The 72089-nt window shown below is 44.2% G+C and overlaps 3 protein-coding genes and 1 non-coding gene across 4 annotated transcripts; all 4 read left to right on the top strand.

Moving 5' to 3' along the window:
- The first annotated feature begins 34389 nt into the window (after positions 1–34389).
- On the top strand, positions 34390–35450 carry LOC127329960 (uncharacterized). The gene is made up of 3 exons (XM_051356349.2): positions 34390–34736; positions 34934–35010; positions 35099–35450. Exons 1-3 carry the CDS (start codon positions 34449–34451, stop codon positions 35340–35342), a joined length of 609 nt encoding a protein of 202 aa, XP_051212309.1. The 5' UTR covers positions 34390–34448; the 3' UTR covers positions 35343–35450.
- A 1202-nt stretch (positions 35451–36652) lies between these two features.
- Positions 36653–41940, top strand: LOC127332293 (probable apyrase 6). The gene is made up of 8 exons (XM_051358558.2): positions 36653–37303; positions 38237–38349; positions 38657–38764; positions 39758–39800; positions 40355–40540; positions 40985–41082; positions 41168–41364; positions 41456–41940. The coding sequence occupies exons 1-8, from the start codon at positions 36793–36795 to the stop codon at positions 41709–41711; spliced, it is 1512 nt and encodes a 503-aa protein (XP_051214518.1). The 5' UTR covers positions 36653–36792; the 3' UTR covers positions 41712–41940.
- Positions 41941–42278: 338 nt separating this feature from the next.
- Positions 42279–42359, top strand: TRNAL-CAG (transfer RNA leucine (anticodon CAG)). Its single transcript has one exon. It is a non-coding gene; the product is annotated as a tRNA-Leu (tRNA).
- Positions 42360–54199: 11840 nt separating this feature from the next.
- Positions 54200–55214, top strand: LOC127329962 (uncharacterized). The gene has a single exon (XM_051356350.2). The coding sequence runs from the start codon at positions 54279–54281 to the stop codon at positions 54738–54740; it is 462 nt and encodes a 153-aa protein (XP_051212310.1). The 5' UTR covers positions 54200–54278; the 3' UTR covers positions 54741–55214.
- Positions 55215–72089: the final 16875 nt, after the last annotated feature.

Raw genomic sequence — 72089 nt, 5'->3', positions numbered from 1 at the left:
TAAACCGGTGAAGCAAGCTATGTGACGCTTTGGAGATAAGAAGCGCCGCGCCATAGGAATGGAATTAGCAAAGTTACTAGAGGCAGGTTTTGTAGTAGAAGTTATCCATACTGATTGGGTCGCAAACCCCGTCCTTGTACCCAAAAATAATTCTGAAATACTAAGAATGTGCATCGATTACTCCGGCTTGAATAAGCATTGTCCGAAGGATCCATTCCCCTTGCCGCGCATTTACCAAGTCATTGATTCGACGGCAGGGGCGGAACTTCTGTGTTTTCTTGACGCATATTCCGGGTACCACCAGATCCGGATGAAGAAGTCCGACCAAAAGGCGACCTCATTCATCACTCCGTTTGGCACTTACTGTTATGTTACCATGCCCTTTGGCTTGAAAAATGCAGGTGCCACCTACCAACGTATGATGCAGCGGTGCTTGAAGGACCAAATTGGCCGGAACGTACACGCCTACGTTGACGACATCACGGTCAAGACCTGAAAAGGATCCGACTTGATCAGCGATCTCACAGAAACCTTCGAGAACCTCCAACGGTACAAGATGATGTTGAATCCGCTGAAGTGCGTCTTTGGCGTTCCAGCCGGAAAACTCCTTGGCTTCATAGTCTCTCACAGGGGCAAAGAAGTATCCCGGAGAAAATCAAGGCAATCCTGTGCATCAAAAGGCCAACTTGTCTCAAAGATGTGCAACGACTAACTGGTTGTGTTGCAGCAATCAGTAGGTTTGTTAGCCGTCTTGGCGAGAAGGTGCTACCTTTGTACAAACTGCTGAAGAAAACAGACAAATTTGTTTGGGACGACGCAGCAGATGCAGCACTCCAAGGGTTGAAGGAAATACTCACCTCCCCACCTATCCTAGCAGCTCCGGAAGAGTCAGAGCCCATGCTCCTTTATCTGGCAGCTACCAACAGAGTCATCAGTCTCGTCATCGTGGTGGAGCGAAAGGAAGAAGGTCATGAGTACGGAGTCCAAAGGCCAATCTATTATATTAGCGAAGTACTGACGGAATCCAAACAAAGATATCCTCACTTTCAAAAGCTAGCCTATGGTGTATTCCTAGGTAGCAGGAAGCTGAGGCACTACTTCCAGGAGCACCCAGTAACAGTCGTGAGCAAGGCTCCGCTGACAACGATTCTCAACAACGCTGACGCAACAGGACGCACAGCAAAATGGGGCATTGAATTATCTGCCTTCGATATCAATTACAAAGCCAGGACTGCGATCAAGTCCCAGATCTTGGAAGATTTCATCGCAGATTGGACAGAAGCTCCGGATGCAAATCTGGAGCCGGAACCTGGAACATGGGTCATGCACTTCGACGGATCCAAGCAGCATCAAGGCTCAAGAGCCGGAGTCACCCTGAAGTCCCCTACCGGAGAAGAACTGCAGTACGTTCTGCAGATTCACTTCGAAGCTTCAAATAACATGGCGGAATACGTGGCTCTACTACATGGTCTGCGCATCGCTAAGGAAATTGGGATCAAGCACATCATTTGCTGCGGAGATTCCGACCTAGTGGCACAACAAGTAGCCGGAACTTGGAATGCGAGAAACTCCGTCATGGCGGCTTATAGAGACGAAGTTGACGAGATCGCCAAATGCTTCCTCGGATACGAAGTCAAGTACGTCAGGAGAGACGATAACACATCGGCAGACATGCTATTGGCAGGAAACCAATTCCGCCTGGAATTTTCCTGGAGCACCTGCGGATACCCTCTATGAAGGGCGCTAACCCGGAAAACCAAGACGTGGCAGTATCTCCGGCTAGGGAAGTGATGGCTATCATTTCGGCCTGGACACAGTCGTTCCTGGACTACCTCATTGATCAAAAGTTTCCTGAGGACGAGGTCCTCACACGAGAGATCATCAGAAGATCACGATCCTACACAATCGTGGATGGACAGCTCTACAAACGAAGCGCAACTGAGGTATTTCTCAAATGCATCTCCAATCAAGACGGCATTGAAATCCTCAGGGAGATCCATGCAGGGGATTGCGGGCATCATGCCGCCCCCAGGTCCCTCATTGCAAAAGCTTTTCGGCTTGGATTTTACTGGCTCACAGCTAAAGAAGACGCTGATAAACTGGTAAAAACTTGCCGATGTTGTCAGTACTACGCTACTCAACCAAATGCTCCAGCCCAAGAGCTGAAGACCATTCCTATCACCTGGCCGTTTGCGGTCTGGGGGCTCGATATGGTTGGAAAGTTAAAGAAATCGTCTCCTGACGGTTTTGAGTACCTCCTGGTCGCTGTTGACAAGTTCAGTAAGTGGATCGAGGCAAAGCCAGTGAGAAAAGCCGATGGTGCTACGGCACTAAAATTTGTTTACAGCCTCGTGACGAGATTCGACATCCCACACAGTATAATCACAGATAATGGCACAAACTTCGCACAGGGAGAATTGAAGGATTACTGCCATGACGTAGGGATCCGGCTTGACCTCGCATCTGTAGCTCATCCACAATCCAATGGTCAGGTCGAAAGAGCCAACTGCCTCATACTATCCGTGATTAAACCACGCCTTGAAGAACCGCTGCGACGCGCAGCCGGAGCTTGGGCTGAGGAGTTAGAATCTGTTTTGTGGAGTTTATGAAAAACCCCAAACAGGTCAACCGGATTTACCCCGTTCTTCCTGGTATGCGGATTCGAAGCCGTGCTCCCCTCCGACATCATTCACGATTCACCGCGAGTTTCCGCCTACAATGAAGAAACTGCTGACGAGGCCAGACAGCTATCTGTGGACCTGATCGAAGAAGCTCGGAACTTAGCTGACCAACGTTCCACCATCTACCAGCATAAACTCCGACGCTATCATAGCCGTCGAGTTCGGAATCGCTCGTTCATGGCCGGAGACCTGGTCCTCTGCCTTCGCCATGTGAAAGATCATAATTTGCAATCTCCATGGGAAGGACCCTTCGTCGTTAGCAAAGTGCTTCATAACGGATTGTACTACCTTGTCGATTTCTGGGAGCTAAAGGATAGACCTGCTAATTGGTACCGGAAACGCAAGCGAGAGGATCCGGATGACATATACGATGAAACAGAACGTCCCTGGAACATTGCACAGCTACGTCCTTTCCACACTTAGCAATTTTTTCTCGAGTTACATACTCTGTAATAGTTATACATGATCAATGAAATAAAGCATATGGTTCACTCTCTGGGTCTTTTACCTCCTTTAGTTTTTCATTTTTTGGATCGTGTATGTTTTCCGACTAAAACCGCAGAGCTGGATACTTCCGCCTAGGCGTGTATAAAAGTTGTGATTTTCAAAATCGTCCTTTAGGACGTAAGCTTAAGTTTTCTGGCGGAAAATTTTTCTGTTGCAAACTCATGGATTCCTGGTAGCGATTTCCGGCACCTCGGTTGGGGGCTTGTTTCCGCGGTTATGGACGGATCGCCATTGGGCTTCGTCGCCGCAGGCGAGCGTTTCCGGCTAAAGGTCTTCCGGCTCGCGGAAGGTCAAGTGAGTAAGCCGGAAAATTTGGAAACTAGCACTTGCTTTTTTAACAAACGAAACATGCATTCATAAGTTAAAAGGATCGCAGGATAAGTTTCCGCCCACATGCACTTGTTTCGTCCCTAGCTACTTAAAAATATTTAAGTCTTATTACAAACCACTCCGGGGCCAAAATGATGCTCTTTCATTGTTCTGCAGGATCTACTCGGAAACATGATCATCATCCTCCGAGGCCACGTACGCGGAAGCGTCACCAAAATCTTCTCCGTAGTCTTCGTCGGATTGATCCGCGCTGGAGCCCGAGCCTTCCTCGACATCTTCGTCTTCTTCTTCGTTTTCCTAGTTGGAGAAACCTTTGGGAAGATCGTACTTGTTGTACCAGAACGAGTGATTCACTCGCTCGGCTAGCAACCGATCATACCCTTGGGTCTCCGCAAGGGCAAGCTTGACGTTGGTGCCTTTGGGGACTCCGCGTGCAACCTCCGCCAAATCCATTTCCGGGCAATGAGCTTTGCACGTTGCCAGGGTAAGAGAGGCGACCCCGCGGGCGGAAGACGCTTGCCAATCTTTGATGAGATCCGGCACCATCCGCATAAGTTTGGTCATGCGATCGATCACAGTGGTTCCGGCTCTCTTCAAGCTCAGAGACTTGGCGATTCCGCGGCAGGCTTCGAAGAGATCGGTGATGGAGTTCCGCGCATCTTAATAAGCCTCCGTCCTGGTGGCAGTCTCCGGGTTCCATTTGAATCCGAGAGTGGCTGTAAAACACAGCGGTTACTCAGCGATAAAAGGCAGAGTCAATATGAAGAAAGCCGGAAAACAGCAAGAAAGTCCTTACGGAAGATCAGCTTGTCAATATCATCCGCCTCTTTGTCGGAAGTTTTCGCCTTGGAGACTAGCGTCTTTATCCGCGCGTTGCTTTTCTTCAGCTTCTCGTTTAGCTCTGCGATGGCCTGAGCATGTTCCTCCTCGCGCTCCTTTCTCTCCTTTGTCTCCTTTTCGGTGGACTCTTTGAGGAACCCCTGGAGAGAATCATGCTCGGATTTTAGAACTTCTAGTTCTGCGGACAGCTCGTCGATGGAAGGCTTTGTAGCAAGTTGATCTGAAAGGCGGAAAATAGAAGAATAAAGTTAGTTCAAGCAAATAGTCGTGTTGCAGAACCTGGGGGCTAAGCCGGAATCATTACCTTCATAATTTTTTAGGTGGGTCTCCAGGGTCGCAATGGACTTCTGGTTTCCGGCGTCTCGCTTCTGCAGCATTTCGATCTCCGTTTTCTGCTCCAGCACGTGAGTGCGCAGATCTTCATGCAGATTCCGCGTGTTCTGTGTAGCAGGTGAGAGTTAGTCGGAAACTTGAAATTCTGGGGGCTGGACGTGATGTTAAAAATCCTTAGTGTTGGAAAATTTCGAGTTTCCGCTAAGGTACACAATTAAAGCATTGGCTCATACATGTCACTCGGAAAAATGCACAAACCAATGCTTGGGGGCTGGTGTTACCTGGCGCACGTTCTTGTGCTTGGCGAAGAAAACCTTGAGACCACTTTCCAGGTCGTCCAGTTCTTGCTCTTCCGTGTTCGCAGGGCCCCACACTTTGTCCATCATGGCGGAAATCTCCGCGTGGCGTTGTGAGAGGGGGACTCTTTGCAGAACCGGAAAGAGATGACACTAGTAGGAAAACCCTTATAGGCGGAGCTTATTTCTGTGGCGCACCACTAAAAATGCGCCACATAATATTATTTTGTGGCGCACCATTCTGGGTGCGCCACAGAAATAGCTTAATTTTGTGGCGCACGCTTGGGTAGTGCGCCACAGAAACTATGTGGGGCCCACATCCTGCCACCACCATTTATTACTGTAGGTATTTCTGTGGCGCACATGTCGTGCTGCGCCACAGAAATAACTCTTTCTGTAGCGCACTTGCTTCGGTGCACCACAGAAGTAGTTGATTCTGTGGCGCACCTTCTCCGGTGCGCCACAGAATTAAGGGACTTATATCATCTCGCCCGTGCCCTCCCCCGCCTGTTCACCTCTCCCCTCCCGAGCCCCTCCCCTCTCCCCTCTCCCCTCTCCTCCGTGGTCGCCTGGATCCGCCGCCGCCGCCTTCCTCCGTGGTCGCCTGGAGGATTCCTCCCCTCTCCCCTCTCCCCTCTCCTCCGTGGTCGCCTGGATCCGCCGCCTTCCTCCGTGGTCGCCTGGATCCTCCATGGTCGTCGCCGCCGCCTTCGCCGCCGCCTTCCTCCGCGAGGGGCGCATGCCGCCGCGGTCCTCCCATCCCCGCCACCTGCAGCACAAGCTGCCCCTACGGCGAGGAGGGGCCGCCGCGAGGAGGGGCCGCCGTCGCGGCAAGGTGGAGGAGCCGCCGCCTCCTCCTCCTCCTCCTCCACCCCTGTCGTCATCTTCAAGCTCGTCCTCCACCCCTGTCATCGGTGCTCTCTCTCCCCTCCCCTCCTCTCCCTCTTAATTCCTCCTCCGCTGCCCCTATGGCTTGTGTTTGCAAGCTCTGGTGATCATTTGATCACCAATTGGTTGATAATTACTTACTACTTTCTCTATCTATGCATGTTGCTTGATATACTGTGTTGTTGCTTGATTTGTATAGCTTCTCACCATGTACTGGTGGTTGCTTATGCTTTGAAAAGCATATGAATGGATGCATGATGCTTGCCAAGCATCCCTGTTGCCTAGCAGTTGACTAATTCATTTATCTGTGAAACTTTATCTTGTTAATGTAGATAATTGAGATGAACTACTTTGCAGTAATGATTCTATTACTGTATTTACTTAAGCTAGATGGATGCCAACTATTGTTGGGGACCCTAGCTTCATTTTGAATCCTGTTGGGTAATGATAAGTGTGTAGGCTTGGTGGTTTGGATGGTTTGGTGGTTGAATTGGCCTTTGCAGTCATGAACTGCTGGCTTGGTAAATCATCTGGGATGGTTTCCTTCCTAGTTCCATTTGGAAGATGCTACTATTCAATTGGTTGGCATAACCATGGTGACTTGAGTTGGTCAAATTCCTGGTCCTTGCCATTTGTACCAGGCTTCACTTGGTCTATGATTAAATGATGACCAAACATTTTTATTCCACCCTATGTGCTTGTGTTTGACATGGCTGTTGCTATGTCTCTGTACATATTTACTTGATGGATTCTTGTGAGCTTATGGTATGCTACTATGCTACTGGTGGGCTTGTATACATACATATTTGTAGTTGCTCTTGGTTGGCCTAAGAATGCTCCCTGGCCAGATGCTTGATGTCTTGGCTCAGCCAATGATGCAAAGGCTGAGGCAAAAACTGTAAATGAATGTATACTAAAATAGAGATATCCACAGTAGGGGATCATGTAAATGAATGCCAATATGGTATCCTTTGAAGAAAATGGGAAGTTTCTGATGGTTTAAAATACTAGGTGATGCTAGGTTATTAAGTTGGCTGTCAAGGTTGGTTTTATCTGGTTAACTTGGATAGGCTATGTGTTCTTGCTTACTTATGCATATCCATCTCTACTGGATTGACTAGCTCAGGCTTGGCCTCTCTCTTGCCATCACTTGGTTACTACCAAGTGATGAATAATCCCTTATGGTACCCCAGCTTTGTTTTGAACTCAACCGAGTAATGATAAATTTCTATTTCTTGTTGGCTTTGATGAAAATAGAGATATCCACGATGGGGATCATGTAAATGAATGCCACTGTGGTATCCTTTGAAGAAAAAGGACTGTTTCTGATGGTTTTAAAAGGCTAGGTGGTGCTAGGTGATTCAGTTGGCTACCAAGACTTGTCTCATCTGGTTAGCTGGGATATGCTATGTGTTGTTGCTTGTTTAGGCATATCTATCACTTACTGGATTTACTGGTTCTTGATTGGCCTCTCTTTTGCCAGCATCACTTGGTCTATATACCAAGTGATGAATAATCCCTTTGGAGCATCTGCTCCATGCATGCTATGTGTGTTTGAGCATCTTGACTTATGTCACCATGGTTGCTGGTTTGTTGGTGTTTTTGTACTTGCCGATGATTAGATGGTTGGTCGATCACTCGTACACTCGGGGGTGGAGCAAGTGAGGCTTGGTGTGATGGCACAAATATCAACTTGTGCATCCTACCTGGCCTCACTTACTCCATCCCTGGATGTTAATATTTGTTTCGACCAACAAAGTATGAGGCATATGATATCTAGTTGAGATACCACTTGGCTCTTTCTTCCATTTTAGTGCCGATGATTAGAATGTTTGGTCACCTATACGCCGCAATATACTTTGTAGACGAGCCCCCCTTTCCCTGGCCGTCGTTCCGTGAACGAGTCCTTGACGAGACAACAACGCCGACATGCCTCTCTGGCGCAGCACCACTTTTCTTCTCTCGCCGTCCAGTACGTGAACGAGTTCTTAATGCCAAGACGGTGCCAGCCTCCCTAGCATCATGCCGACCCCTGTTGTCGCGCTTCAGGCCGTGTCGATCACGCGCCCTGCACACTTCGCCTTTTGCCCGGTGAACGAATAGACTAATCGTTGGAATAAGGAAGCCGATGACGGCCGATCGCAATTTAATCTTGCGACCGGCTGTCATCGGTTTCCTTATTCCAACGATCAGCCTATTGGTTCACCGGGCAAGAAGGCGAACAGTGCAGGGCGCAGGACACACGGCTTGAAGCGCGGCAACATGGCCCGGCATAATGCTGGGCAGGCCGGCACGGTCTTTGCATCAAGGACTCGTTCACTGGACAGCGAGGGACTGGCATGGTTCTGCGCCGGAGATGCAGATCGGCGTTGTTGTGTCGTCAAGCACCCGTTGACGGAACGCCGACCGGGAAAGGGGGCCCTTCGCAAAGTATACGGCGGTGTATACTGCAACTATGGTTTTCGACCATAGTATTTGTGTTGACCAACAATGTATGAGGCACATATTCTATTTTGTCATTCCATTTGCTTTGAGATTTTCAAAATGCCGATGATTAAAATGTTTGGTCACCGTACACTCGGGGGTGGCGTAAGTGAGCCTGGTAAGATAGCACAAATATCAATCTCTTGTGCATCCTACCTGGCCTCGCTTACACCATCCCTGAATGTTAATATTTGTGTTGACCAACAATGTATGAGGCACTTATTCCATTTTGTCATTCCATTTGCTTTGAGATTTTCAAAATACCGATGATTAAAATGTTTGGTCACCGTACACTTGGGGGTGGCGTAAGTGAGCCTGGTAAGATAGCACAAATATCAATCTCTTGTGCATCGGACTTGGTCTCACTTACGCCATCCCTGAATGTTAATATTTGTGTTGACCAACAATGTATGAGGCACTTATTCCATTTTGTCATTCCATTTGCTTTGAGATTTTCAAAATGCCGATGATTAAAATGTTTGGTCACCGTACACTCGGGAGCGGCGTAAGTGAGCCTGGTAAGATAGCACAAATATCAATCTCTTGTGCATCGGACTGGTCTCACTTACACCGTCCCTGAATGTTAATATTTGTGTTGACCAACAATGTATGAGGCATTTATTCCATTTCTCTTGTGCATCGGACTTGTTGGTCTCACTTTCTTCCATTTTCATCATAGTAGGAACTGGATGAAGGACCCCGATGCAAGCGAGCCTGGTGGGTAGAGATGAGGGAGCAAAGGAGGAACCGGATGAAGACTACTTTGTAGGATGAAGACTACTTTGTATCTCGAAATTGTGAATTTTGTATGAATTAAGAGTTGTATGCAAAACATTTGACACTTGCCACTATATATGTATCTCGATCGGGATCTAAGTAATGTGATGATGATGTCTATGTTATATCTGTGCAATGTACATGATATTTATATTATATCTGAATGTTGCTGTATATAACCTGTATATCTGTATATTGCTGTCTATAAACTGCATGTGTACAGGAGGCAGCACAAAATCGTGTATAATACAAGCAAATTCTGTGGCGCACTGCAAACCAATTCTGTGGCGCAGTCTTTTCTGTGGCGCACCTAAGAGCACGTGCGCCACAGATATGTTAACTCTGTGGCGCATGGGCTGGTGCGCCACAGAAAGCTTATTTTTGTGGCGACGTTTCTGTGGCGCACCTCCCATGCGCCATAGAATCCATTTTTGGTGCGCCACTGATGAGGCTTTTCCTACTAGTGTGAGGGTGAGTCTGGGCGTGCCAGTGGCACGGCTTAGGAGTAATTTCTTCTCAACTTCATCAGCCGGAGCTTCAGCTGAGGTAACAACAAGTTGTTCAGGAGGAGGTGCAGGCGAGGACGCGCCCTTGCCGAAATCGCCTTTGCCGGATTCATCAGTTGGTTCCTCCGGGAGATCATCAAGGTTGATGACATCCTTGGGATCCGGCTTGGCAGAGGAAGAGGCTTTGGGCGGAACCTCCACTTCCGGTGTGACGTGCACAGAAGCCGGAGATGGCTTCGCCTTCTTCTTGGGGTTCTTGGAGGGCTTGCTTCCAGAAGATTTGCTGCATACATTCAAAGGTCTAACACTTAGAAAGCCTGGTTAAATGCTAGCAAAGAAATTTTAGACGGAAATCAAGTACTCACGAAGACGTCATGAAGAATTGGTTGATGTTTGGTTGCAGCTGCTTGCTGGAGTTGATTTGCTTGAGGCGCTGCTTTTCTTTTTCCGCCCTCCGGGTAGCCGCGATACTTGGTGTCTCGCGGGCGCGTTTTGCAGCTGGGCCGGAAGGAGCAGCTCTCTTCCGCTTGGCGGGACCTGATGATTCAGGAATGTCCGCGTCGGAGGCAGCCTCGGGATCGTTGGTGCCGGAGTGAGGGATCTGGATTAGAGTTCCGAGATCCTTTTCCTCGAGCTCCTCCAGCTGAGCGCATGAACACTTAGACATATTTGCAAAAGAAAGACGAAGGAATTGGCGTCGGAACAAGAAACTTACCGCGATCCCGGATCCGTTAACATGGATGTCATTGTTGGACACGTGAATCCGAAGATCACGCGGAATCTTGATCAGGAGCCGGATCCGCTTGTCGATGGCGTCGGCGGAAAGGTTGTCCTTGGAGGCGTGCATAGGATCGTCGCACCCCATGTACTGGAACATCAGACGGTCCCGATGTTGAAGGGGCTGGATCCGCTTTGTGAACCAGGACATTGTTAGGTCCTTCCCTGACAGACCATCTTCCGTCAGTTTGCAGATCCGCCTAACTGCGCGAGTCAATTGAGGTGACTCAGAAAGATGAGGACATTGTGTCCAGGCCGGAGTCTCGCTGGAGGGGCCATTTTTGAAGGCTGGCAACACCCTCGTGCTCGCCGGATCGTAAACGTCCTTCAGATAGAAGAAGCCTCCGGACCAGTATCGCGCGGATTCGTGGCGGTCGGTAGGAGGATAGACACGGCCAGGGCGGAGCTTGAATGTGATTGTCCCGCAGGTGGCCAACTCGGAAGTTTGAGGAATCTTCTCCTTTTTGACGGAGAAGAAGTATTGAAAAAGGGAAAGTTCTGGGGTTACTCGGAGGTGGACTTCACACAGAGTCACGTGATTGCTGATGGCCAGGATGCTATTCGGAGATATGTTGTGAGGCTGGAGCCCATACGCCTTTAGAACTTCAGAGAAGAAGTCGCTAGGCGGAAAGGAGAAGCCACGCTCCACAAGCGCCTTGGTCACCACCATCTCTCCGGCTTCGGGAGCTGGAGCCAATGAACCCGGAAGTGTCCGCCAGGACCCAGGCCTCAAAAAACCCTCCGCCTCGAGGTTGCGGAGCTCAGTCTCTGTGGTGGTGCAGGGCCACCATTTCCCCTTGGCTTCGCTGTCTCGCACGCGAGCCTTAGATTTTTTAGCGGCTGCTTCTTCCGCCTTCTTTTCCATTTGTTCTGCCCCCGCTGTTTCTTCCGGGTTGGCAGATGTTCCCTCGATGTTCTTGCTGGAATCCTTTGAGGGTTCCAGCTGAACTGGGACGAAAGGGGGAGGAGCGGAGGAGATGGGCGTCGCCATAATCGGCTCGGAGGAGGGAGTCGGAGTTGAAGAAGACATCTGAAAAGACAAAATGCGAAGATAGCTAACTTAGCCGGATCCGACGTTGATACCCTATTCATCCCTACCAACTACGGCGAGAAGGCGAATCTTGAGGGCTTACCGGAATGGCTTCCGCGGTGGTCGGAGTCGCCGGCGGTGAGGTTTTGTTGCAGTGGCTCGATGAACTTAAGAACACGAAGAACAGCGCACGGCGGTGAAACGGCTCCGGCGAACTTCCGGTGGACTCCGGTGCGGCGGAGGAGGAGCTCGGAGGCGGCGCTGTGCGAGAGATGAAAAGGGGGGCGAATGGGGTGATTAGTTGAACGGCGGATATTTATAGGCCGATGGAAGGAGATTCATGCTCCGCATCCTGTGGTCAGAATGCAAGCGTCGTGCCGTTGGATGATCGACATGTGTCAAAAACCCTAAGCGGTAAAAATGTGTAAGGATAAGTTACCGCCGAAATCGCCCGAAAATGGCGCCAAGATTGGCGGAGCTGTTTGAACTTTTCGTGGTTCCGGGTAGAAGTTTGAAAAGCTGTGAACTCTTGTCCAAGCAGGGGAGTAACCCGGAGACGTGTTGCAACAATACTATCGATGGGTGAAGTCCCGCGGGATAAAGACATTTTCCGACTAAAGGGTGGGAGAGAAGATAATATGAAGTTGGAGTTCTTCAAGTTTCCCCGTGTTGACAAGATTGCTGGAAGATGTGAAGCGTTAGCAAGGCGGAAACAAGAGGTGAATCTCTGAGAACTTTGGGGGCTACTATTGTGGGTATACTTCATGGGTGTACCATCGACAGTGCCTAGATCCGGCAAGCCCGGGTGGCCCACAGACGGTGATGTGGCGTGTGGCCCATCGGGCGGCCCAGTTGCTGTTGATCATGAGGGATGAAGTCCAGCCCAGGATCGGGAAGCCGGATCCTAACCGACCTTCGGAGGAGGCCGGATCCGTGAAGGCCCATGAGGAACCCGGATCCAGTACGACGTAGATGGAAGGCGGATCCTTGACGCACATGGCAAGACATTTTACCGTAGTTAGGCAACCTGTAATCCGGCTAGGACTCTCCATGTAAACCCTAGATCCGTGCGCCTTTATAAGCCGGTTCCCGGGAGCCCTAGAGGACAACCACAACTCATTGTAACAACGCAAAAGCTCCCAGATAATTCCAGACAAGCAGCAGTAGGCCTTGCCCTCGTGCAGGTGATCCGAAGCTGGGTAAATCGCGTACCATCGTCCCGAGTGCAATCCGCCCTATGGCCCCTACTTCTTCTCCCCCTCGTGAGGATCCCTCCTTAGAGGTACCGTCGAATAGGCAACGACAGGACCACAGCAGGGTGGGAGCCCGTATCGCCCCCTTTCATGCTGTGGAATGACAACTATGGTATCGTAGAAGGGTGGGAGCGTAGGTTTCTTAACCGAAACTCTTTACAATGGGTGGAGTGTGGGGGGCGCGGATAGGGACTCGGTATGATTCGACAAACTTGTTACGAGGCTCATACTATTGGAAGTGTGAAATAGGCAACAAGGCCAACGAAATTTGTGGGTAAAGTAGCGCAGCCCTTGAGAGTGTATACAACATGTCATAATACTCCTTGTTCTTGAAAGAACTATGATCGCGACGGGAAAAAACTCCATGAAGCTCTCACAACCCGTGAAGGCTAACTAACAAAGTTTTAAAAGTCTAAAACTTACCTTTTCTAAAAACCGTTTTCAAAAACCACATCAGGCCTAGGATCCCCTGATCCACGGCTTTAGATAGAGCATCGAACACACACCATAGAACTTCTTGAGTAGTGTATTACACAATCTACTACTTCTTAACCCTTGCTTAGGTTACCCGAAGACATAATGTGATAAGGGCTAAGCCCAAGGATGTGCCCGATCTTCACAGATTTGGGTGGAATTCGTGGGGGAGGTGGATGAATGCGCTGAACACGAAGAACACGGAGGGGAATCGTGGGGATACAACACACACACACACACAAATCGGTTTTCCCTCGTTGGCCCGAACCACCAACTCGATAGAGATTGCAGGAAAAGACCTTCCGGTAGAAGTCCCGCAAAGAGATCGACAAATCGAAGCTCGAGAGATCTAGAAGGGTGAAAAGACCGGAAGGTTGATAGAAGTGCAAGCAAAAGACCAAATAGGTAGAAGTGCAAGCAAAAGACCAACAAATCGGTAGAAGTCACCAAAGAGATCTTCACGAGTCGGTAAGGAGCCCGGGTGGGTACAAGATCGAAGATCTAGGTAGGGTTCCCACAAGGGTGAGCAAAGCTCAGGTTTAATTTCACATCAAGTCTAATCTCAGATCTGAGCCAACAAGGCTATTTATAGTGATGGGGCGAAGGGATAAGTTACACGCTGAAAAGTGTTGTTTTGCTGAAGTTCGACGGGGCGGAAGTTCCGGTCAAGGGCGGAAGTTCCGGTCTTGTGGGCCGGAAGTTCCGGTCGGGGCGGAAGTTCCGGCCAACTTCCGGCCTAGTTCCGGAAATGGCCAATTTCCTCGCAGTAACATCCAGTGTTGTTTTGGCGCATTTTCGGAAGTAGGGCGGAACTTGGGCGGAAGTTCCGGTCCCTCGGGGCGGAAGTTCTGGCTTGATCCATTTCTCTGGGCGCTGGAAGGCATCTGGAAGGCATCTGGCCGGAAGTTCCGGTCCTGGGGGGCGGAAGTTCCGGCCTGGGCACTGTAGCTCCATCTTCATCATCTCCAGCTCCCTCTCCATTGGCTTGGTCTCCATGGCTCGTGTCTTGGTCGATGTACCTGATTGAACATAGGGAATTTGCATGAAGTAGCACGCCATCCAAAGGGGTATCAAATGCGTACGTGGAAAGGAGCGAATTCACCTCTTGGTGTAGGGCTTGGGCTCGAGCTCGTGTCATTGGGCCACGAGGAGGGCTTGTCGGTCTTGATGTAGTGTCGACCTTGGGTAGGGCTACATCATCTCTTCCCTTGGGAAAGAGTCGTCCTCGACTCTATGGTCTCTTCATCTTCATGATATGGTGAGAGCTCGGACACATTGAATGTGTTGCTCACCAAGTACTTGGATGTTGGTATGTCGATGACGTAGGCATTGTTGTTGATGCGCTTGAGGACCTTGAAGGGACCATCGCCTCGGGGCTTGAGCTTGGAGTTTCTTTCTTGAGGGAAACGGTCTTTGCGAAGATGTATCCACACTAGGTCTCCTTCATTGAAGATCCGTGCCTTTTTCTTCATGTTGAAGCGTGTTGCTTGACGAAGAACTTGTTGCTCGATTGTTGCCCTTGTATCTTCATGTAGCTTCTGTAGGGATTCGTAGCCTAGGAAGCAAAAAAATTCCTACCGCGAGAACGCAATCCAAGCCAAGATGCAATCTAGAAGACGGGAGTAACGAGGGGATGAACGAGACTAACCCTTGAAGATTTCCAAAGCCTACAAGAGGAGGCTCTCGTTGCTGCTGTAGACGATCACTTGCCGCTTTCAAAAGCGCATAGAAGATCTTGACGGTGCCACAATTGGGCAGCACCTCCGTACTCGGTCACACGTTTGGTGTTGATGAAGATGACGTCCTTCTCCCCATTCCAGCGGGCAGCAGAAGTAGTAGCTCCTCCTTGAATCCCGGCAGCACGACGGCGTGGTGGCGGTGTCGATGGAGATCTCCGGCGGAGCTTCGCTAAGCGGTTGCGGGAGAGGTGGAGGAGGAGGGGGCGGCTAGGGTTTGGGGAGAGGGGGTGGCCGGCCACTATGAGGGGTGCAGCCAGCTATGGCTTTGGTGTGGCTGGCCCCTCCCCTTGCTCCTCATTATATAGGTGGAACCCCCAAGTATTGGACTACAATTCTTCGAATAAGACCCCAACCCAAAACCTTCCATGTGTAGGGAAACCTACCCAAGGTGGGAATCCCACTTGAGGTGGGACTCCCACCCTTCCATGAGGGGGGTGGCCGACCACCCTTGGTGGAGTCCACCTGGGACTCCACCCCCTAGGGTTGGCCGGCCATGCTAGGTGGAGTCCCTCCGGGACTCCGCCTTCCATAGTGATTTCTTCCGGACTTTTCTAGAACCTTCTAGAACCTTCCATAAATGCACCGGATCATTTTCAAACTTATAAAATGACTTCCTATATATGAATCTTATTCTCCGGACCATTCCGGAACTCCTCGTGATGTCCTGGATCCCATCCGAGACTCCGAACAAAACTTCGAACTCCATTCCATATATTCAATATCTACTAATACGACATCAAACCTTAAGTGTGTCACCCTACGGTTCGCGAACTATGTAGACATGGTTGAGAACTCTCTCCGACCAATAACCAATAGCGGGATCTAGAGATCCGTAATGGCTCCCACATATTCAACGATGACTTAGTGATCGAATGAACCATTCATATACGATACCGATTCCCTTTGTCACGCGATATTTTACTTGTCCGAGGTTTGATCATCGGTATCTCTATACCTTGTTCAACCTCGTCTCCTGACAAGTACTCTTTACTCGTACCGTGGTATGTGGTCTCTTATGAACCATTCATATTCTTGCAAGCTATTAGACGACATTCCACCGAGAGGGCCCAGAGTATATCTATCCGTCATCGGGATGGACAAATCCCACTGTTGATCCATATGCCTCAACTCATACTTTCCGGATACTTTTCCCACCTTTATAACCACCCATTTACGTAGTGGTGTTTGATGTAATCAAAGTACCTTTCCGGTATAAGTGATTTACATGATCTCATGGTCGAAAGGACTAGGTAACTATGTATCGAAAGCTTATAGCAAATAACTTAATGACGTGATCTTATGCTACGCTTAATTGGGTGTGTCCATTACATCATTCATATAATGACATAACCTTGTTATTAATAACATCCAATGTTCATGATCATGAAACTATGATCATCTATTAATCAACAAGCTAGTTAAGAGGCTTACTAGGGACTCATTGTTGTTTACATAACACATGTGTATCAATGTTTCGGTTAATACAATTATAGCATGGTATATAAACATTTATCATAAACACAAAGATATATAATAACCACTTTTATTATTACCTCTTGGGCATATCTCCAACAGTCTCCCACTTGCACTAGAGTCAATAATCTAGATTACATTGTAAGGTACCTAACACCCATGGCATTCTGGTGTTGGTCATCCTTTGCCCTAGGGAGAGCTTTAGTCAACGGATTTGCTACATTCAGATCAGTGTATACTTTGCAAATCTTTACTTCTCCATCTTCGATGTACTCGCGAATCGAATGATAACGCAACTTGATATGCTTCAGCCTCTTGTGTGACCTTGGTTCTTGTGCATTGGCGATGGCACCCATGTTGTCACAGTAGATGACTAGTGGGTCCAATGCACTAGGAACCACACCGAGCTCTACAATGAACCTCTTCATCCATAACGCTTCTGATGAAGCCTCTGAAGTCGCTATGTACTCCGATTCTGTTGAAGACTTCGCCACCGTGCACTGCTTCGAGCTTGCCCAGCTTACTGCAGCACCATTCAATATAAACACGTACCCAGACTGAGAGTTAGACTCATCAGGATCAGTGTTCCAACTTGCATCGGTGTAACTGGTTACAACGAGCTCTTGGTCACCTCCATAACAAAGAAACATATCCTTAGTTCTTTTCAAGTACTTCAGGATATTCTTGACCGCTGTCCAGTGTTCCATTCCTAGAACACTTTGATATCTGCTAGTCAAACTAACAGCATGTGCTATATCCGGTCTAGTACATAGCATGGCATACATGATAGAGCCTACTGCCGAGGCATAGGGGATCTGACTCATCCTTTCTCTTTCTTCTGCCGTAGCCGGACCTTGAGTCTTACTCTAGACCTTACCTGTTAACATAGGTAAGAACCCTTTCTTACTTTCATCCATTCTAAACTTCTTTAGAATCTTATCCAGGTATGTACTCTGTGAAAGCCCTATTAGGCGTCTTGATCTATCTCTATAAATCTTGATGCCTAATATGTACGATGCTTCACCAAGGTCTTTCATTGAAAAACTATTATTCAAATAACCTTTTACACTGCTTAATAGTTCTATATGATTCCCAATCAATAATATGTCATCTACATATAATATCAGGAACGCTACAGAGCTCCCACTCACTTTCTTGTAAATACAGGCCTCTCCATGACACTGTATAAACCCGAAGTCTTTGATCACCTTATCAAAGTGTCGGTTCCAACTTCTGGATGCTTGCTTCAGTCCATAAATTGAACGCTGAAGTTTGCACACCTTGTCAGCATTTTTAGGATCGACAAAACCTTTGGGTTGTACCATATACAACTCTTCCTCAATGTCTCCATTAAGGAACGCCGTTTTGACATCCATCTGCCAAATCTCCTAATCGAAAAATGCAGCTATTGCTAACAAAATCCTCACAGATTTTAGCTTCGCTACAGGTGAGAAAGTCTCATCGTAGTCAACACCTTGAATTTGTCGGAAACCCTTTGCGACAAGTCGAGCTTTATAGACAGTAATATTACCATCAGCATCTGTTTTTCTTTTGAAGATCCATTTATTCACGAAGCCTTGCGGCTATCAGGTAAGTCTACCAAAGTCCACACTTTGTTATCATACATGGATCCCATTTCGGATTTCATGGCTTCTTGCCATTTGTTGGAATCTGGGCTCATCATCGCTTCTTCATACGTCGCAGGGTCTTCATCATTGTTGTCCACAATCATGACATTTAGACAAGGATCATACCAATCAGGAGTGGCACGTTCCCTTGTCGATCTGCGAGGTTCAGTAGCTATCTCATTTGAAGTTTCATGATCATTATCATTAGCTTCCTCTGTTACCAGGTGCAAAGCGGATGCAGGAACAACTTCCGGCACTGCGCTACTCTGATCAACGAGAGAAGATTCAGTAATCTCGTCGAGTTATACTTTTCTTCCAGTCACTTCTTTAGTGAGAAATTCTTTCTCAAGAAAGGTTCCGTTCTTAGCAACAAAGATTTTGCCTTCGGATCTGTGATAGAAAGTGTACCCTATAGTTTCCTTAGGGTATCCTATGAAGACGCATTTCTCCGCTTTGGGTTCTAGCTTGTCCGGTTGTAAATTTTTTACATAGGCTTCGCAACCCCAAACTTTAAGGAACGACAACTTAGGTTTCTTATTAAACCATAATTCATACGGTGTCGTTTCAACGGATTTAGATGGTGCCCTATTTAAAGTGAATGCAGCTGTCTCTAATGCATAACTCCAAAATGATAACGGCAAATCAGTAAGAGACATCATAGAACGAACCATATCTAAGAGAGTTCGATTACGACGTTCGGACACACCGTTTCGTTGTGGTGTTCCCGGCGGTGTCAATTGTGAAAGTATTCCGCATTTCTTTAAATACATGCTAAACTCATAACTCAGATATTCACCTCCGCGATCAGATTGTAGAAATTTAATCTTCTTATTACGTTGATTTTCTACTTTACTTTGGAATTCCTTAAACTTCTCGAAAGTTTCGGATTTATGTTTCATGAAATAGATATACCCATATCTACTGAGATCATCTGTGAAGGTTAAAAACATAACGATATCCACCGCGCGAGGCTACACTCATTGGTCCGCACACATCGGTATGTATGATTTCCAATAAGTCTGTAGCTCGCTCCATAATACCAGAGAATGGAGTCTTAGTCATTTTTCCCATTAGACATGCTTCGCATTTATCAAGTGACTCAAAGTCAAGTGATTCAAGTAATCCATCGGTATGGAGTTTCTTCATGCGTTTCACTCCAATATGACCAAGACGACAGTGCCACATATAAGTAGAGTTATCATTCAATTTAATTTGCTTAGCATCAATGTTATGTATATGTGTATCACTACTATCGAGATCTAACAGAAATAAACCATTCTTTTCAGGTGCTCGACCATAAAAGATATTATTCATAAAAATAGAACAACCATTATTCTCAGACTTGAATGAATAACCGTCTTGCATTAAACAAGATCCAGATATAATGTTCATGCTCAACGCAGGTACAAAATAACAATTATTGAGGTTTAAAACTAATCCCGAAGGTAGATGTAGAGGGAGTGTGCCGACAGCGATCACATCGACTTTGGATCCATTTCCAACACGCATCGTCACTTCATCCTTCAATAGTCTTCGTTTATTCTTTAGTTCTGTTTCGAGTTACAAATATGAGCAACCGAACCAGTATAAAATACCCAGGTACTAGTACGAGAACCAGTAAGATAAATATCTATAACATGTATATCAGATATACCTTCTTTCTTCTTCTTGACAAGGCCGCTCTTCAGATCAGCCAAATACTTGGAGCAATTACGCTTCCAGTGTCCCTTCTCTATGCAGTAATAGCACTCAGCATCAGGCTTAGGGCCATTCTTAGGTTTCACACGAGGTGTGGCAGCTTTCTTGCCACCCTTCTTGAATTTACCTTTAGACTTGCCCTGTTTCTTGAAACTGGTGGTCTTGTTGACCATCAACACTTGGTGCTCTTTCTTGATCTCAATCTCAGCAGATTTTAGCATGGCGAAGAGTTTAGGTAACTCTTTGTTCATGTTCTGCATATTGTAGTTCATCACAAAGTTCTTGTAACTAGGTGGCAGTGATTGAAGGACACGATTAATCCCCAGTCTGTTAGGAATCACTATTCCCAAGTCACTGAGTTTCTTCGCATGCCCGGTCATGGCGAGCATGTGCTCACTAACGGAGCTGCCTTCTTCCATCATGCAGCTGAAGAAGTGTTTCGATGCTTCATAGCATTCCACGGCCGCATGAGTTTCAAAGATAGCTTTCAGCTCATTGACCAACTCATGAGGATCGTGGTGCTCAAAACGTTTTTTGAAGATCGGCTTCCAGACTGCATAGGATGGCACACTGAACTTGAGAGTACCGAGTTTTCCGAGTCGCGTAAACATTCTTTACTTCATCGGTTTTAGTTTCTGCAGGAGGGTCACCTAGCTGTGCATCAAGCACATATTGCAGGTTTCCACCAGCGAGGAAAATCCTCACATGATGGAACCAGTCGGTGAAGTTGCTACCGTTGCTCTTAAGGTTTTCTTTCTCTAGGAACTGGTTAAAATTGATTGGGGACGCCATAATCTACAACATGTATTTGCAATAGTTTAGACTAATGTTTATGACAAATTGAGTTCAAATTTTAATTCAACAAAATTAAAAATCTAGGTGAACTCCCACTCAAAACAATATCCCTCGAATTGTCTTAGTGATCACACGAACCAAATCCACCACACCAAGTCCGATCATCACGAGACAAGATGTAACTTCAATGGCGAACACTCAAAGTGTTCATCATATCAATCATATGATTCATGCTCTACCTTTCGGTATCACGTGTTCCGAGACCATGTCTGTACATGCTAGGCTCGTCAAGGCAACCTTAGTATCCGCATGTGCAAAACTGGCTTGCACCCGTTGTATGCACTTGTTGAATCTATCACACCCGATCATCACGAGATGCTTCGAAACGACAAGTCTTGGCAACAGTGCTACTAAGGATGAACACTTTATTATCTTGATATTTTAGTGAGAGGGATCATCTTATAATGCTACCGTCGCGATCTAAGCAAAATAAGATGCATAAAAAGGATTAACATCACATGCAATTCATATGTGATATGATATGGCCCCTTTGTCTTTGCGCCTTTGATCTTCATCTCCAAAGCACGGGCATGATCTCCATCATCGTCGGCGTAGCGTCAAGGTCAATGGCGCCGTCTTCATGATTGTTCTCCCATGTAGCAACTATTACAACTTCTTTGAAATACTACTCAACATGAAATTTAAAGACAACCATAAGGCTCCTGCCGGTTGCCACAATACAATAATGATCATCTCATACATATTCATCATCACATTATGGCCATATCACATCAGCAAACCCTGCAAAAACAAGTTAGACGTCTCTAATTTGGTTTGCATATTTTACGTGGTTTAGGGTTTTCGAGTGAGATCTAATCTACCTACGAACATGAACCACAACGGTGATACTAGTGTTGTCAATAGAAGAGTAAATTGAATCTTCACTATAGTAGGAGAGATAGACACCCGCAAAGCCACTTATGCAATAGAAGTTGCATGTCGAGCGTGGAGCAAATCTCATGAACGCGGTCATGTAAAGTTAGCCCGAGCCACTTCATCCCACTATGCCACAAAGATGCAAAGTACTCAAACTAAAGACAACATAAGCATCAACGCCCACAAAACAATTGTGTTCTACTCGTGCAACCATCTATGCATAGACACGGCTCTGATACCACTGTAGGGATTTGTAGCATAGAAAACAAAAAATTTCCTACCGCGAGAACGCAATCCAAGCCAAGATGCAATCTAGAAGACGGGAGCAACGAGGGGATGAACGAGACTAACCCTTGAAGATTTCCAAAGCCTACAAGAGGAGGCTCTCGTTGCTGCGGTATACGATCACTTGCCGCTTTCAAAAGTGCGTAGAAGATCTTGACGGTGCCACAATTGGGCAGCACCTCCGTACTCGGTCACACGTTCGGTGTTGATGAAGACGATGTCCTTCTCCCCGTTCCAGTGGGCAGCGAAAGTAGTAGCTCCTCCTTGAATCCCGGCAGCACGACGGCGCGGTGGCGGTGTCGATGGAGATCTCCGGCGGAGCTTCGCTAAGCGGTTGCGGGAGAGGTGGAGGAGGAGGGGGCGGCTAGGGTTTGGTGAGAGGGGTGGCTGGCCACTATGAGGGGTGCGGCCAGCTATGGCTTTGGTGTGGCCGGCCCCCTCCCCTTGCTCCTCATTATATAGGTGGAACCCCCAAGTGTTGGACTACAAGTCTTCGAATAAGACCCCAACCCCAAACCTTCCATGTGTAGGGAAACCTACCCAAGGTGGGAATCCCACTTGAGGTGGGACTCCCACCCTTCCATGAGGGGGGGTGGCCGGCCACCCTTGGTGGAGTCCACCTGGGACTCCACCCCCTAGGGTTGGCCGGCCATGCTAGGTGGAGTCCCTCCGGGACTCCGCCTTCTATAGTGATTTCTTCCGGACTTTTCTAGAACCTTCTAGAACCTTCCATAAATGCACCGGATCATTTTCAAACTTATAAAATGACTTCCTATATATGAATCTTATTCTCCGGACCATTTCGGAACTCCTCGTGATGTCCTGGATCCCATCCGAGACTCCGAACAAAACTTCGAACTCCATTCCATATATTCAATATCTACTAATACGACATCAAACCTTAAGTGTGTCACCCTACGGTTCGCGAACTATGTAGACATGGTTGAGAACTCTCTCCGACCAATAACCAATATCGGGATCTGGAGATCCATAATGGCTCCCACATATTCAACGATGACTTAGTGATTGAATGAACCATTCACATATGATACCGATTCCCTTTGGCACGCGATATTTTACTTGTCCGAGGTTTGATCATCGGTATCTCTATACCTTGTTCAACCTCGTCTCCTGACAAGTACTCTTTACTCGTACCATGGTATGTGGTCTCTTATGAACCATTCATATGCTTGCAAGCTATTAGACGACATTCCACCGAGAGGGCCCAGAGTATATCTATCCGTCATCGGGATGGACAAATCCCACTGTTGATCCATATGCCTCAACTCATACTTTTCGGATACTTAATCCCACCTTTATAACCACCCATTTACGCAGTCGTGTTCGATGTAATCAAAGTACCTTTCCGGTATAAGTGATTTACATGATCTCATGGTCGAAAGGACTAGGTAACTATGTATCGAAAGCTTATAGCAAATAACTTAATGACGTGATCTTATGCTACGCTTAATTGGGTGTGTCCATTACATCATTCATATAATGACATAACCTTGTTATTAATAACATCCAATGTTCATGATCATGAAACTATGATCATCTATTAATCAACAAGCTAGTTAAGAGGCTTACTAGGGACTCATTGTTGTTTACATAACACACATGTATCAATGTTTCGATTAATACAATTATAGCATGGTATATAAACATTTATCATAAACACAAAGATATATAATAACCACTTTTATTATTGCCTCTTGGGCATATCTCCAACAGCTTCTTCATGTATTGTGCTCGCTTGTCGATGTTCATGTTTACTTGCTCATGTATCGGAAGAGGAAGGAGGTCAATCGCCGTAGGTGGTTCAAACCCGTAGACAACCATGAACGGGCTTCTCATTGTTGTAGAGTGCTTGGCGCGGTTGTAGGCAAACTCCGCATGCGGGATGCAATCTTCCCATGACTTCAAATTCTTCTTGACAAGGACTCGTAGTAGAGTGGAGAGGCTTCGGTTCACCACTTCGGTTTGCCCATCGGTTTGTGGGTGCGAGGATGACGAGAACAAAAGCTTGACGTTGAACTTGGCCATTAGTGTATTCCAAAGGTAACTCATGAACTTGACATCTCGGTCCGAAACAATGCTTCTTGGTACACCGTGGAGTCTCACAATTTCCCTAAAAAACAAGGAGGCAATGTGTGAAGCATCATCCGTTCGAGAGCATGGTACAAAATGAGCCATTTTGGAGAATCTATCAACCACTACAAAAATTGAATCATGACCATATTTAGTTCGAGGCAATCCTAGCACAAAGTCCATGCTTATATCGGACCAAGGAGCATAAGGAATAGGCAACGGTGTGTAAAGACCATAAGAGTTGGATGTTGACTTAGCTTGTAAGCATGTCGTGCAACGGTTGCATAGGCGCTCCACATCTCGCTTCATTCTTGGCCAATAGTAATGGGTAGATAGCATGGAGAGCATCTTGTCTCGCCCACAGTGTCCCATAAGACCACCACCATGTGATTCTTGTAAGAGCAAAAGGCGAAGCGAAGTCATGGGAATACAAAGTTTGTTGCCCTTGAACAAGAATCCTTGGTGCAAATAGAAATCATCGATGCCCTTATCACTAGAACACTTTGCAAAGATTGGGCCAAAGAAAGTATCGGAAGCATATAAGTCTTTGATTTCATCAAGACCCAAAAGATGGATATCCAAACAAGTGAGTAAGAGGGTGAGCTTGCGGGAAAGAGCATCCACAACAACATTGTCCTTGCCCTTCTTGTATTTGATTACATATGGAAAGGACTCAATGAACTCAACCCACTTTGCATGTCTTTTGTTCAAATTGTGTTGACTTTTCAAATACTTCAAAGACTCATGGTCGGAGTGGATAACAAACTCTTTTGGCCAAAGATAGTGTTGCCAAACTTCAAGAACACGAACTAAAGCATAAAGTTCCTTGTCATATATAGGATAGTTGAGGCGTGCGCCATCCAACTTCTCGCTATAGTATGCCACGGGTTTTCCATCATGCATAAGAACTCCACCAATACCGAGTCCACTCGCATCACATTCAATCTCAAAAGTTTTGGAAAAGTTCGGAAGAACAAGGAGTGGAGCCTCGGTAAGTCTCTTTTTCAACTCATCAAAAGCTTTTTGTTGTGCCTTGCCCCACACAAACGGACCATTCTTTTTCGTAAGCTCATTCAAAGGGCAAGCTATGGTGCTAAAATCTTTCACAAAGTGTCTATAGAAACCGGCAAGTCCATGAAAACTTCGAACTTACCAACATTGGTAGGAGTGGGTCAATTGTGGATGGCCTCAACCTTGGAAGAATCAACTTCAATACCATTAGCGGAAACCACAAATCCAAGGAAAACCAACTTGTTTTGTGCAAAGGTGCACTTTGGAAGATTTGCAAAGAGCTTTTCACGGTGCAAGATGCATAAGACTTCTCTCACATGTTGCACATGGTCCTCGAGATTTTTGCTATAAATGAGAATATCATCGAAATAGACAACCACACTCTTGCCAATGAGAGGTCGCAAGATGTGATTCATGAGACGCATGAAAGTAGATGGAGCATTTGAAAGACCAAATGGCATGGCAAGCCATTCATAGAGACCAAGTTTGGTCTTGAATGCCGTCTTCCATTCATCACCTATTGCCATGCGAATTTGGTGGTAGCCACTACGCAAATCAATCTTAGAGAAAATCGTGGCACCACTAAATTCGTCAAGCATGTCATCTAAACGCGGAATGGGATGGCGGTATCGAACGGTAATGGCATTGATGGGGCGACAATCCATACACATTCGTTGCGTCTCATCCGGTTTAGGAACAAGAATCACGGGAACCGCACAAGGGCTTAAGCTTTCACGAACATACCCTTTTTTGAGGAGGTCTTGTATTTGGCGTTGGATCTCCTTTGTGTCTTCGGGGTTGGTGCGGTAGGCGGCGCGGTTTGGTAGAGGGGCGCCGGGTATGAGGTCGATGTGGTGCTCAATCCCTCTAAGCGGTGGGAGTCCATGAGGAAGCTCGTCGAGGAAGACATCTTGGAACTCCTTCAAAATAGACAACAAAGACGAAGGAAGTGTTGTTAAGTTGTTAGTCTCCGATGATGGTCCCTTGCAAATGAGCACATAGTGCAATTTGGTGGATGGGTTGTGGTGCACTTCTCTCATCTCACTCTTGGTAGCTATGAGGACACTCTTCATCTCACTCATATATGGCTTGTGGCTCTCACTTTCTTTTTGGTGGGTCACTCTCTCACCACTCATCTCACTATTGATGGTAGCTTCCTTAGCCCTCGCTAAAGCCTTTGCATTGTCCGCAATTACTTGGCTAGGAGTCATTGGGCGTAGGATGAATGTCTTGTCACCGACCTTGAAGCTATAGGCATTTGTGTAGCCATCATGGCTTGCTCTTTTGTCATATTGCCAAGGGTGACCAAGTAGCATGTGGCACACCGTCATGGGCACGACATCACAATCAACGGTGTCTTCATAGGCGCCTATCTTGAATGATACGGAGACAGTGTGTTGTATCTTGACGTTTCCATTGTCACTTAGCCATTGCACATGGTAAGTGTGGGGTGTTTCCGGAGTGTGAGGTTGAGCTTGGAGCATAGTTCGGTGCTTGCAAGATTGTGGCAACTCCCTCCATCGATGATAACCTTTATTGACTTGCCATTGATTCCGGCTCTTGTTTGGAAGATGTTGCACCGTTGATCTTCATTGGGGAGTGCATGGGTTGTCAACACTTTGGTCACTGCAAGTGATGGGCTTGCATCATGCACACATAGGACTTGCTCTTGGTCTTCCAAGTCATCATTTTCATGATTGGTTGCGGCTTGTACCAAGGCTTCATATTCACCTTCACTCAAGTACTCCACATCTCCATCATCTCGAGTTATCATAACTCTTGTGTTCTTGCATTCAAAGGATTTATGTCCTTTAGCACCACACTTGAAGCAAGTGATGTTACTAGATCCCGTGGAAGCTTTGGAGGACATAGTTGATTGATCCGGCTTGAAGCTTGTTGTCTTGAAGGAACTCTTCGTTTTCTTTGGAGGATCCTTGGAGGCAATAGCACTTGTGTTTTTTATGCTTGAGGAGGTGTTTGTTGCATTTCTCGCGGTGAAGAAGGACTTTGCTTTTGCACTTGCTATGTCTTCTCGCACTTGACGCTCAGCTCTTGTAGCTTGATGAAGCAACTCAACCATGTTGGTGTAAGGCAAGAACTCCACTATCCTCTTGACGGGAATGTTCAATCCATTCAAGAATCTTGCCATTGTTTGCTCTTCTCGCTCATCCACATTGGCACTCATCATGGTCATGTGCATCTCCTTGTAGTACTCCTCAACGGACTTGAAGCTTTGCTTGAGTTGAGTAAGCTTGTTGAAGAGGTCGCGTTTATGGTGGTTGGGCACAAAGCATTTGTGCATGACTTCTTGCATCTCTTCCCATGTGTCAATGGGCTCTAGATTTTCCTTGTCACGCTTCTTGTTCACTTCTTCCCACCAAACATTTGAATATCCTTCAAATTCAAGTGATGCCATGGCCACTTTCTTTGCTTCGAAGAAGTTGTGTATGCGGAAAATCTTGTCAACCTTGAGTACCCAAGATAAGTATGCATCGGGGTCTTCCTCTTTGTGGAACTTAGGCATGGTGAACTTGAGCTTCCCAAAGATTTCTTCCTCGTTGCGGTCATTGCGTCTAGGAGGTGGTCTTTCTTCACCAAAGTCTTGACGTTGTTGAGGTAGATGTTGAGGACCTTGAGCATCTCTATTGTTGTTGCTATGTTGTTGACGAGGAGGTGGTCTTCCATGACCTTCATCTTGATCATCATTGTTGTGGCGTTGTCGAGGCATCACACTTTCTTCACTTGATGCTTGGTGATGACTTGATTCTTCATGTCTCGCCCCTGGAGGTGGTCTTCTAGCATGAGGTCAATCATCATGATGGCGGCGATTGTCTTGACCTTGAGGGCGTTGAGGATGAACAATATTGATGATTTGGCGCTCTTGGTGCGCTTGCCTTTGTTCCTCTTCATGAAGGCGTTGTCTTCTAGCTTGAGCTTCTTGTACTTGTCGTTGCCATTCTTGTTCTTCAAGTGCTTGTTGTTCATTGCGGAGACGCTCTTGTTCCCTTGCTCGAACTAGCTCTTGATCATGTCGAAGGCGTTCTTGCTCTTGTTGGAATTGAGCATGGAGATTCTCTTGTTGAAGGCTCTCTTCTTCAAGGCGTTGACGTTCTTGGACAAGTCGAAGTCGAGCTTGCTCCGCTTCTTGAGCTTGTTGGTTAAGCACTTGAACATCCACATTATGGTGGCGTGGGTCTTCATTGGAATCATGGTGAGACGGTGTAGGAGCTCGTGACCTTGAACTATGAGAGCGCGAAGACCTTGAGTAGTGTCTTCTATCTTCTTGACGGTTGAGTGTATGAAGGATATTGTCCAACGCCGTCTTCATTTCTCTTGTCTCTTGACCTTGTATGGCGAGAGTTGCCTTCAACTCGTTGCCTTGAGCTTCAATCTTCTCATTGAGGTCTTGAACTTGGTTGTTGAGGTCTATCCTTTGCACTTGAGCTCTTTCTTCATAGCGGACGTTGGTATCCTTGATCATGGCTTCATATTGATTGATCTTGGCGTGGACGGCTTGAGTAGCTATCCAATGTTGGTGCCGCGTCATCGGTAGTTGGTTCCCTTCTCCACTAGACATGGTTACAACTGAAACAAGAACTATGTGGTGGGTGGTTAGGAAAGACTACCAAAAGTGTCAAAACTTGCAAACCAAAATCGAAAAGGTGTTTCAAGGCGGAGGGCAACCGATATGTATGCACACACACAAAACCAAAAATTCTATATGGTGTTAGGTATGGATGTGGAAAGCCAAATGGAAGAACCAAACGAAAAGTCTATTGTCAAAAGTGGGTAAGATCCAAAAGTCACAAGTCAAAGGCGGTGATCACAAAAGGCATACACAAGGAGGAACACACGCGTGGGACAAAATGGGGTTAGCGCGACTTGTGAGCACGAACAAAAAGGGTCCTAACGAAGACTACTAGCTCGGTGTCACGCTAACGCAAGAGAGACCATGGCTTGGTTGCAAAATTGAGAAGCAACAAGATTTGCGCAAGACGCCTCTCTTCTCTTTTCTCTCTTTTGCTTATAAGCTTTGGACTCTTTTGTGTATAGGTGTCACTCACACTCTTTTCTTTTTCTTTTTGTTTTTTCTTTCTTTTTCTCACTATGTAAGGATACTACTATCTATGTAAGTATGTCACACTCCTTTTGCTTATCTTTTCACACGAGCTTGCTTCGTAGCTTTGCTCAACACACGCACACCCTCACGGTCGGGACGCTTGCGCAATGCTTCGCAACACTAGAAAGCCACTCTCGATAGGAAAGGTACGCAAAAGAGGCTAGGGCTACAAATTAGGAGCAAGTTATACCACTTGATGATGGTGGCCGACGATCTTGAACTTGCGATGGTGGTGGAGGTGTCAAATGAACCGCTTGGATCCTCGGGGTGCCATCGTCGTTGTCGATGTTGCGGAAGCTTTGTGGTAGCTGAAATGGCACTCAAACCGAAGTCCAAACACAAGGGGGTTAGTGCCAAAACGAAAAACGAAGGGAGCTGTGAAAAATTCGGCCAGCCGGAACTTCCGGCCCTGAGGGGCGGTACTTCCGGTCCCGGGCGGAACTTCCGGTTCTGCCGGGTGGAACTTCCGGTCGCAATCAGATCTGCGGGCTGTTCGTCGATTTGGGCGGAAATCCGGGCCGAAATCCTTCGAATTCGAGGAAAATTTGGCACTAAAGCTGTGGGAAGGTGGGGGAATTGCAGATCAACACCAAAGACAAGTTTCTATTGGAGAAAAACCACAAACAACTCAACAAATTGCGAGATCGATCCAAGGCCAATTTGGGTCTATTTTTTGGGAAAATATTTTGGAATTTTTTTTGGGCGAAATTGGTGGAATCGGGGGTTGTGGGGGTCAAATCCGTGGCAACCAAAGAGCTGCTGATACCATATGATAAGGGCTAAGCCCAAGGATGTGCCCGATCTTCACGGATTTGGGTGGAATTCGTGGGGTAGGTGGATGAACGTGATGAACACGAAGAACACGGAGGGGAATCGTGGGGATACAACACACACACGCACACAAATCGGTTTTCCCTCGTTGGCCCGAACCACCAACTCGATAGAGGTTGCAGGAAAAGACCTTCCGGTAGAAGTCCCGCAAAGAGATCGACAAATCGAAGCTCGAGAGATCTAGAAGGGTGAAAAGACCGGAAGGTTGATAGAAGTGCAAGCAAAAGACCAAATAGGTAGAAGTGCAAGCAAAAGACCAACAAATCGGTAGAAGTCACCAAAGAGATCTTCACGAGTCGATAAGGGGCCCGGGTGGGTACAAGATCGAAGATCTAGGTAGGGTTCCCACAAGGGTGAGCAAAGCTCAGGTTTAATTTCACATCAAGTCTAATCTCAGATCTGAGCCAACAAGGCTATTTATAGTGATGGGGCGAAGGGATAAGTTACACGCTGAAAAGTGCTGTTTTGCTGAAGTTCGATGGGGCGGAAGTTCCGGTCATCCTGGGCGGAAGTTCCGGTCACGGGCGGAAGTTCCGGTCTTGTGGGCCGGAAGTTCCGGTCGGGGCGGAAGTTCCGGCCAACTTCCGGCCTAGTTCCGGAAATAGCCAATTTCCTCGCAGTAACATCCAGTGTTGTTTTGGCGCATTTTCGGAAGTAGGGCAGAACTTGGGCGGAAGTTCCGGTGGGCGGAAGTTCCGGTCCCTCGGGTCGGGGCGGAAGTTCCGGCTTGATCCATTTCTCTGGGCGCTGGAAGGCATCTGGAAGGCATCTGGCCGGAAGTTCCGGTCCTGGGGGGCGGAAGTTCCGGCCTGGGCGCTGTAGCTCCATCTTCATCATCTCCAGCTCCCTCTCCATTGGCTTGGTCTCCATGGCTCGCGTCTTGGTCGATGTACCTGATTGAACATAGGGAATTTGCATGAAGTAGCACGCCATCCAAAGGGATATCAAATGCGTACGTGGAAAGGAGCGAATTCACCTCTTGGTGTAGGGCTTGGGCTCGAGCTCGTGCCATTGGGCCACGAGGAGGGCTTGTCGGTCTTGATGTAGTGTCGACCTTGGGTAGGGCTACATCATAATGGAGGCTGACAGACGACTCGAAGACAAAGGCATCTGCATTGGTGGACAATATTAGGGTAGTATAGATGACATAGGCATCCCCAATGGGCCTGCCGAAGTTGGTACCCGGGGTTTACTGAAGGCCCACGACTCGATGGATATGAAGATTCGGAAGCCCAAGTTAGTATTGAGGAGAGCTGGAGTTGTATTAGGAAAGATATATTTGTAATCTTGCGGGATGGGTTGGAAACCCTCCCGGACTCTGTAACTTGTGTATTATGAATTCCTCGACTCCACCTCCTATATAAAGGGGAGTCGAGGGACAAAGAGAGCATCGATTCATTGTTTCACGCAACCCTAGTTTTCACATCGTCGAGCACTTTTCAGCTGAAACCTTCGAGATCTACTTGCCCTCTACTTCCGACTAAAACCCTAGTCTACAATCGGTAGGCATTGATAAGTTAATCCCTTGTCAATAGACATTATTGAAAAATTAGTAGACACCAACAAGAAGTTATAAGCTAGACTAGCCTAGAGCATAAGTATGGTTGCTATGTTTCTCCAAGTACCATCGCTATTAAAAGATAGGCTATTTGCATTTGGATTTATTTGCAAATCCTTTTAGATCAAAAATGATCATGGATCTTCTTGTACTCTTATGTAACGTTTTAAAGTAGTAAACGAGTATTGGACCCACAATGTTTCCGTTGTACCACTCCGAGGGGTGTAATATTTACGAAATATGGTTTTTTTCATGAGTGTTATATCAACGATTTGTACACTACAACATGCAGTGGTGTACTCGATCACTGCACATGTGTTTTTAATAAACACCCAAAACCTAGTTAGGGAAGGAAATGCCATTTCAAGAGTGTATCACGTTATTTCGATGGTGTCACCCTTTGGTTGGTGGCAGCCGGGTTCTGGACTTGCTAGCAACAGTCCCGTGACATCCTAGCCTAAGGCTCAATAGTATTGATATGATATTCATACCAACAAGTTGCAACTTCTTTTTCGGAAGCCATCTCCAAAAAAACTCCGAGGTTAAGCGTGCTTGGCCTGGAGCAATTTGAGAATGGGTGATCGATCGGGAAGTTGATCCCGGGTATGCATGAGTGGGGACAAAGTTCACTAGAAATGGCTAGTCTAGAGATCTTAAAGAGCTTTCAGGGGTAATAGGCTCGGCCGGAGATGGTCAGGGTGTTACAAATCCTCCCCCAGCGCAACGGTGGTGGTGCCTAGAAGCTCTATCCCACATGAATGAAATAGATGCAACGAAGACCGTCACTTGTAAGCATGTGTCCCTTGAGATTTACTCCGTAATTTTTAGTTTTTATCTACGTGTATCTCCATTAGGGACTGTTATGTCCCTAAGTTGTATTGTGCCTTAACATTGAATGCAAGGGTTGTACCTTTAAGAAAAAAGATTGCTAGTGTGACTTGGTCTATTGCATTAAGGGCGATGGTTGCCATCAAGAGAGGCCCTCTTCTCGAGAAGTACACGGAAAATAAGGTTAGGAAGAGAAGGCGAGGTACCAAGATGCCACCTAAGTAGGTGACCCTCTATGATGTTCAATACTTATAGCTCATGTGGAGGAAGATGAAAACGTGAAATATCGGGCTAAACTTAACTTTTTCAAAGAACGTGAGTATGAAACACTGAACCTCTAGGGTTACATAAATATCATCAACGACACTTGTATGTTGATATTTATTATTAGTGCGAACTTCCGAAGTTATGACTTGAGATACAACCTATTTGCATGTGATGTTTTCCCCTCCCCCATCTCACGGAAAGTTATCGGAGATACCCATTATCAATAATTTTTTTGATGCATGGGAATACATTTTAATTATCAGAGCCACCTCTAATCATATTATAGTTATTTTGATAATGTCATTTGAATAATAAGTATAAATAAAGCAACAAGCATAGAGCTGATATATTACACACCCAAATGTGTGTGATATTATTTCATCTTAGCAATCGCATGTTTAGTTGTTAACAAAAGTATATAAAAATGCTCAAGTAATTGATAGTAGTTTCTTTTTGCTCAGTGTGCTTAAATATCTATGTATGAGAAAGTTGGTTTACGTTGATTATTTCTTACCCATGTACACATCAAATACAAATATGGGCTTCCGGATTGAATATGTGTGGTATAGGCCGGATTAGTTGTTTCCTAAGAAAGAGGGCCAATTGCAATTAATGTGCAATTAATATGCAATATATATAAAATATTAACTGAATCACTCTAGAGTGGATGTGCCTCATCTTGAAAAGATATGGACGAGTCAGATTTAAGATGTGGAAGCGCTCATGAGCACCAAATAACTAAATAACTTGTAGCGAGATTTGCATAGCATATAAGACATACAATCCATAAATCCGCTTTGGAGCAGGGGCTATATGTAGCCCACTATTTTCTAAAAATTGAAAACTTGATTTTAAAGTTAAAAAATCGAAAAAAATACTTGCATGTACCCAATAATGTACACTACGAGCCCACAAAATTTCAACGCGGAATAGATTATATTCTAAACCTAGAAAAGCTTAGAAATCAGACAAATTTTAGAACTTTTGATTTTTTTGCATTGTTCACCACACCCAAATCTACACGCTGGTCATTTTTTTGAGCCTAAAATATAAGATATTTCTTATTCAAAACTTACACAGCGGTAGAATACACTGTTGGCTACATGCAAGTATTTTTAATGCTTTTTTCAAAGTTTAAATTCGAGTTTTTGAAGTTTTGAAAACCAGGTTACCTCTAGCCCATGCTTCAAAAGGCTGCACTATTATATTAAAATATATGCCACAAAAGTAACAATGTCCTGACAGAGAATGCCAAAAATGCAAAAATTAATCCTGGGTCCATGAAGCTTGATCGGCTAAATGAAAATAAAAATATTTTTAAACTTCAAAAAATTCTTAAAATTTACATATAATATTGATGTATGCATTATTTATTGATATACTTTTCAGTTGTGTGCAACATATTTGTGTATCAAAACATATTTTTTTTGAGGAATTATCAAAACATATTTTAAAGTATATTTTCACATATTATGTAGAACACGTCTTGAACTGCTGGCAAAACCCACACCCGAGAAGACGAATTGCAGATTCTTTCCGTTCAAATAAATTGCACAACTGCACGGTTCGAGAGGGAGCTGATTTTGTTTGTACGTAGACGCAGATGTAGCCCAAGTCCACGCCAATATTCCAACGTGTTCTTTGCAAAATCTCCCGACATTAAACAGGAGGAAACACCGGGCGGTTAAATTCTAGTATCCTGGACCTGGAGCGGTGCTGTCACAGGAAGATCGCGTGAATTAGTGCGCGCAAACCCACAGAAGATTTGGTTCCAATTATAGGAGGCGCGCGTTAACGGGCAAAATCTTGGCAGCATCCCATTCGCACTTGCCGCATCTGGCCCAGGAGATCGCGGCTGGAGGCATATATGGCAGACATGGAATTCCGTCGTGCGCGTATCGTGATCGATCGCTCCACCGTCAATGCTGAGATAACAGCTCACTTTCCCGATCAGGGCTGCATGCCGCCTCCGTTTAAATACCACAGCTTCCCCCTGCGTGCGTGTCGTTCGTATGTGTAGATTCAGGAGGAGGAGCGATCGATCTGCCATGGCGACTGGTGGCGGCGGCGAAGGGCTGGCGGGGAAGAAGAGGAAGTCCGCCGAGGCCGAAGACATGCCGCCGGCGAGAAGGGAGCCGAGGCGGGGGCTGGGCGTGGCGGCGCTGGAGAGTATCAGGGCACAGCTCGAGACGGTGGAGAATTTCTACGTGTTCCCGTCCTTCTCGCCGCCGGCGCCACAGCCACCGCCATCATCGCTATCTGCATCCGTGATGGTCCCCAGCGTGCGATTCAATCCATACGTACGTACCCGGTGCAGCCGCAATCACATGTTTAATCGGCCGGTTTACTGATATTTTCGTTTACGCATGCATATGCACCTGCATTGATCAGAATCTCAAAGAAATATTTCCTGCATTATTATTACCCATAGAGAACGATATTATCCTGTTGAAATCTGCGAGTGAACTAACCAGCTGGCCGGCGTACTTACATGCAGGTCGGAAATGGAGCCGCGCAAAGAGATTACTGCTATACTCAGTATTATGGCCCCCAGCATTACGGTCTGCCCAGCAGGTATACACATGACTCGCTCCTAGTCGTAGCTTGATCAATCTACAGTATTAACCATCGTATGTTCCTCGCTGTGTGTATCGATCAGCAGGTACCTGCAGCAGCTGCAGGCATCCAACGGCCACGCCCTGCCACGCCATCTGCAGAATCATCAGGCGGGGCAGAAGAATGACATCGCCATGGCGGCCCCTCTGCTGGACAAGAAGGATCACCGTCGTCCGCCGCAGGCGCACGGCCAGGCCAAGAGACCTCCGGTTGCGTTTGTGGACCTCGTAGACTCCGACGACGATGAACACAGCGCCGAAGAAGAACTGGACCTCGAGCTCAGGCTCTAGTCGCTACAATTTAGAACACGATCTTTTTCATTTCCTGGTTATTTTGCCTTCACGTCCCGATTGAACCGGTGGATTCTTTTTCTTTTTTGCATAGAAGCTGCAACTGTGGAGTTGAGTCATGTAGTATTATGTACTAAACACCTGTCTCGATTGTTTTAAGGGAATGCACGTCCAAGTTCTTATGTTTCAAAATAATTGAAGATCTAGTTGTGTTCCTAGCCAAACCACTTAAAATATTTGAATAAGTTTATAGAGAAACATATCAATAAGTAGAACATCAATTTAATTTTATTACATTTATCATGCAATATATTTTTGTGATATATAGATTTAACATTGTAGATGCTGACACATTTTCTATAATTTTGGTAAAAAATAGAGAAATTTATTTTACACAAGCCTAAAACTTCAATATTTTAAAACGCGTAGACATATTGTCGATCGTTGCATTTTGCAAAAAATCCACCAAGTTTATTTGCTTATCAACATGCACTCCACTCCGCCCCGTCATATGGTCTTCAACCTGCAACCGCACACAGAGGTCAAGGGTAGGAGAGGTCTTCAACCTGCAACCACACGCACATGTCAAGAGGAGAAGAGCGGTGTGATTAGGGATAGAAATTCCCATTCTATCCCCAATCCCGTTGGCTACCGCCAATTTGGTACCCGGCGTCGGTGCGATTAGGGATAGAAATTCCCATTCTATCCCCAATCCCGTTGGCTACCGCCAATTTGGTAACCGGCGTCGTTGGTGGGCGACCACGCACTCGAGCAGATGGTGGAGTGGCGCGTGGCCACCGTCGACACGAAGCGGCACAATGGTCGGCGACGGCGCGACCGACGCTACAACAACGTTGGGCCACCGCCTCTACCTCGATTCGGGCCTGGCCGAGGTCATAGGCCATCACCTCTGCGGGAGGGGTTGTAGCCGCTGGGAGCTCCACCCGTTCCGGTAGCGCGAGGCGAGGGCTAGTTGCGCTATCCTTCCTTCCTGGTTGCCAACACGTGGTTGGCAGAGCAATATCGAGCAACGAGCAGAGCATCCACCGTATTTTTCTGTCGACATGTCGCATCACACTGAAAAATATTCTGCTTTTATGAGACACCAAAGTGTCAAACCTGGATTTTGAACTTCGGTGGGTTGGAGTACCCTCCTAACCATCAAACCACATGTTGGTTTTTAGGGAATAAAGATCGTGTTAATATCTGAAATATGTTTACTCTGCTGATACACGTAACAAAGAGAGTACGTCTTCACCTGCTCCTCCGAAGCACAGGCTGTCCTATAAAGACGACACTCCCACGCAATTTCAAAAAAGTAACAATGTAAACAACTAAATATATAAATAAACCAACTAATAAAAGTCGTCGTCGCCACCTCTCTCGCCGTCGACGACTCACGGCGGCGGCGTCGGCGACGGCCTGACACTCCGTCCATCGGCGTCCCATCATGCCGGAACCCACCAAACCCTCCTCCCCCCGGCCACGCCGCGGCCGCTGCCGCCTCTGCGCCCTCTGCCTCGGCTCCGCCCTCCTCGCCATCGTCGTCTCCGCACTCGTCCACCTCCTCTCCTCCTCCCCAACGCATCCCGCCCCCTCCCCGCGCTTCTCCGTGATCATAGACGGCGGCAGCACCGGCAGCAGGGCCCACGTTTTTGCCACGGGGCCCGACGGCCGCCCGGATCTGGCGCGCTCCGCGGTGATGCGCGTCTCCCCGGGGCTCTCCTCCTTCGCCGCCGACACGGCGAGCGCCGGGGAGTCGCTGCGGCCGCTCTTGGAGTTCGCCAGGGAGAAGGTAGGTGGCGAGGGAGGCGCTGTGGCGACGGAGGTGCGGCTGATGGCCACCGCCGGGCTGAGGCTGCTGGAGGAGAGCGTCCAGGGGGCGATATTGGCGTCCTGCAGGGACGTGCTCCGGGCCTCCGGCTTCCGGTTCGAGGACTCGTGGGCCAAGGTGATCCCAGGTACTGTCAATTTCTGCCCATTTTATTTTATATACTCAGCCAAAGTTATTTCGTTCTAGTTCCAGGGGTGTGTGACTGAATGAGCCATTACCAATCCGGTGATGAATAGGAAATGTTGCATGATGAATTGATGATATGATTTCCCCCCCAGATGCAATGGCACTTCCAGTTGTTGTTTGCTCAGTTCGGAAATGACATGTTTAAGTTTCTCGTGGATATGCAGTTTGATGTGGTACATTTGTTGCCTTCGTACCCGAGTTGTGGATAACTTTAGTGTTGAGTCTTCTTTTCTGTTACGAGATATATCCTTTGGTTCCAAAAACCTTTTTTTTTTTTTTTTTTTGCTTTAGTAAGAGCATCCCAATAGTTTATTTCATAGTAACTTGTTACTTAAGACAGATCAAAAAAAAAAAAATGTTACTTAAGAAGAGAGAAATCCAAAACTTATGCAAAGAAACAAGCTCTCCAGATATTCGTTACTTCGCCTCCTTACTAAGATAATAAATTAGAGTACATCTGTGAATAATGATGGTTGGACTTTTAACATTTTAAAGAAAACAAGCCTATAACGACATGATCATTTATTACTTGTTGTGGTACTAGCGACATGATCATTTTTTCGCCAATAAAACGGCTTTACTCTTTCTCGTCCCATTTTCTCCTTTACGTCACCAAAATGCTGAGTGGTAAACCCCTAAGAAGTTGCTGCGATTGACTGTTGGAGATGCTCTAAGATAAGATCAATAAACTGAGGAAATCAGGGGAAAAGAAAAACATTGATTAACCGATATAAATAATGTGACATTGGTGAACTGTGAATCAATTGGTGTCTGTTGGGGGTAACGGGGTATGATGGGTATATATGGTTTATTGTGTCATTACCTGGAATATTTTCGAGTTGGGTTCTTACTTTTGCTGGTACCTTTCTTATAGGTTCTGACGAAGGTGTCTATGCCTGGGTTGCGGCAAACTATGCTCTGGGTACACTTGGAGGGGATCCTCACAAAACAATTGGAATAATTGAACTTGGGGGTGCTTCAGCTCAGGTTCTCTGATGAACACATACACTGTTTTTGTTTTGCTTTGCCCTCATGTGTTAGACTTGTTTAATTTAACCATGACGCATGCTAATACGATAATAATATTCTAGATGTACCTAACATCATAAAAGATTCACTTTGTCACTTACTTGATACGGTGATTTGCTAATAACGGTAATGGCGTAAATGGCTTCAATAATGGTCGATGACGAAGAGCCAAGTTCAATATATGTGCACATAATGGGTTAATGTTCTGGTTGTATTCCAAGAAATTGCAGTCTCCTGCTAATGTAATTCCTGCTGTTTGTTTCAGCTGACATTTGTTTCTGATGAAGTACTTCCTCCAGAACTATCAACTAATTTTACCTTTGGTGAAACAGCATATACTCTTTATACCAACAGCTTTCTTAACTTTGGACAGGTGAGTCATTTCTTATTTGCAATACTTGAATCATCTATGGTTAATCTTGTTAGAGTGAATTTAGTTTCCAGGTGTCCACATGTCACCGTGTGATTCTGAGATCCGTGTGAAAAGTAATCAAACAGAAAAACTCTAGTTTATTATTGTCACTCATAACTACCAGGTCTTTTTTCATATCTGGACCACAGTTGAATGCTCCCAAACATCATCAAATATCACTCACAGATGCATTAATCTTCTCATAGGTCATAAGTAACTAAAGTTTCAAAAACCTTTTTCGGGTACACTGTTATTAAGCTTGATTTTTTTTCTTGAACATGCATCTAAATTCTTGTCATTTTGCATTAGAAAAACGCCAAGAAGGCGCAAAGTACAACGCGGAAAGTGTGGCTGTGACCTGTGAGCCTGTGACCAAAAACCAAACAACTGTACAGAGGACAAGAAATAAAGCTAGAGAACTGTAGCTATCCTAACAAAACGGCAAGAAAAATGAAGAAGATTAAAAAAGAGGGTAAACTACAGTCTACACAGATGTCAGTAGGATGAGCAAGTCATGACAGCTTCCTGGCCCCTTGCTCGAGCCAGCTGCCAAAGCGCTGTGTTGCTAAGGTTGAAGTGTCAAAAGGCAGTTTCGATTTTTTTTCCAGAAGTCTCAAGTTTTCAAGATAATGTTTGCAGTGTCGGTTGTAGAAGAAACATCTATGACAATATGTGCCAGACCATTTGGTTATATATATAAAGAGATTGTGTGTTGCATGCTTCATGCTGTTATTTGCGTCTTAATTAATTCACCTGCCCAAAATGTTATGATTTTTTTTCTTATTTCTCTTTTATGCTAATGGTGACCATTTGATGCGTATGCACAACACATATCCCAATAGAGATCTTCAATAAATGGATGGCAGGACCCTGGACACTAATGTATTTCTGATCTTGTGATATTGTGCAATAGATTTAGATTTGACAGTCTGATTTAATCACTTATTTTCACAGAATGCAGCGCAAGACTCGTTCCTTGAAATAGTGAGGTCAAGAGGTATTTATACTTTCTTTTCCTTTCAATATTGAAACTGTCAATCTAGACATTTTCCACCCCCTCCATAATAACTGGGCAATGCAGTATCTGATGGATATGGAAACAGGAAGTCCCTGGAAATTAATCCTGTAGATAGGAATATTAATCACAGAACCCTTGGTCCCTAGAATGCCAATAACTAATACTTACTGTAGCTAAGATTTGCTATCAAGTTACAAATGTCCCATTATTTTAGTTCAAGGCGAAAGTTCATCAAAGGTGTTCTATCCTTTTTTATTTCATCTTTCCTATGTGTAAGAAATACATAGTGTATGCCAATAACTAATACTTTCTGTAGCAAAGATTTGCTACCAAGATACAAATGTCTCAGGATTTTCGTTCAAGGCGAAAGTTTGTTGAAGGCGTTCTATCCTTTTTTATTTATCTTTCCTACGTCTAAGAAATCAGAGGGAAATAACAAATATTTTTTAATTCCTTTGGTCGGTCAGCCTTACAAGAAATATAAATACAGTACTCTCTTGCAAGTACAAATACTGAATAGTGTTTGACTGCAGGATCTTCCAAAAATGGTACGCTTGTTGATCCTTGTGCTCCTAAAGGATATTCTCACAAAAGAAGAGTAACAGTGAAGACAAGCGGTGCTTCACGGTCAAATTTAGAGAATCAATATGTTGATAATGGAAGCGGAAACTTTAAAGAATGTAGATCTTCTTCATTAATGATAATGCAAGAAGGAAAGGGTAAGAAATGCATGAGGACACTTTGATCCCTTTTTCTTTATTAGCTTATATGTTTTTATAATTATATATACATTTCCTGCTCTTCGCTATTCCTGTGCTTATAGTACCACCAGTGTCTATGTGCACACTTAGAAGATAGAAGTTTAGCACTCATGATGAATTGAAAATTATAACTGAGAATAAGATGATTTCTCTGTAACTGATTGATGTCAAGATAAATGGGGTGGAGATTCTTTGCTGCATTAACCTAATATCTTTTGTAAATCTTAGCACTTTGAATACTTTGCTGAGCTTATTCTTTATCCTTACTTAAGAAACTTGGTTAAACCTGCTCGGTTTGTAGTTAGTACCACTGTTATTGGAAAGTCAGAGTTTGCCTGCTGGGCATTTACATTCTACAGGTGTATCCACCTGTATACCCTAAACTTTTGTGTCTAAATGCAGAAAACTGCCAGTATCAGCAATGTCACTTGGGATCTACTTTTGTACCTGAGCTACGTGGACATTTCCTGGCAACTGAAAATTTCTACTTTACATCAAAGGTCCACAGCATGTTCTCCTCTTCCATACCTTGCACATACCATCCTTTTCTTAGGACACTTCTGACCCATATACATTCTCTTCCAGTTCTTTGGACTAGAGCAGTCTTCATCACTATCTGATTTTACGCTTGCTGGAGAGCAAGTTTGCAACAAGGACTTGTCAACACTGAGACAAGAATATCTCAATCATTCAGATGAAGATTTCTCACGGTATTGCTTCTCGTCAGCGTACATTGTAGCTCTACTTCACGACGGTCTTGGTGTACCACTGGATGACAAGAGGCAAGCATATCAGAACATGATTATTCTTCTCCAGTGAAATTTATCCTTGACTAATCTTATACGCCTTCTACTTACAATTTTCTCTGAGCAGGATCGAGTATTCAAATCAGGTGGGAGACACTCAGGTTGAATGGGCCCTAGGAGCGTTCATTACGAACACGAGAAGTACAATTCTAGGGTCATCAGGTGCCCCTGCAAGAAGGGTACATAGCCATATACCCCTGCTTGTTGTGTTGGGAGGGTTCTTTGCTTGCGGAGTATTTTTGGTGTTGAGATGGAAGAAACCCAAGACAAAGATTATATATGATCTAGAGAAAGGCAGATACATTATAACACGCATCAGCTGATGCTGGCTTTTGTGCAGAGGAGCCATAAATATAGTAGTATTGGACAGGAATAGATGTTGTTTTGTACCAGAATGTACGAGTTCCATTCTTTGTATTCTTGCTCTTAGGTAAGAGAGCTGGGTGGTGGGTAGCAGACCTGTATGTAGCATGTGTAGGAACACTTGTAGAACAATTTGTTATTTATTAACCATATCTGCTTGATAATTAAGTAAACATCAATCTTCGTTCACACTCTGATCTTGTTAATTTTGCGTCCATCTTGTACATGAGTAAGAAAGTGATTGTATAGCTTCCATGCCCCCACTACCTAACCTGCTCGTGCTCTTGGTGCATTGGTTGTCTGCTACCGTGATGCACGTTGTATGGTACTGTCCTCATGTCACCACTAGCAACTTTGTACATGTTGCTGGGGGAAGTGATGCTCCAATGGCAATTTGGCATAGGTAGCCTCACGACACACGATGGTCGACGATGAGTAGGTGACGAAGAGCCTAAGCGAATGAATGAATCTAGTAGCTTTCCCAACAGAGAATCGTTAAGTAGCATATGTTCCTTTATTGGACATAAGTCAAGATGGCCGAGTTGGTCTAAGGCGCCAGTTTCAGGTACTGGTCCGAAAGGGCGTGGGTTCAAATCCCACTCTTGACATTATTATTTTTACATATCACTCGCAACATCCTTCTTTTGCCGTGGGTTCAAATCCCGACAGAAGTTTTTGAATTCCACTCAGTTCGGCATCGCCATACCCCTTCGTTTTGGGAGGCTCACAGCTAACTAACGTTGGCAGCAATATAATTCCTACCTTGAGTGCACAAGATCCAAAGAAAACACCAACAACAAAAACGTTTTGTTATTCCATGTAATAGATCTTTTTTAAATGTTTGATTTCATTTCATATACTTATGTTTATGCCAAATGATGTGCATGTGCATAAACCACTCTGTTTATCACTCGCAATATCCTTTTTTTTTTGGCATGTGTTCAAATGAAGAAATAAATATTATAGCACATTGAAATCGGGTGCTAAATTTTGATTCATCACAACATACTATCATCTATGTGTTAGGATGATCTCCCGCATGTTCGAGCCCAACGGCTCAACGTGCTTGTCTACGTCCTGATCGGGGGCGCCTATACCTAGGCATTGTTCGGGCCGGGCCAGGCTTCGCACCAGGCCTAACAAAACCCGAAACAAAAAAAACCAGTCTAAGCCCGGCCCGGCCCAACCATCGGGCCTAATATTTCAGCCCAAGTGAAAGAACATCTCTCAGTTTATGTTTTGAATGTTGATGTCAATATATGTGATACTCTAATGTGTGAATGATTGTTTTATTGTGGAAAAACAAGACAAAAGGAAGCAGGAAACCTTTCACCAGGCCGGATTTTCCGGGCCGGATATTTGCAAAATATCCGGCCCCTGAAATTTGGCTAAGGACTTTCGACCATGTCCCGCAATAACATTCTGGATCAGGGCCGGACTTTTGCCCGGATTTTTCCAGGAGCCGGATTTTCCGGGGTGGCCGGATTATCCAACCCTCACTTACACCGGATTATCCGGCTCTGGAATTCCCCCAACGGCTGGATTTTGGAAGGGGGTATTTATACCCCCCTTCTTCCTCCTCCCCAAGCTGCTCATTTCATTGCCAAGTTCATCACCATTAGAGCCACCTCAACAAACACAAGAATCACAAGATCTCCTTCTCCACTGATGTCTACTTCCCCCTCCTTTTCCTGTAGACAGTGTTGGGCCTCCAAGAGCAGAGGTTTGTAGAACAGCAGCAAGTTTTTCCTTAAGTGGATCACCCAAGGTTTATCGAACTCAGGGAGGAAGAGGTCAAAGATATCCCTCTCATGCAACCCTGCAACCACAAAGCAAGAAGTCTCTTGTGTCCCCAACACACCTAATAGGTGCACTAGTTCGGCGAAGAGATAGTGAAATACAGGTGGTATGAATATATATGAGCAGTAGCAATGGTGCCAGAAAATAGCTTGCTGGCGTGTAGTTGATGGTGGTAGTATTGCAGCAGTAGTAACACAGTAAAACAGTAAACAAGCAGCGATAACTCAGCAGTATTTAGGAACAAGGCCTAGGGATTAGACTTTCACTAGTGGACACTCTCAACATTGATCACATAACAGAATAGATAAATGCATACTCTACACTCTTGTTGGATGATGAACAAATTGCGTAGGATTACACGAACCCTCAATGCCGGAGTTAACAAGCTCCACAATTAATGTTCATATTTAAGTAACCTTATAGTGTAAGATAGATCAAAAGACTAAACCAAGTACTAACATAGCATGCACACTGTCACCTTCATGCATATGTAGGAGGAATAGATCACATCAATACTATCATAGCAATAATTAACTTCATAATCTACAAGAGATCATGATCATAGCATAAACCAAGTACTAACACGGATGCACACACTGTCACCATTACATCGTGCAGGAGGAATAGAACTACTTTAATAACATTGCTAGAGTAGCACATAGATAAATTGTGATACAAACACATTGCAATCATAAAGAGATATAAATAAGCACCTCACTATGCCATTCAACAGTGAATAAGTATTCTGTGAAATATAGCCTAAGAGACCCACACGGTGCACACACTGTCACCTTTACACATGTGGGACAAGGAGTCTCCGGAGATCACATAAGTAAAACTCACTTGACTAGCATAATGACATCTAGATTACAAGCATCATCATATGAATCTCAATCATGTAAGGCAGCTCATGAGATTATTGTATTGAAGCACATAGGAGAGAGATGAACCACATAGCTACCGGTACAGCCCCGAGCCTCGATGGAGAACTACTCCCTCCTCATGGGAGCAGCAGCGGTGATGAAGATGGCGGTGGAGATGGCAGCGGTGTCGATGGAGAAGCCTTCCGGGGGCACTTCCCCGTTCCGGCGGCGTGCCGGAACAGAGACTCCTGTCCCCCAGATCTTGGCCTCGCGATGGCGGCGGCTCTGGAAGGTTTCTGTGGTTTTTGTCGAACGTATCAGGGTTTTCGATCCAGGGGCTTTATATAGGCGAAGAGGCGGCGCAGGAGGGTCGAAGGGGTGACGACACCATAGGGCGGCGCGGCCAGGGCCTGGGCCGCGCCGGCCTATGGTCTGGGGGCCCAGTGCCCCCCCTCTGGTCCTTCCCGGGTGTTACGGATGCTTCCGGTGAAAATAGGAACTTGGGCGTTGATTTCGTCCGATTCCGAGAATATTTCGTTACTAGGATTTCTGAAACCAAAAACGCAGAAACAGAACTGCACTTCGGCATCTTGTTAATAGGTTAGTTCCGTAAAATGCACGAATATGACATAAAGTGTGCATAAAACATGTAGATAACATCAATAATGTGGCATGGAACATAAGAAATTATCGATACGTCGGAGACGTATCAGCATCCCCAAGCTTAGTTCTGCTCGTCCCGAGCAGGTAAAACGATAACACAGATAATTTCTGGAGTGACATGCCATCATAACCTTGATCAAACTATTTGAAAAGCATATGTAATGAATGCAACAATCCAAGACAATGGTAATGACATGAGTAAACAACTGAATCATAAAGCAAAGACTTTTCATAGTACTTTCAAGACAAGCATCAATAAGTCTTGCATAAGAGTTAACTCATAAAGCAATAATTCATAGTAAAAGCATTGAAGCAACACAAAGGAAGATGAAGTTTCAGCGGTTGCTTTCAACTTATAACATGTGTATCTCATGGATATTGTCAACATAGAGTAATATAACAAGTGCAATATGCAAATATGTAGGAATCAATGCACAGTTCACACAAGTGTTTGCTTCTTGGGATGGAGAGAAATAGGTGAACTGACTCAACAATAAAAGTAAAAGAATGGTCCTTCAAAGAGGAAAGCATCGATTGCTATATTTGTGCTAGAGCTTCTATTTTGAAAACATAAAGAGAGCATAAAAATAAAGTTTTGAGAGGTGTATGTTGTTGTCAACGAATGGTAGCGGGTACTCTAACCCCCTTGCCAGACAAACCTTCAAAGAGCGGCTCCCATTTTATTTTATTTTTGGATGGCACTCCTTCCAACCTTTCTTTCACAAACCATGGCTAACCGAATCCTCGGGTGCCTGCCAACAATCTCATACCATGAAGGAGTGCCTTTTTATTTTAGTTTTATTATGATGATGACACTCCCTCCAACCTTTGCTTACACAAGCCATGGCTAACCGAATCCTTCGGGTGCCGTCCAACAATCACATACCATGGAGGAGTGTCTATTTTTGTTAATTAATTTGGGACTGGGAATCCCATTGCCAGCTCATTTTGCAAAATTATTGGATAAGCGGATGAAGCCACTAGTCCATTGGTGAAAGTTGCCCAACAAGATTGAAAGATAAACACCACATACTTCCTCATGAGCTATAAAACATTGACACAAATCAGATGTGATAAATTTTGAATTTGTTTAAAGGTAGCACTCAAGCAATTTACTTTGGAATGGCAGGAAATACCATGTAGTAGGTAGGTATGGTGGACACAAGTGGCATAGTGTTGTTTGGCTCAAGGATTTGGATGCATGAGAAGTATTCCCTCTCGATACAAGGTTTAGGCTAGCAAGGTTGTTTGAAGCAAACACAAGGATGAACCGGTGCAGCAAAACTCACATAAAAGACATATTGTAAACATTATAAGACTCTACACCGTCTTCCTTGTTGTTCAAACTCAATACTAGAAATTATCTAGACCTTAGAGAAACCAAATATGCAAACCAAATTTTAGCATGCTCTATGTATTTCTTCATTAATGAGTGCAAAGCATATGATGCAAGAGCTTAAACATGAGCACAACAATTGCCAAGTATCACATTACCCAAGACATTATAGCAATTACTACATGTATCATTTTCCAATTCCAACCATATAACAATTTAACGAAGAAGAAACTTCGCCATGAAAATTAAAAGCTAAGAACACATGTGTTCATATGAACCAGCGGAGCGTGTCTCTCTCCCACACAAGCATGATGTAATCCAATTTATTCAAACACAAACAAAAATAAGAAACATACAGACGCTCCAAGCAAAGCACATAAGATGTGACCGAATAAAAATATAGTTTCAAGAGAAGGAACCTGATAATTTGTCGATGAAGAAGGGGATGCCTTGGGCATCCCCAAGCTTAGACGCTCGAGTCTTCTTGATATATGCAGGGGTGAACCACCGGGGCATCCCCAAGCTTAGAGCTTTCACTCTTCTTGATCATAGTATATCATCCTCCTCTCTTGACCCTTGAAAACTTCCTTCACACCAAACTTCTCATAAACTTCATTAGAGGGGTTAGTACATAATCAAAAACTCCCATGTTCAGAGGTGACACAATCATTCTTAACACTTCTGGACATTGCTCAAAGCTACTGGAAGGTAATGGAACAAAGAAATCCACCCAACACAGCGAAAGAAGCAATGCGAAATAAAAGGCAGAATCTGTCAAAACAGAACAGTCCGTAAAGACGAATTTTTAATAAATACTTCCGTTGCTCAGATCAGAAAACTCAAAACTAATGAAAGTTGCGTACATATCTGAGGAACACGCACGTAAATTGGCATATTTTTCTGATTTTTCTACAGAGAAAACAGCCCAGATTCGTGACAGATAGAAATCTGTTTCTGCGCAGAAATCCAAATCTAGTATCAACCTTCGATTAGAGGCTTCACTTGGCACAACAAAACACAAAACTAAGATAAGGAGAGGTTGCTACAGTAGTAAACAACTTCCAAGTCACAAATATAAAACAAAATACTGTAGCAAAATAACACATGGGTTATCTCCCAAGAAGTTCTTTTCTTTATAGCCATTAAGATGGGCTCAGCAGTTTTAATGATGCACTCGCAAGAAATAGTATTTGAAGCGAAAGAGAGCATCAAGAGGCAAATTCAAAACACATTTAAGTCTAACATGCTTCCTATGCATAGGAATCTTGTAAATAAACAAGTTCATGAAGAGCAAAGTAACAAGCATAGGAAGATAAAACAAGTGTAGCTTGAAAAATTTCAGCACATAGAGAGGTATTTTAGTAACATGAAAATTTCTACAACCATATTTTCCTCTCTCATAATAACTTTCAGTAGCATCATGAGAAAACTCAACAATGTAACTATCACACAAAGCATTCTTATCATGAGTCTCATGCATAAAATTATTACTCTCCACATAAGCATAATCAATTTTATTAGTAATAGTGGGAGCAAATTCAACAAAGTAGCTATCATTATTATTCTCATCAAGTGTTGGAGGCATAGTATAATCACAACAAAATTTACTCTCCATAGTAGGTGGCACCAAAAGACCAGTATCATTATAATCATCATATATGGGAGGCAAAGTATCATCAAAGAAAATTTTCTCCTCAATGCTTGGGGGACTAAAAAGATCATGAAAACCAGCTTCCCCAAGCTTAGAACTTTCTATATCATTATCAACAATGGTGTTCAAAGCTTTCATACTAATATTACTACCAGCATGCAAATAAGATTCCATAGGTTTTTTAATTTTCGCATCAAACAATCCATGTTTTAAATCAGGAAATAGCACAAGAAGCTCATTTTTGTCCATTATACCAAACTAGTGTAAACAAGAAACAAAAAGATGCAATTGCAGGATCTAAAGGAAATAGCTTTGAGTACTTACAATGCGCCGGAAAATAGCTTAGTAGCCGAGGTCCGGAGTGTGAGTACCTTTTACCTTTCCTCCCCGGCAACGGCGCCAGAAAATAGCTTGATGTCTACTTCCCCCTCCTTTTCCTCAGAGATGTTGTTGGGCCTCCAAGAGCAAGAGGTTTGTAGAACAGCAGCAAGTTTTCCCTTAAGTGGATCACCCAAGGTTTATCGAACTCAGGGAGGAAGAGGTCAAAGATATCCCTCTCATGCAACCCTGCAACCACAAAGCAAGAAGTCTCTTGTGTCCCCAACACACCTAATAGGTGCACTAGTTCGGCGAAGAGATAGTGAAATACAGGTGGTATGAATATATATGAGCAGTAGCAACGGTGCCAGAAAATAGCTTGCTGGTGTGTAGTTGATGGTGGTAGTATTGCAGCAGTAGTAACACAGTAAAACAGTAAACAAGCAGCGATAACTCAGCAGTATTTAGGAACAAGGCCTAGGGATTAGACTTTCACTAGTGGACACTCTCAACATTGATCACATAACAGAATAGATAAATGCATACTCTACACTCTTGTTGGATGATGAACAAATTGCGTAGGATTACACGAACCCTCAATGCCGGAGTTAACAAGCTCCACAATTAATGTTCATATTTAAGTAACCTTATAGTGTAAGATAGATCAAAAGACTAAACCAAGTACTAACATAGCATGCACACTGTCACCTTCATGCATATGTAGGAGGAATAGATCACATCAATACTATCATAGCAATAATTAACTTCATAATCTACAAGAGATCATGATCATAGCATAAACCAAGTACTAACACGGATGCACACACTGTCACCATTACATCGTGCAGGAGGAATAGAACTACTTTAATAACATTGCTAGAGTAGCACATAGATAAACTGTGATACAAACACATTGCAATCATAAAGAGATATAAATAAGCACCTCACTATGTCATTCAACAGTGAATAAGTATTCTGTGAAATATAGCCTAAGAGACCCACACGGTGCACACACTGTCACCTTTACACACGTGGGACAAGGAGTCTCCGGAGATCACATAAGTAAAACTCACTTGACTAGCATAATGACATCTAGATTACAAGCATCATCATATGAATCTCAATCATGTAAGGCAGCTCATGAGATTATTGTATTGAAGCACATAGGAGAGAGATGAACCACATAGCTACCGGTACAGCCCCGAGCCTCGATGGAGAACTACTCCCTCCTCATGGGAGCAGCAGCGGTGATGAAGATGGCGGTGGAGATGGCAGCGGTGTCGATGCAGAAGCCTTCCGGGGGCACTTCCCCGTTCCGGCGGCGTGCCGGAACAGAGACTCCTGTCCCCCAGATCTTGGCCTCGCGATGGCGGCGGCTCTGGAAGGTTTCTGTGGTTTTTGTCGAACGTATCAGGGTTTTCGATCCAGGGGCTTTATATAGGCGAAGAGGCGGCGCAGGAGGGTCGAAGGGGTGACGACACCATAGGGCGGCGCGGCCAGGGCCTGGGCCACGCCAGCCTATGGTCTGGGGGCCCAGTGCCCCCCCTCTGGTCCTTCCCGGGTGTTCTGGATGCTTCCGGTGAAAATAGGAACTTGGGCGTTGATTTCGTCCGATTCCGAGAATATTTCGTTACTAGGATTTCTGAAACCAAAAACAGCAGAAAACAGGAACTGGCACTTCGGCATCTTGTTAATAGGTTAGTTCCAGAAAATGCACGAATATGACATAAAGTGTGCATAAAACATGTAGATAACATCAATAATGTGGCATGGAACATAAGAAATTATCGATACGTCGGAGACGTATCATCCACCCAACCAAAACTCTTGATTTTTGAAGATTCGAAGGAGAAGACCCCGATCTACATCTTCACCGAAGCGATTTTGCATTTCCCCCTCATATGCTTGAGGGCCCCTTTGCTAGTGTTTCTCTTTTGAGAAACCCTAGTTGTTTGTAGTTGATATTGTTCTTGTTGTTATTGTTACAGATTTGAGAGCCTCCAATTTGGTTGTGGATGTGTGCCCCAAGAACCTTCTAAAGGCCCGGTTTCCGCCTCGAGGAAATCCCTTAGTGGAAGTGGGCTAGGCCTTCGTGGCGGTGCTCACAAGAGACCTGAGTGAAACCTTCGTGGCGTTGGTCTGGCTTTCGTAGCGACCACACTCCTCCGAACGTAGACGTACCTTCTTGCAAAGGAAGGGAACTACGTGTCTCTGCGTGCTCCACTCTCATTTACCTCTATCTGATTATCTCTTCTATATATTGCGTAGCTATATCTTGCTTAGTTGTTAACCTTGTCATATAGGTAAATTCACATAGTTGCATATCTATAGAATTTACCTTTGTGTCAAGCCTAATTTGAAAAAGAACTAAAAATTGGTTAGCACCTATTCACCCCCTCTAGGTGCGGCATACGATCCTTCACTAAGCCCGGCCCATAGCAGCAAATACCCATCGGGCCTCAGGTCGGGCCTCTTCCCTATTTTCCGTATTTTCCAAGCCTAGGCCCGGCCCGGCCCGACCATCGGGCCTAAATTTTCAGCCCCAGCCCCCAAACATGCTCGGGCTGGCCCAAGACCGGAAATTTCGGGCCGAGCCGGGCTTCCCATGGCCAGGTATGGGGGCGCCCAACCGTATACTAGTTGGTGGGCCCCTGTCGCCGCGCTATATAGATAGGTGGGGGCCGAACGCACGCAGTACGAGGTCAACCGAGGCGCTGCTCGCCCCACCGATACCTCCCTACCGATCTAGAGTTAGCGTGTGTCGACGAGAACCTCCACCACCGCCGCCTCTGCATCAGTCACACCACCGCCATCGCCACCATGTCGACGCCGTCAGGTTCCTCCTCGCAGGGAGAAGGAAACCCATCTCTCTCTCCCTCTCGATCTCTCTCTCTCTAGTGCGCAGAACACACACACACACACACACACACACACACACACACACACACATAGATAGCACATACCCTGCATAGGATCTACCCTAGTCGATTCCTACTCTAACACTATGAATATGCAAACTATGACGTGCATGTAGTTCAAATTTGACATACTTTATATGAAATCGGCAGAAAAGTCGTTTAAGTGGGGGAAAAGTAGCTAGATAGTTTGGATATTCATACAGAGTTAGGAATTCTCCATTAAATGCGTTCTAGTTTGATTGAAAGCTGTTTGCGTCATTCACAAACTTTTGGCAATTAGAAATGCAAAATTTCTTTTATCCAAAAAAATAATATAGAAACTCAATTTGGCAACATTGTTTGTCATGCCAAGACGAACACTTAACATGGTCATACTATCACAAACTATGTCGTCATATGGCCATGAACATTTGGCTTGAAAGTCATGAATGCTCATAGATGATAATTAATCCATTTTTACGAAACATGTCAAAATCCACATATATCATTTTTTCCTTGTCATTTCTTGATTTTTTATTTTTTCGGTAGTTTTCAAAATGTGGTAAAACTGCCAGCATGACCATTCATACAAAGGGGTTGAATCTTGCTATAATATCATTTGACCTCCCGTGCAACGAGTACTCATGTATCAAAAAATGATTTTGGAAGAAAAAATAGAGCAAATTTTCACATATCTACATTTTAAATTGGGCCTACTTATTTTTGAAATCGGCAGAAAATTCAAATCTGAAAAAAAGTAGCTGGAAAGCTTGGAAATTCATAAAAGTTGGGACTTCTCTATTAAATGTGGTCCATGAGTGAAAATTTGAGTGGTTCCTTTTGCACCATTTTCTTTGCACTTGATTCACAAAAAAGCCCCAACTTTCGACACCAGGAAAATGGAAAATGTTTTTATGTAAAAATAGAAATTCCCTCTAGAAACATTGTTTGTGGTTTCAAGATGCATACTTGTGCCAAATATGGGCACATTATCACAAACTATGCCATGAATATGGTCATTTGAATGTGAAGTCATGAATCTTCATAGATGATAGTCTGTTTTGTGAAGTTTTATTTCTTAAAAAATATGTACAAACCCATAATTTTTCCTTTCAAATACTACACATAAAAGGACCAAACGTGCAATTGTTACATTTTCGTGATATTTTATTTTCTTCTATAGTTTCCAAATTGTGGTCCAAATTGCTATCATGACCATTCGTACCAAGGGGTTGAATCTTGCCAAACTCTCATTGAATCTCCCGTGTGATGACTACGTGTGTTCCTAAAAATGAGCTTTGAAAGAAATTAGAGCAAACTATCACGTACTTGTATTTCGACCAAATTTGATATACTTTCTATGAAATTGTCGAAAATTCATCTAAATGAGAAAAAATCTAGAAAGATTGAAAATTCGTAAAATTCAGGAATTGTCCATTTAATCTGGTTCAGAGAAAATTGGAGAGTGCCATTTTGTACCATATTATTTGCATTTGATTAACAAAAATCTCCACTTTTAACACTCAGAAAGTAGAAAATAATTATTTTTATGTAAAAAAATTTAGAACTTCCTTTGGCAACATTATTTGTCATGCAAAAATGCATACATTGTTGTTTTTTACCTATTTGCCGAGCGCATACACTCGGCACACCACGAATATGCTAAGCCCATTTATTTGCTGAATTTGTCTTGCCGCAGCATATGAGTCTATATGCCGAGAGCCCCGGTAAATGTACTGTATGCTCGGCAATTGAGCTGTTTCCCATAGTGTTGTATTTTGGATGAAGTCACATTTTTTGTTCTTGATATATTGTGCGTTCTTGTTTTCACCTTCAGGCATAGCTTTACTAGTACTAGCTAGCTATCTTCTCGATCGTGACCATTGTAGCAAGTAGTATCATCTCAGAAAAGAAAGCTACACGTAACTAATAGTCATGCATTTTTTCCCATGGTAAAAAGAGATGGAGAGACGCACATCGGTACATGCAAGCATATATAGCAAAACCTACTTCACCTTTGTGTTACCATCATGTCTACCAGAGCCCGAAGATGTCTATTGCTGGCCAATGGGATGCAATGGCTTGAGCCTCCAGACATTGCATGGCAGTGCGAAAGAAAGAAAGAAGCATGCGTTGACGAAAGATATATTCGGCCGCGCCTGCTTGAAGTTGAATGCACACATATATGGTGACATGACGTGATTGACGCGATGTGTTGCAGTTGCAGCACTCAGACATGAATGAATACTTGTATGACACCTAGAACAATAACAGCTGATTCCTTGTGTAGTTGTGTAAATACAAAGATGAAGGGATAAAAAGAAGATGCTATAGTTGCGGTCAAACTCAAGGGCAGCAAACAGAGGGCAAAGGCCGCGTACGCTTTCGGAGCAACGGGAACGTCTTTTGCTTCTTTGGCCATGTAGGCATTCAGCTATCTATCTAGGTATACTAGCTAGCTGGAGTGAGCCAGAAGCAAAACTACATAATACTACAGTGCCTTGATGCAAATATATGCTACATATAAACACTTGCAAGTACTTCTATCCTCTTTGGGGTGCACATTGTGTCTTGTCGTGGGGAAAAGCAGGGTGCAGACGTTGCAAATACATGTCACATAGTCTTCCCTGAAACTGAGAGCATTGTTCTGACGGTATCTCATCTGCAACATCACCACTATCCCAACAATATACCTTTGACTCCGCGTGCACTTGGTCACTTTTATCTGTCCATCATATCTGCCCGAGCCCAACAATAACAACTACAAAAACGAGCTACCTAGCAAGATGCTTTAACTACAAGTTTGTATTTGCATGAGTGGCCGCGTGAATCGGTGATACAATGTGTGTGTTTGTGTGAGAGAAAAACAAGTGTCTTAAGTGTACAGGGCCAGTGGGCTAGGGTAGCATATATACTACCAGCATGCTCACTCCCAAGCCACACTCGCTACACCACCACATCAGTCACACACTCACACGACACAAGTAGTTGATCAGTCCATGGAGAACAGAGGCGTGAGAGGAGACCATGGCCGCCTCCACCTCGACCACCACCAGCTGCTGCTGCGGCCGGCGGCAGCGTGGACCTTGTCCGCGGGCGGCGGCGTGCCGTGGCCGGTGGCCGCGCAGAGGTCGTCGTCGTCGTACACGTGCGGGTACTGTAAGAGGGAGTTCCGGTCGGCGCAGGCGCTAGGGGGGCACATGAACGTCCACCGCAGGGAGAGGGCCAGGCTCCGCCACTACTACTCCCACAGGCTTCCCAACCTCAACCTTTTGCCGCCGCTGTACTGCTGCACCAGCAACACGACGCCGACCTCGCCGGCCGTATACAGCTTCTTCTCCACGACGGCGGCCGAGGTGGCGACAAAGCCTGCTGCATTAGAGGTGAACTTGGAGCTTGAGGTTGGAGAAGGGTTCGGTGATGCAGGTTTGGATCTTGAGCTCAGGCTTGGTTGCTCTTGACTCCTCAGTCCTCACATTGTCATCCATAGCAAACTAGCTGTGTGTAAAACCGTGGAAGCGTGTTGCACTCTTGCTAGAGTTAACATTGGGTTTCAAGCTAGATGTACTAGCTAGTAATGTTATTCGCAAAAAAAGGCAGTAATGAAGTACTGATGTTGCCAGCTACAACATATATGTGTAGTCTGCTCTTCTCATGTTTTAGTTATATGTATCTTCAATTACTTTGGAGAAAGATTTGTTCAAGCACTAGGACACTTGTAACTTCTAGTGCTCTAGCTAGCTAGCTAGTTAGCACTTAGTAATTGATTAATTGTCCTAGGAGGCTGGGATTGCATCAGTTACAGTTATAAACTTATATGCAGTAATTCCCTAGGAACCCTTTTTTTCCCTTTTTGTGTTGCGTGTTTGTCTTGTGATTGAAGACACTCCTGAATTAATGAATTGTGGCAAATCTTTTGCCACCCCTTTTAATTTTTTTTTTCCATTACTAGTGCTTATGTTTGGACCAGCTTGTCTAACATTCTTCAAAATTTCATCAAGTTAATCTGCATAACATGTACATTTACCATTAGAATTTAATAGCGTGTTGGATATGTATATATATGCCTTCTCGCAAATATAGGGGGACATGTAAATCGTTTGTGAAAACAAGCATGATATTTTACATAGAGAATACTCTATAAATGTGTGCTTATGAAAATCAACAGGATATTTTACATCGTTTATGAAAATAAAGAGGATGTTTTACATAGATAGTAATCTCTATATAAAATGTATCTTTTGCAAGGTTTTTATGGACACATGTTCAATACTAATTCGTCTGTCTGGGCTGCTATCCGTCGCTCATTTAGACGTGAGCACTACTATTATCTCTGGTCAGATGCTACATGTGGGCTGTATTGGCCCACCAGCAGATAAACTCATCCGCATACATGCTAGCCTTGCACAAACACTCTCCAAAAGTCATCCAAAAAATATATAAAAAACTGAGTACCTAAACACTATCATCAGCTTGAGAATGAAAAAGGAAGACTTCCGCCCAGAAAAAAAATGTTTCCGAATCAAACCAAAGTTGCGCCAATGCAAGGTGTTTTTCACAAAATGGAAACACTATTTTTTCAAAAGGTATTTTTGCAAAATCGTACGCATAAGGTGTTTCCCACAAAATGATATTGATGATTGTTCCAAAGGTTTTTATGCAAAATGTATGTAAGTATTTATCTTGTTAATGCAATACTTAGCAGTACACTAGTTAATCCCAATCAAATAATCAATAGTAACATATCCTTTGAGACCCCTTTCCACTCATTTTAGAAGAAAAAAAAATAGTACTCCCACCGGCCCAATTTAATTGGCCGGAGGAAGTAGGAAGCATATGCGAAGAAACAATTGATGAAGCAAATTAACTAGAGATTTAAAAAAAGGAAGAAACACATCTCCAACATCAGGAGAGATCTGCTGATCTGTTACATGATCTTCTTATTGAGGATATATTAACTGCAAAAATATATCCCAAAGTTTCTTAACAAAACTTTCGCATGTATATAGTCTAATCAATGGTTCCATGTCATTTCCCGGCCACTACCTCTAATGTGTATAGTAAATTAGTAATAAGGTTGGCGCGGAGATAAGTCACGCCCTTAGTTGCTAGATCGGTGGTTAAAATATTATAGAAACAATACAATATTTGGGTTGTTAAAGTACAGAAGTGCTGGTGTGAAAGCTCCGTTCAAGTAATGTAGTAGTGCTACTGTAGAGACATGACTAATTTTTTTTCCAGCGCTCGTAGGTGATCGTGAAGCGATAAAAAATAAGGTTAGTGAGAATTAAGTCACCGGATGATCATAGGGAGATGTGAAAATAGGGTAATATACCAGTAGCACCGCGCACCGTAGTTGTGGTGCTCGGAGCGACCATGATGTGCCCTGGTTGAAAAATGTTATGGACGACGGAGCAAGTTTTTTCCGAAGATACCATAGCGAAGGCAGTAGTATTTTCGACGACTAAAACAGGCTACCGATGGTGAAGTATTTTTGTTTCTGGGTCGCTACAAAAGAAGATTGTAGTATTTTCCATGTATGACAGATGCAATGGATAATGGTGTAACCGTGTAAGTATTTTTTTCTGAAGCCAACATAGAAATAGGAAGTAGTATTTTCTCCATGTAAAGGAGCCAACAGGCGGCGGAGTACATTTCTCTGATGGTAGCATAGACAAACACAATAATATTTTTTCACATAAAAGAGGTGGCGAATACTGGAGTATTTTTTTCCTGACTCAATGTAGTAGAAAGCAGTATATGTGTTCCCCCAACAAGTATTTTTCTAAGTATGCATTAGTATTTTTCTGGATAAAGAACGATGATAAATTATTACTAAAGTAGAGATGCGGAAGAACCAATGCTAGAGAATTTCTGTTTGTGCGCTATATTATTGAGGAATTTACCGCCGAAGAATTATACACCGTCGAGGAATTAATTTTGGGTACTTACATTCGGCCTATTGTTGAGGTTGAAGAGTAGATGCTAGTGTGTCATTGAAAAAAATCTATTAATTAATTACCGTAAACGAATTTTGCGGCCTCGAAGAATTAACGTTGGAATATTATTGCCGAAACGGAATATTTTTACTGACAAATTACTTCCAAATTTTTGCCGAAGTTGAGGATTTCTACTTATAAATGTAGATTTTTACTAACAAATTACTATCAATTGTTTTATTTTGACTAACATGAGGATTTCTAAAGATAAATTAGTATAGGAGATTATTAAGAAAAACACTCAAAAATTATATAAAAATTTGGTCAAAAATGTAAAAAATGTGGGCCCAAGACATTTTCATGCTCGGGCACTGTTTATTTGCACATGAACATTGTGTGGATGGCTGAGGAGCCACCATTTCCTTGCTGATTTTTATAGATTTTTTTCAACCGTCCGTAGGTGATCGTGAAGCGATGAAAAATAAGGGTTGTAAGAATAAAATGCATCAAATGATTGTAAGGCGATGGAAACAAATATGGTAGTATATCAGTAGCAGGGACAATAGGCCACGATTGAAAAATGTGATGGATGATGGAGTAAGTTTTTTCGGTGATAATGTGGAGAAGGTAGTAGTGTTTTCGACGAACTAAATGAGGTGGCTGATAGTAAAGTATTTTTGTTTCGAGGATTGCTACAAAAGAATATGGTAGTATTTTCTCTGCCTGGCATATGTGCTGGATAATGGTGTAACCGTGTAATATATTTTCCTGAAGCCACCATAGAATAAGGCAACAATATTCTTCCCATGTTACTCCATCTAACACATACGTTTTCCACAAATTTTCTCTCATACAAATTGGATCAAAACAAGTACTTAAGAAGAGGTACATAGTATGCATCTACTTATACATCTCAGACAAAATATATATGATTCCAATCTCAAATATCAACTCATAAAAAAACCACCACAATAGGGTTACATAGATAAGCATAATCATGTTGGACAGCTCATATGGTGCTAATACAATGATAGAACAAGAGAGAGATAGAACAAGCTACTGCCACAAATCTATAGTTCAGAGGTGGACTACTCCCTACTCATTATGGTAGTGTTGATGTAGATCTTGGAGGGGTGGGAGATCTCTCCGGCGGTGGCTTCGGCAGAAGTCCCTCCTCCAATCTGTGCTGGTGTTGACTCTACTTTGGTGTTTCTGATCTACGCTCCACCTCCTTTTTGATACACAATGGAGTTCCTTTACATAGGGGATTTTTAGTTAAAGACCATCATCTGGGGCTCTTGATGGATGGCTGAAGATGCTCAAGGAGGTGGAATGCTAGGTGGCGTGGCCAGGGGTGTGGGCTGCACCACCCATATGATTTCTGCCTTCCGGACTCCGTTTGCCCGATTTTAAAGCTTCATATCATCAGTCCTCATAGAATATAGATTCTCGTAAAAGCCCAGGTCCATTTGACTCCGTATAGGTCCCTGAAAATAAAACAAAAACACAAAACAGGAGATTCTTGTTCTGCAGAGTTATAACCAAAATAAAGGAGATCATTGGAAAATCTCCAAAAACAATATGAAACATTGATATAACCTTATATGAGATGCAAATATGAAACAATATGTAGCAATTACAAAGTTCATGTATATATGCATTCTAGATGCATCACTGGACCACCGAGTCCTCCATCGCCCATGCTAGACACGACATTTCTTAGTGGTCCTCGACATCATGGACGGAGGCCACGTGCCGTAGGTAATCATGCTCGAAGCTGGGGCACAAACCTGAACAGAGGCATGCTCTTTCTTCACCTCTGGCTTCTCCTTATTCGGCTAGCGGAAGCAGGTGACACCACGCTGCGAATGAAGATGCCGCCCATGTGGCGGTGACTCGTGGGGGGGCAATCTGGGTGGTACCATGGGAAGTCCGAAACCAAGATCATATGTTGAGTAGTCGTCTTCCCGGAAGTCGGCTGAGGACGGGGTACCCTCGAATTTATTCGGTGGGACGTGTGACGGTAGAGGAGGAAGAACCAAGACACATGTCGCCCAAGTCATCATATCGTCACCAAGAAAAGATAGAAAAAGACTCTGGTACCCTCACCCCTCACATCTCGGGCAATCAGGTACGGGAGAAAACTTTCCATGATATGGACGTCATCTTGACATCAGAATAACAGGCTATCACACCTATGTGTAACACCATATTTCCTGGGCATGGGATGTGGTACCCGCGTCATGGGGTGGAACATTGAAGAGACGTGGCGTCCTCCCCTCCGCGGACTACGCGATGGAGCCTTGGTATAAATAGGCCTTCGGGTCTCTGATGCATGTAAAATGCATGCATGAACTTTGTAGTTTGTTGACACATATTCCCACATATTTCAACATATATGATGCTATATCCATGTTTATTTTTGGGGTATTTAGCAATGATCTCCTTTATTTTGGTTACTGAAAGGATCGTATGCCGCACCTAGAGGGAGGGTGAATAGGTGCTAACCAATTTTTAGTTCTTTTTCAATTTAGACTTGACACGAACGTAAATTCTCTAGATATGCAACTATGTGAATTTACCTATATGACAAGATCAACTATTAGGAAACATATAGCAAGACAATATATAAGGAAGCTAATAAGGATAGAGGTAACCAAGAGTGGAGCACGCGGAGACACAAAGATGATTCCCGTAGTTCCTTCCTTTTGACAGAAAGTACATCTACGTTTGGAGGAGTGTGGTCGCTACGAAAGCCAGACCAATGCCACGAATGCTTCACTCAAGTCTCCTGTGAGCAACACCATGAAGGCCTAGCCCACTTCCACTAAGGGATTTCTTCGAGGCGGAAATCGGGTCTTTACAAGGTTCTTGGGGCAAACATCCACAACCGAATTGGAGGCTCCCAATATCTATAACAACACAACAACAACAACAACAACAAAAACAACAACAAGAACAAATCAACCACAAAAAACTAGGGTTTTCAAAAGAGGAATACTAGCAAAGGGGCCCTCAAGCATATGAGGGGGAAATGCAAATCGCTTCGGGAAGATGTAGATCGGGGTCTTCTCCTTCGATTCTCCAAAGATCAACAACTTTGGATGGTTGGAGGAGGAGATCTAGTGATTCTTGTGTTTCTTGAGGTGGCTCTAATGGTTGATGAACTTGGCAAGAATGAGCAGCTTGTTCCAATGGAGAAGAGAGCTATTTATATGAGTAGACGCTTCAGATCTGACCGCTATGCACGTTTTTGTGTAACACCGGAAGTTCCGGCTGCAGGGCCGGAAGTTCCGGCTGGATCCTATCGCGTCTAAGAAGATGCTTGAGCGGGCGCTGGCGGAACAAGGGCTGAACTTCTGGTGGCCGGAAGTTCCGACCAAGTTCCGGCCTACTTCCGGAAACGGGAGAAAACCCCCTGGAACATACTCTAAGGAAAAACGCCGTTTTCGGAACAAGGCCGGAAGTAGGGAGAAAGTTCCGTTGGCCGGAACTTCCGGCCTACTTCCGCCGTGCTTCTTCGGCGAAAACCACAGCGAGCTTCTTCTGTCTGCTGAGGCCGGAACTTCCGCCAGGAGCAAAAACACAACAACAGCTCCAGTTTTGACAAATTTGTCCACCAGCCATGTGTGTAGTATAAAACCATGTACCTTTCTACATCAACACACATAAATATGTACCTGTGTTGACATCAAACACTCAAAACCCAAAAGGGCGGGAAATGTTCTTTCAATCTCCCCCTTTCTGGTGTTTGATGAGAACACAAGTATTTACAGGGAATGAACAATGTAAACAACTGATACGTCTCCGACGTATCGATAATTTCTTATGTTCCATGCCACATTATTGATGATATCTACATGTTTTATGCATACTTTATGTCATATTTATGCGTTTTCCGGAACTAACCTATTGACGAGATGCCGAAGGGCCAGTTCTTTGTTTCTGTTTTTGGTTTCAGAAATCCTAGTAAGGAAATATTCTCGGAATCGGACGAAATCAACGCCCAGCATATTAGGATTGCATGAAGCTTCCAGAACACCCGAGAGCCGCCAGAGAGGGGCCACAGGGGGCCCACACATGGGGCTAGCGCGGCCAGGCTAGGGCCCGTGCCCCCCTGTTGTGTGGCGTCTCCGTACCCCCTCCGACGCCGCCTCTTCGCCTATTTAAGCCTCCTCGACCTAAATCTTCGATACGAAAAAGCCACGGTACAAGAAACCTTCCAAAGCCGCCGCCATCGCGAAGCCAAGATCTGGGGGACAGGAGTCTCTGTTCCGGCACGCCGTCGGGATGGGGAAGTGCCCCCGGAAGGCTTCTCCACCGACACCGCTGCCATCTCCACCGCCATCTTCATCAACGCTGCTATCTCCCATGAGGAGGGAGTAGTTCTCCATCGAGGCTAAGGGCTGTACCGGTAGCTATGTGGTTCATCTCTCTCCTATGTACTTCAATACAATAATCTCATGAGCTGCCTTACATGATTGAGATTCATATGATGATGCTTGTAATCTAGATGTCATTATGCTAGTCAAGTGGATTTTACTTATGTGATCTCCGGAGACTCCTTGTCCCACGTGCGTAAAGGTGACAGTGTGTGCACCGTGTGGGTCTCTTAGGCTATATTTCACAGAATACTTATTCACTGTTATGAATGGCATAGTGAAGTGCTTATTTATATCTCTTTATGATTGCAATGTGTTTTGTATCACAATTTATCTGTGTGCTACTCTAGTGATGTTATTAAAGTAGTTTATTCCTCCTGCACGGTGTAATGGTGACAGTGTGTGCATCGTGTAGTACTTGGCGTAGGCTATGATTGTGATCTCTTTTAGATTATGAAGTTAACTATTGCTATGATGGTATTGATGTGATCTATGCCTCCTTTCGTAGCGTGAAGGTGACAGTGTGCATGCTATGTTAGTACTTGGTTTGGTTATGTTGATCTGTCATGCACTCTAAGGTTATTTAAATATGAACATCGAATATTGTGGAGCTTGTTAACTCCGGCATTGAGGGTTCGTGTAATCCTACACAGTTAGTGGTGTTCATCATCCAACAAGAGGGTGTAGAGTCTAGCATTTATCTATTTATTCTGTTATGTGATCAATGTTGAGAGTGTCCACTAGTGAAAGTATAATCCCTAGGCCTTGTTCCTAAATACTGCTATCGCTGCTTGTTTCTTGTTCTCGCATCTGTACTGTCTGCAATATTACCACCATCAACCACACGCCAGTCCTGGACAGCAAAGCACTTTTCTGGCGCTGTTACTACTGCTCATACTTATTCATACCACCTGTATTTCACTATCTCTTTGCCGAACTAGTGCACCTATTAGGTGTGTTGGGGACACAAGAGACTTCTTGCTTTGTGGTTGCAGGGTTGCATGAGAGGGATATCTTTGACCTCTTCCTCCCTGAGTTCAATAAACCTTGGGTGATCCACTTAAGGGAAACTTGCTGCTGTTCTACAAACCTCTGCTCTTGGAGGCCCAACACTGTCTACAAGAATAGAAGCACCCGTAGACATCAAGCACTTTCTGGCGCCGTTGCCGGGGAGGAAAGGTAAAAGGCACTCATACTCCGGTTCCAGGTAACTAAGTACTTTTCTGGCGCCATTGTGTGTGTGCTCGAAGCTATTTCCTTTAGATCTTGCAATTGCAACTTTTTGTTTCTTGTTTACACTAGTAAGGCATAATGAACAACAATGAGCTTCTTATTCTATTTCCTGATTTAAGACATGAATGGTTTGATCCGAAAATTAAAAAACCCATGGAACATATTAGTATGAACACTTTGAACACCATTGTTGCTAATGATATGGAAAATTCTAAGCTTGGGGAAGCTGGCTTTGATGAGCATGATATTTTTAGCCCCCCAAGCATTGAGGAGAAAATTTACTTTGATGATACTTTGCCTCCTATTTATGATGATTATAATGATAGTAGCCTTTTGGTGCCGCCTGTTATGGAGGATAAATTTGATTATGATTACAATATGCCTCCTATATTTGATGATGAGAATAATAATGATAGCTACTTTGTTGAATTTGCTCCCACTATTACTAATAAAATTAACTATGCTTATGTGGAGAGTAATGATACTTTTATGCATGTGAATAAGAATGCCTTATGTGATAGTTATATTGTTGAGTTTGTTCATGACGCCTCTGAAAGTTATGATGAGAGAGGAAAATATGGTTGTAGAAATTTTCATGTTACTAAAACACCTCTCTATGTGCTGAAATTTTTGAAGCTACACTTGTTTTATCTTCCTATGCTTGTCACTTTGCTATTTATGAACTTGTTTATTTACAAGATTCCTTTTCATAGGAAGCATGTTAGGCTTAAATTTGTTTTGAATTTGCCTCTTGATGCTCTCTTTTGCTTCAAATACTATTTCTTGCGAGTGCATCATTAAAACTGCTGAGCCCATCTTAATGGCTATAAAGAAAGAACTTCTTGGGAGATAACCCATGTGTTTATTTTACTACAGTAATTTTGTTTTATAATTGTGTCTTGGAAGTTGTTACTACTGTAGCAACCTCTCCTTATCTTTATTTTATTGCATTGTTGTGCCAAGTAAAGTCTTTGATAGTAAGGTTCATACTAGATTTGGGTTACTCGCAGAAACAGATTTCTTGCTGTCACGAATCTGGGCCTAATTCTCTGTAGGTAACTCAGAAAATTCTGCCAATTTACGTGAGTGATCCTCAGATATGTACGCAACTTTCATTCAATTTGAGCATTTTCATTTGAGCAAGTCGGGTGCCTCTTTAAAATTCATCTTTACAGAATGTTCTGTTTTGACAGATTCTGCCTTTTATTTCGCATTGCCTCTTTTGCTATGTGGGATGGATTTCTTTGTTCCATTAACTTCCAGTAGCTTTAAGCAATGTCCATAAGTGTTAAGAATGATTGTGTCACCTCTGAACATGTGAGTTTTTGAGTATGCACTAACCCTCTAATGAGTTTGTTTTGAGTTTGGTGTGGAGGAAGTTTTCAAGGGTCAAGAGAGGAGGATGATATACTATGATCAAGGAGAGTGAAAGCTCTAAGCTTGGGGATGCCCCGGTGGTTCATCCCTGCATATTTCAAGAAGACTCAAGCGTCTAAGCTTGGGGATGCCCAAGGCATCCCCTTCTTCATCGACAAATTATCAGGTTCCTTCTCTTGAAACTATATTTTTATTCCGTCACATCTTATGTACTTTACTTGGAGCGTCTGTATGTTTCTTGTTTTTGTTTTGTTTGAATAAAATGGATCCTAGCATTCATTGTGTGGGAGAGAGACATGCTCCGCTGTTGCATATGGACAAATATGTCCTTAGGCTTTACTCATAATATTCATGGCGAAAGTTTCTTCTTCGTTAAATTGTTATATGGTTGGAAACGGAAAATGCTACATGTAGTAATTGGTAAAATGTCTTGGATAATGTGATACTTGGCAATTGTTGTGCTCATGTTTAAGCTCTTGCATCATATACTTTGCACCTATTAATGAAGAAATACATAGAGCTTGCTAAAATTTGGTTTGCATAATTGGTCTAGATAATTCCTAGTAAGAGTTTGAACAACAAGGAAGACGGTGTAGAGTCTTATAATGTTTACAATATGTCTTTTATGTGAGTTCTGCTGCACCGGTTCATCCTTGTGTTTGTTTCAAATAGCCTTGCTAGCCTAAGCCTTGTATCGAGAGGGAATACTTCTCATGCATCCAAAATACTTGAGCCAACCACTATGCCATTTGTGTCCACCATACCTACCTACTACATGGTATTTCTCCGCCATTCCAAAGTAAATTGCTTGAGTGCTACCTTTAAAATTTCTATCCTCTACCTTTGCAATATATAGCTCATGGGACAAATAGCCTAAAAACTATTGTGGTATTGAATATGTACTTATGCACTTTATCTCTTATTAATTTGCTTGTTGTGCGATAACCATGTTCCTGGGGACGCCATCAACTACTCTTTGTTGAATATCGTGTGAGTTGCTATGCATGTCCGTCTTGTCTGAAGTAAGGGAGATTTACCACTCATTTAATGGTTAGAGCATGCATAATGTTAGAGAAGAACATTGGGCCGCTAACTAAAGCCATGATCCATGGTGGAAGTTTCAGTTTTGGACAAACATCCTCAATCTCATATGAGAAAATTAATTGTTGTTGAATGCTTATGCATAAAAGAGGAGTCCATTATCTGTTGTCTATGTTGTCCCGGTATGGATGTCTAAGTTGAGAATAATCAATAGCGAGAAATCCGATGCGAGCTTTCTCCTTAGACCTTTGTACATGCGGCATAGAGGTACCCCTTTGTGACACTTGGTTAAAACATATGCATTGCAATGATAATCCAGGTAATCCGAGCTAATTAGGACAAGGTGCGGGCACTATTAGTATACTATGCATGAGGCTTGCAACTTGTAGGATATAATTTACATAACACATATGCTTTATTACTACCGTTGACAAAATTGTTTCTTGTTTTCAAAATCAAAGCTCTAGCACAAATATAGCAATCGATGCTTCCCTCTGCGAAGGGCCTTTCTTTTACTTTTATTGTTGAGTCAGTTCACCTATCTCTCTCCACCTCAAGAAGCAAACACTTGTGTGAACTGTGCATTGATTCCTACATACTTGCATATTGCACTTGTTATATTACTTTGCATTGACAATTATCCATGAGATATACATGTTACAAGTTGAAAGCAACCGCTGAAACTTAATCTTCCTTTGTGTTGCTTCAATGCCTTTACTTTGAATTATTTGCTTTATGAGTTAACTCTTATGCAAGACTTATTGATGCTTGTCTTGAAAGTACTATTCATGAAAAGTCTTTGCTATATGATTCAGTTGTTTACTCATGTCATTTACCATTGTCTTGGATCGCTGCATTCATTACATGTGCTTACAATAGTATGATCAAGGTTATGATGGCATGTCACTCCAGAAATTATCTTTGTTATCGTTTACCTGCTCGGGACGAGCAGAAACTAAGCTTGGGGATGCTGATACGTCTCCGACGTATCGATAATTTCTTATGTTCCATGCCACATTATTGATGATATCTACATGTTTTATACATACTTTATGTCATATTTATGCGTTTTCCGGAACTAACCTATTGACGAGATGCCGAAGGGCCAGTTGCTGTTTTCTGTTGTTTTTGGTTTCAGAAATCCTAGTAAGGAAATATTCTCGGAATCGGACGAAATCAACGCCCAGCATCTTAGGATTGCATGAAGCTTCCAGAACACCCGAGAGCCGCCAGAGAGGGGCCACAGGGGGCCCACACATGGGGCTAGCGCGGCCAGGCTAGGGCCCGCGCCCCCCTGTTGTGTGGCGGCTCCGTACCCCCTCCGACGCCGCCTCTTCGCCTATTTAAGCCTGCTCGACCTAAATCTTCGATACGAAAAAGCCACGGTACGAGAAACCTTCCAGAGCCGCCGCCATCGCGAAGCCAAGATCTGGGGGACAGGAGTCTCTGTTCCGGCACGCCGCCGGGACGGGGAAGTGCCCCCGGAAGGCTTCTCCATCGACACCGCTGCCATCTCCACCGCCATCTTCATCAACGCTGCTCTCTCCCATGAGGAGGGAGTAGTTCTCCATCGAGGCTAAGGGCTGTACCGGTAGCTATGTGGTTCATCTCTCTCCTATGTACTTCAATACAATAATCTCATGAGCTGCCTTACATGATTGAGATTCATACGATGATGCTTGTAATCTAGATGTCATTATGCTAGTCAAGTGGATTTTACTTATGTGATCTCCGGAGACTCCTTGTCCCACGTGTGTAAAGGTGACAGTGTGTGCACCGTGTGGGTCTCTTAGGCTATATTTCACAGAATACTTATTCACTGTTATGAATGGTATAGTGGAGTGCTTATTTATATCTCTTTATGATTGCAATGTGTTTTGTATCACAATTTATCTGTGTGCTACTCTAGTGATGTTATTAAAGTAGTTTATTCCTCCTGCACGGTGTAATGGTGACAGTGTGTGCATCGTGTAGTACTTAGCGTAGGCTATGATTGTGATCTCTTGTAGATTATGAAGTTAACTATTGCTATGATGGTATTGATGTGATCTATGCCTCCTTTCGTAGCGTGAAGGTGACAGTGTGCATGCTATGTTAGTACTTGGTTTGGTTATGTTGATCTGTCATGCACTCTAAGGTTATTTAAATATGAACATCGAATATTGTGGAGCTTGTTAACTCCGGCATTGAGGGTTCGTGTAATCCTACACAGTTAGTGGTGTTCATCATCCAACAAGAGGGTGTAGAGTCTAGCATTTATCTACTTATTCTGTTATGTGATCAATGTTGAGAGTGTCCACTAGTGAAAGTATAATCCCTAGGCCTTGTTCCTAAATACTGCTATCGCTGCTTGTTTACTGTTCTACTGCATCTGTACTGTCTGCAATATTACCACCATCAACCACACGCCAGTCCTGGACAGCAAAGCACTTTTCTGGCGCTGTTACTACTGCTCATACTTATTCATACCACCTGTATTTCACTATCTCTTCGCCGAACTAGTGCACCTATTAGGTGTGTTGGGGACACAAGAGACTTCTTGCTTTTTGGTTGCAGGGTTGCATGAGAGGGATATCTTTGACCTCTTCCTCCCTGAGTTCGATAAACCTTGGGTGATCCACTTAAGGGAAACTTGCTGCTGTTCTACAAACCTCTGCTCTTGGAGGCCCAACACTGTCTACAAGAATAGAAGCACCCGTAGACATCAACAACCAGTATGTGTGAGATATAGAAGAGCTCCCCCTAGATATGTGCATGTACCAAATTTTCTTCTGAATGCAACAGTACACATATTAGAATCAATGCTCCCCCTATATCTTGCATCCATCATCCAAGGGTTAATGACAATCATATATAGAGATAGATCATACACACATAGATAAACCATGATAATAGAGGACTCACATACGGAGTTTACCACATACATAAATAAGGTTCACACACCACATAACATCTAGAGACGAAGTTCAACAACACATACAGAATAAAATGGAATCACAAGCGATAAGAATCAAAGAATGCACAAGATTGTGACTCCCCCATGCAATACCCAACGAAGAGGATCCTAATATAGGCTCACTCTCCCCCTTTGGCACCAAGGCGCCAAAAAGGGACAGAAGTAACTACACGTCCCAAGGGTCGGCGTTTGCCCATCCGGGAGGAAGATCAGATGAGGCGCCGGGGTGAACTGGAGTGCGAGGAGGGGACAAGATCACGAGACCATCATCCGGGAGTGGAATGCCATGCTGAAATAGCCACTCAGCCTCCGGAGTAATTTTCTCCTCGGTGCCGGGAGGAGAAGCATCCACGTTGAGTGCCCTCATGTTGCTCTTCTGACGAACCCGAGACTTCTTGGCCTCACAGTGCTGCTGATACTGATGTTGGTTGACGACTGTGGTGAGACAAAAGATCTGCTGCATGCGGCGGGCAAGTTTGGAGACCCAACTTGGGTGCTTCTCATCATCGGGAGGAACATCTTCTAGTGGTGCATAGTCCTGAGACTCTTCACTTCATGAGTGGTGATATTGAGAGCAATGGAGTGAATGAGAGGAGCCTGACGAGTAGATATCCAAGAATATTCAATCAGTGTAATAACCCACAACATAGGAACATCGAAGGGTAGATTTAGAAATGGGATGTGCATTTCATCGCAAAACGAGGAAAATTTACGCGCCTTATTCCAACTAAACCTAAGAGGGATCGAGGTTCTCTCTCAACTGCAATTAGGGTTAGGCATCGAGAGATTAAGAATTTTGACATGATCTCTTTTGTATCTTGTTGATTTGGGAGTTGATTTGATTTGACCAGTCATATTGAATTTAAAAACCTAAAGAGTAAATGATAAGCAATATTGAAAATGAAATATGAATTCATAATTCAAATACAACTCATAATTCAAATGACTTTGAATTTCAAACTGAAATAGAAATATACAAATCATTTATAAATAAATTGTACAAATACAAATGAGCTCATAAGTAAACCTTGAGCTTTATTGATAATCATACACACATACATTGTCTTTACAATATTCCTTATTACAAGAATTGAACGAATAAGTAAATAAAATAAAAAGAACATTACATCAAATGATCCTATACTAAATCCTAAACTAATGTCTCGGAAGGAGTTGTCCTAGATCATCCAAACCTGCAAAAACAGAAAGAATAGCTGTACAGGGGGGTGGGAAAACAAGTCAGCACTAGCCAGGGATGAACCAAGTATCAGTGACACTTGTGTTTGTCCAAACCAGTGACCAAACAGGATAGCATTACCAGCAGACCAAACCTGAGTAGATCACAGGGGCTCAAGGTTCACCAAAGGAGCTCACAGCTCATGGCTTGTTGTGCAAGCAATAGCAAGGCAAGGCACAGCCTAGTCACCAGGCCAAGCCAGGCTTGTGTGGCATGGCCAGAGAAGAAGTACCAGGAGTATAAATAGGGCAGAAACCCTAGAATTAATGCATAGTCGACCAGATAAGCATTCACCAGGCAACCGGTGAGGAAAAAAGTAGAGTTCATCCTGTTCTTGCTCAAGAACAGCACCAACCATAACAGAAACCAATCATCCATCCAAAACCACCAATCAATCAACCAGAAAGCATGGTGACCTAAGGAGGCGATCAACCAGAAGCTAGGAGGAGAAGGTCTGTGAACATAAAACCATCCAGAAGCATTGCATCAACAAAATATTTCTTTCTAGGAGCTGGAACAAGGTATACCAAGTTCCTGGAGAGGATCCAGTGGATCCAATCCATCATTTATGCATGACACAGGTCATGGGTTGAGCAGATGCTCAAAGGGGTGATCATCACTTGGTATTTACCAAGGATCACTGGCAGTAAGAGAGAGCTACCAGAGCTAGAACCATCTAGATACAATTTCTGTGTAGAGAAACTAGAACACATGCACAAATGTCCACACAAGCAAGCACACATGCACAGATAGCAGCAGTAGATGATTTACTAGTAATAGCAGCTACCAAGAACCACCCAGTGAAACCCTAGGCAATTAAACCATCAGTACACCCTAGAATTTCTTCATATGCAAGCATAATGGCTTTCATATGAACTATGATTCCCTATTATGCAAGCAAAGATGAGTAGCCAACAAGATCACCAAAAGCAGATAAGCCATCACTATCCAAGAATGGATTCAGACTTGTAATACTTCCAAATGATCCATGGAAATATCAAATCATGCATAACAAGACACTTAAGCATCACTACATAAGCAGTTCATCAGTAATTAATTCATCCAGGCATTAATACATCACAAATCCATGCATTAAATATACAGTAGCATCACCGTGAGGCAACAACAGCATGCACCATTGCATCCTAGCTACTGGATCAAGTCCAGTGAGCTATGGACAGCAGCAACACACACACACAGAGACATAAGCATGCATGAGTGATAGCAACAACAAGCCATTCATCCATTTAGCAAAGGAAATTCACTAGTAACCAGTCACTAGCATTTAATTGATCAAATGGATCAATTAGATCAAGCCAAGCATAGCAGAGCATCAGAGACAAGTAGTGATCCAAGAATTGGATCAACTGAAGCCTACACAGGGCATGTGTGAGCATTCCTGACACCACAAGTGTCACTGAAGCAAACCTAGGCCAATAGCAATTCAATGACCATATGAATCAACCAGTAAGCCTATGAACAAGCCAGTAAGCATATGAACAAGACCATTAGGCATATACACAAGGACCAGTGACCATTTTCACAACATATAGGCATGGATTAATGGATTGAGCACAACACATAAAGCTAGTAGGCATTGAAATGGCATCAGTAGGATTAGGGTAGAGCATAGCATGCGCAGCAGCACCACAGCACAACACATGCAGCAAGAATAGCAGTAGAGCAACACGGTAGCCCAACAGCAGCATACGCAGTAGAGCCAGAGGCATAGATCGAGAAGGAATAGGTGGAGTAGAGGAGGTAGAAGGAGCAAAGGGGATTACCTGGCGAAGAAGGAGGCGGCAGCGATGGCGGCACGGTGGCACATGCCAACCACGGCGACGCCAGACCGTGGCCAAGCCATGCCAAGCCACGCACATCACCAGAGAGGGCGGCGAGCATCCAGGGTTGGCGAGGAACCCTAGATCGATGGAGATCGCCACCAGTTCATCGGCGACCATGAGCGGCACGCACGTGCTCGAGCTGCCGAGGACGCAAACGACGAATCGATATGGATGAATCGACGCACCGTCACGCGCTGGTTCATTTTTACGCACCATGACGGGCCCTAGCTCGGCCGAAGATGGCCGGAGCAGGTGGCGACCATGGTGGCGGCGATGTCGCCACCGAATCGCCTTAGGGTTAGGGTTTCGCGAGTAAGAGAGGACGAGAGAGAGAGTGAGGTGGGCCGAGGGATTCGGTGCCACCGAATCATTTTGGACTGGCCCTGGTGGGCTGTCCAAATGGGCCAAGATGGTGGGCCAGCCCAATTGGGCAAGGGCATTTTAGTCTTTTTAGTTTTTATTTATCTCCTGAAATTCTACCAAATAAAAATAAATGGAAAAGACCTCTAAAAATTCAATAAAAATAAGATGAAGAAATAGTAAATTATTCTTAACAAGAATAAAATGAGAAATGAGAATTGTTATAAAATTTCAATTTTCAATTTTTTTTGAATTCAAATTTAAATTCTAAAGGGATTTCTATTTTCGTGCCCTCGGTTCCTTAGTTGTGCTCAGTTTTCCCCAGCTCCTTATTTTTTCCTCAATTTTCCCCAAGACCTTGTCTGAAACCATCATAGGTGTTGTAACGGCCGGTTGCCTGATGGTTGACCGTTATCTTCTGACTAGTGAGGCCACGTAGAG

Source organism: Lolium perenne, chromosome 4, assembly GCF_019359855.2.
Source record: "Lolium perenne isolate Kyuss_39 chromosome 4, Kyuss_2.0, whole genome shotgun sequence".
Lineage (NCBI taxonomy): Eukaryota > Viridiplantae > Streptophyta > Magnoliopsida > Poales > Poaceae > Lolium > Lolium perenne.
This window is presented reverse-complemented; position numbering and strand designations above follow the sequence as displayed.

Bases quoted from the DNA above. Each gene is read 5' to 3' on its own strand.
- LOC127329960 (XM_051356349.2), top strand. From the start codon at position 34,449: ATGTGTAGATTCAGGAGGAGGAGCGATCGATCTGCCATGGCGACTGGT. The intron at 34,737-34,933 runs GTACGTACCCGG...ACTTACATGCAG, and splicing joins GCGTGCGATTCAATCCATAC to GTCGGAAATGGAGCCGCGCA. The intron at 35,011-35,098 runs GTATACACATGA...ATCGATCAGCAG, and splicing joins CATTACGGTCTGCCCAGCAG to GTACCTGCAGCAGCTGCAGG.
- LOC127332293 (XM_051358558.2), top strand. From the start codon at position 36,793: ATGCCGGAACCCACCAAACCCTCCTCCCCCCGGCCACGCCGCGGCCGC. The intron at 38,765-39,757 runs GTGAGTCATTTC...TTATTTTCACAG, and splicing joins GCTTTCTTAACTTTGGACAG to AATGCAGCGCAAGACTCGTT. The intron at 41,083-41,167 runs GTCCACAGCATG...ATTCTCTTCCAG, and splicing joins ATTTCTACTTTACATCAAAG to TTCTTTGGACTAGAGCAGTC.
- LOC127329962 (XM_051356350.2), top strand. From the start codon at position 54,279: ATGGAGAACAGAGGCGTGAGAGGAGACCATGGCCGCCTCCACCTCGAC.